The sequence below is a fragment of the Notamacropus eugenii genome, chromosome 1 (assembly GCF_028372415.1).
Source record: "Notamacropus eugenii isolate mMacEug1 chromosome 1, mMacEug1.pri_v2, whole genome shotgun sequence".
NCBI classification, from domain to species: Eukaryota; Metazoa; Chordata; class Mammalia; order Diprotodontia; family Macropodidae; genus Notamacropus; species Notamacropus eugenii.
The window spans coordinates 548,669,991-548,730,938 of NC_092872.1; the positions used below are offsets into that span (position 1 = coordinate 548,669,991).

General features: G+C 40.6%; 1 protein-coding gene across 1 annotated transcript; it reads left to right on the forward strand.

Moving 5' to 3' along the window:
- The first annotated feature begins 28,221 nt into the window (after window positions 1–28,221).
- Window positions 28,222–60,727, forward strand: CYS1 (cystin 1). The gene is made up of 3 exons (XM_072634236.1): window positions 28,222–28,723; window positions 54,770–54,819; window positions 58,591–60,727. The coding sequence occupies exons 1-3, from the start codon at window positions 28,322–28,324 to the stop codon at window positions 58,694–58,696; spliced, it is 558 nt and encodes a 185-aa protein (XP_072490337.1). The 5' UTR covers window positions 28,222–28,321; the 3' UTR covers window positions 58,697–60,727.
- Window positions 60,728–60,948: the final 221 nt, after the last annotated feature.

Genomic DNA, 60,948 nt, shown 5'->3' on the forward strand with positions numbered 1-60,948 from the left:
CTTTGTATCTCTCCCCTAGTGATATAGCACATAGTATGTAATGTAGTGCTCTGCATACAAAGGTACAGTGGAAATCCATCTCATTTTGTAATCAGAATCCCATCTCTGACACTACTCATGTAACTGACCTAGGGAAAAGTCACTGGGGACTTTGTGCCCTTATAAAGTAATGAGGTTGGAATAGAAGGTCTGGGAGAACCTTCTAGCTACAGTTCTATGATCCTATAATAAATGATTGAGTAGGAAAGCATGGTAAGGAAAGATAGATAAATGATTGATAGATAGACAGATAGATGACAGACAGATAGATGACAGATCTATCGATCAATCGATCAATAGATAGATAGATAATATACTCTTATTCCTTCCAAGTATACTATGTTACTCTGAAAGATCACAGTAATCTCACTAGTGTAGCCATTCTCTTGCCAGATTCAAATTCACATTTCATGCATTACTCATTGACCAGAAATTTATCACGAAGTGGCCAACTTCTGGTGATGAGCCTCTCTGTGTTTGGCAAGACTGGTTCTTGACTGGTTCCATGTATAAGGCCTTTCCATATTGATTGGATCTCCCAGAGCTTGCCTTCTCCTATATTGGTTTAGCCTTTCAGAAACTAGGAAGGACTCTAACCCCACCACTCACATACACACACACACACACACACACACACACATACACACACACACACACACACACACACACGCCCCTTGAGGGACAGGTTTTGGCAGAGGATTTTATAACAGAAATGGTAAGGAATGTAATTACCAGGATAGTGAGAGGTCTGGGAACCATTTGCTGAAGAAACCATTGGGTAGATGGTACAGTGAAGAAAGCTCTGGACTCGGAGTCAGGAAGAACTGAGTATGAATCCTGCCTCAGATACTTAATAGAGCTGTGATACTGGGCAAGTCACTTAATCTTTGTTTGCCTGAGTCACATCTGTAAAATAGTAAGATCTACATCCCAGTGTTGTTGTGAGGAACAAATGAGATAACATGTAAAATGCCTTGCAGACCTTAAAGTGCTGTATAAATGGTAGCTTTTTATTATTATTATTATTAACTGATAAAATTTAGCCTGGAGGAGGACCACCACAGCTTTCAAATATCTGAAGCCCTATAACACAGAAAAGCGATTAAGTTTTGTTTTTTTTTTCCATAAGGAGAGAACTAAAACCAAAGTAGGCAGTTTTAGGGGATGGCAGGTCAGTGCAATGTAAGTGCAGGGGGTTGGTCAGATGACTATGACTCTCTGGAATTTTGATTCTATGGAAGGTGTGCACAGAGGATTAGAGGACATCTCCTGGGACATGCTGGTTATTGTATTTGTCCTTCATTCTCAAAGAGGATCATGACATCAGGGAATGATGACATGACATGCACTTGACTGGGATTTGAGTGAGGGAGGGCTGTGCAAGGTCACCAGCCTCACTTCTCCTCCAGGGTCATCTGGGGCCAGATACTCATCAGGATGACTGGAGATGGCCCAGGATGCAATGGGAGACCCTTAGGTTAAGGTTTTTTCAGGTTCTCACTTTGAGTGAGATAATGCCCATTCAATGAATTGGTCTCTTTAGGTAGTTACTCAAGGGATGGCTCCTTTAAAAAATAAATCAAACTGGGAGGCCCCTTTAAAAAATAAATCAAAAAATAAATTCAAACTGAAGAGGCAATCTCTTAAGTCTCATGAATTTCAAATAAATTGAGAGACTCATACTCTTGTGAGTTAGAACCACTACTTCGTGCTGGACCTATAAAAAGGTTGGGGGAGGGGGAAGTGGCGGAGTTGTCATTTTTTGCAGGTATCCTGAGAGAGGTGAGCATAAATCAGAAAGCAACAAAGAGAAGACAAGGCCTGAGTCATATAGGCAAGAGAGACAGAGTCTGCCTATGCGTGTAACTGTTAGCGGCTGCCTTGGGGCAGAGGAACATCAAAGTTGCATGTTAGATGGATGCCTGAGGGAGGGGTCATTCATGGGATTGGGAGAGGGGCTTAGAGTGAAAGAGGAAAGATATCAAGAGATAAACTGAAATGTTGCTGAGGACTAGCTATTTTTATTTAAATAAGTCTTAACTCCTCAACCAGCTTTATAAACTCACCAAAGATCTAGAATGAATCTTCTACTTCTTCTGTTCTTTCTTTGTATCTGATATAATATTGCAATGTCAAGTTTATTTTCCTTCTGCCCCATGGTAGGAAATGGGGGAGGAGAGAGGATCTAAGCTCTTAGTGTAATAGCAAAGGCTTGTGTAGATCCCTGAGTAGTTGGAGAGGCTCACCAGAATGTTGGGATGGGGGTGGGGGGCTATTTAGCTAGTAACTGAAGTTTGTCTTCAGGTAAAGTGCAAGCCCTCAGGGCAGTATCATGAGAATAAAGACTTTTGTTGCTTCTAAGTGAAAATGAGACTCACTGAAATCTCAGGAGATTTCTTTCTAGATTTTACCTTCTGTTGGGCCACCAAACCACACAATGGTAATATAAGTGAGGGGTAATATAAGGCACTAGGAGTCATTTCATTATAAACTACTGTGAGCGGTTTGTATGAGGAGGGAGGGAGAGAGAGAGAGAGAGAGAGAGAGAGAGAGAGAGAGAGAGAGAGAGAGAGAAAGAGAGAGAGAGAGAGAGAGAGAGAGAGAGAGAGAGAGAGGAGAGAGACAGAGAGAGACAGAGAGACAGAGAGACACAGAGACACAGAGACAGAGAGACACAGAGACAGAGACAGAGACAGAGACAGAGAGAGACAGAGAGACAGAGACAGAGACAGACAGAGAGAGATTTGAAGAGGGCTTTTTTGGGGGGGGCTGCATTTTTTTCTGGGTGAAACAATGACTTCCCTGTGTCCAATAAACATTATTACCTTGAGCTGGGTTCCATTTTACCCATATGTATAGAGATTTAGACATGAATTATATCCAACCTTTACCTTGAGGTTTCCAGAGAAAACTATGGACAACAGCAAAATAAGCCAGGATATGATTTGGAGGAAGTCCAAGGAGGGCTGCTACCAACACTGAACGTGGTCCATGTAAGCCCAAAGCTTGGGTCATGAGTTACACAAGAATAAACTTTTTAACTCCTGGAGCTGTCCAACAATAGGGTAGGCTGCCCCGTGAAATAATGAAATTCCTTTTAACATGACATCAATAGAGGCGACAAGTCTCCTCAGTTTTCTCATCTCTAAAATGAGAGGGTTAGATAGCCTTCACGGTTCCTCTCTTCTCTAGATCTGTAATGATCCTATGATCATTTAATCCTAGCCGTGTTAGGACTCTATAGATACTTTCAACAAGTGCCTCCATTCTTCCGGGCTTCAGCGGCCTCATCTGTACAGAGGAACAATCATGCTAGCAATAACAGTCTCACAGGGTTATTGTGAGGACGTCACTCTGTAGACTGTAAAAACCTCTAGCAATGTGAGCAATTATTTCTTTCTGCCTCCAAATTTTCCCTGGACATTAGTTCTTTCTTCCCAGAGAAAATCACAACTAATATTTACATAGTGTTCGATGGTCCACAAAATATTTTATGTCCATTTTATGTCCATTAATTCCCCATTATGTCCACTAGTATCCCCATTTCACAGATGAGGAAACTGAGGGTCAGAGAAGCTGAGATACACAGCTAATGTCAGAGGCAGATGTTGAATCCAGTTCTTTCCTGGCTGTAAAATAGAACACTTTCCTCTAAACTGCACTTCCTCCTTTTAAAATTAGGCTAATGTAGAGACCTAGGAAAGGCTTTTAGAATCGGTCTAGACTCTAAGTGTTGGGAGAGTAACAAGTCTAGGAAAGGGTGAGTATCCAACACTGGGCAGGAGAGATTTGTTCTCCCATAAACTGTGGCCTGAGATCTCCAGGAGATTCAAAGCTCAACTTTCTCATAAACTAAAGAGTTTGAACCTTTGGAGTCTCAGGTCCTGGCTCTTCCACTTAGTAACTAGGCTCAAGTTGCTTCATTTCTCTCAGTCTGTTTTCTCATCTGTAAAATGAGGGTAATAATACCTGCCATTCTTACCTTAAAGGGTTGTTATAACAACAAGACAAGTGGGTGAAAGCTTTTGTAAATCATAAACTGCCGTGCAAATACCAGTGATTGTTTGGTAGAGGCAAGGAAATGTGCCTCTCTGATGAACTCAACATTTTGCCAGGAAAAAGTGGGTATAGAAGAAGATTGGTCCAGACCTTTGAGCAGTTTATAAGCCAGGTGAGGAGTTCAGATATAAACACCCAAACATGGTCAGTCCTTAGCAACATTTCAAAGTTGATCTCTCCTTCTCCTGTCTTTCCTACTCTGAGTCCTTCCCTCAGATGAATGGCTCCCTCTCCTATGCAACCACTCAACATCACCATCATCTTCAACATGCAGCCTTCTGGTAGACCAAGGATCTCACTGTGATTCTTCATCTTCCAAGACTCCCTGTCTGATCAAAATTCATTTTCTCTTACTTCCTGAGCAGCTAGGCCTTAGGAATTAGGAGCAAAGCACTTGATTAAATGAATTCATACTAAAATGAGATGACTTACTTGTTCCATTCAAAGGGCAATTGTCTTTTTAAAAAGGACACTTGTTAACCAAAGAGGTTTTCCATTTGGTAGAATTTCAGGAGTTATTGGAGGCAGAGAGAGGACAACAATGAAACTTTCTCCACAATTGAAAGTGGTACTAGTCAGCACCCAGTCAGTATAAAGTTTCATGAGACAACCCTTGAGTATGGCAAATGGGGGTGACTGCCCTGGATCCTGTATTTTAGTACCCTGGATTTTTCTAGAGTCTGGCAAAAACCTAAGAAATAGGGTGTGTTTGAGGAAAAGTTGGCTCTAAAATAGATTTGAGTTTCATATACATGCATAACCTGTATGGAGACATGGACAGAAACTGTACCTATGGTTCATGTGTATTTAGCACACAGTAGGCACTTAGCAAATGCTTATTGACTGACAGATTGATAGAGGGACATTACAGTTAAGCTAACTTCTACCCATAGTTGACATCTTCTGAAACTTATAGTCTTAGAGAGCTGCCCAGACCAATGAGAAGTTAAGTGACTTTTCTGTGATCAAAGAATTAGTGTGTATCAGAGGCAGGACCTGAATTCAAGTCTTCCTGGTTTCAAGACCAATTTTCTATCCACTATATTAGAGTCTCTGCATACATGCATATAGTAATAATTCTCATTTCTATAGTAAGCAAGTAAGACTTACTACAAAGCTCTTTCATAATATTCCTATAGGGTAAATATATAGTTTTATTATTCCCAATTTATAGAAGAGAAAATCCAAGGCTCAGAAATGTCAAAGGAATTGTCCATGGTGATACCATTAAAATGCATTAGAATCAGAATTGGAGCCTTCATCTCCCCAGGTCTGCACTCTTTCTACTGGACCAATGTATCTATCTATCTATTATCTACTGGAGCTGGAGCTGGCTTCAGATGTTGATTTTGCTACTTATCACCTATGTGCTATGATCAAGACACAGCCTTTCTGTGCTCCAGTTTCCTCATCTGTAAGAGAACTGGACCTGATTTTAAAGGTCTCTTTCAGCAGTCAACCTATAGTACTAGTCGTAGGACCCTTGCTTCAGGTCTTGTGGCTGGTATTAGAGTCAGAATTTGACACTGAATCTTCTGCCTCTAAGGTCAGTGAACATTCTCCTTGTCCATACCACATTGGCGGCAGTAACAGCAGCAGCAAACAGAAGTACCCAGTCAGGCAGTTCCCTAGGCTTGGGGTCAGCTTGGCCTTGTCCCTTCTGCCCCTGTCCTCCATCCTCCCTGCCCTGCTGACTGTCTTTGAGACAACTTGAGTCTCTGCCAGTACCAGTTGCCTTCTCTTTGTCTGGGAGGGGGATGGGAAGTTGGCTTTCAAAAGGTGGAGACCCTGCCAAATGACCCTTTGATCTCTCACCAGACTTTGGCCTCAAAATGCCCAACCTGCTCCAGTTCTCCTGCTAGGGATAAGCCTGTCCCCTTGTCCTGGATTTCTGATCTCTTAGGACCAACTAGCTTTAGAGAAAAGAAAAGTAATAGGACTTCCTAGGCAAAGACCTGCCTCCCCTCCTCCTCCTCCCCTCCCCCTCCCCACACATCTAGGAGAACATATCCATATGAAATTGGTCCCCAGCCCTGATCTTGTTAGAAGACAGTAAGCAATGCCTCAAGGGACATCTGGGAGTTTCTTGGAGGAACTCTGAATCACTTTTTCCACCTTTTCAGTGCAGACCCCAAAGTAGATCTATGGTGTGCAATTAGTGTCTGTAGTCTAGGCTGCCTCTTATCAACAGAATGTGAACATTACAACTTCCATAACCTTTCTGGTTGTTTTGTTCATCCAAGTGAACTCTGATCATTTATTAAAAGGAGAATCAAGGGCTGGAACAGAAAGATTTAGAGCTAGAGGACCTAAAAGGGATCTAATCTAGTGTTCATGTTTTATAGGCATCATTCTGATCTATATCTAACCACTGGACCCAGATGACTCTGGAGGAGAAAGTGAGGCTGGTGGCTTTACACAGCCCTGCCTCATTTAAATCCAATTCACTTGCATGTCATGGTATCACCTTCCTGATGCTGTGCTCCTCTTCCAGAATGAAGGACAAACAACAACAACATGTTTTATAGGTAACATGGATACAGGGTTAAACAGTACCTTTGCTCTTACAGAAACTGTGTGGAAGAAGGAAGGATTTATAGATAAGTCTAGAATGTCTCTCTCCATGTCCTGGGGTTCCACCTTAGAAGGGTGGCTGTGACTGTGCAATCACATTCTTTATCTCCTGTCTTCAAACAACAAATATAGGAAGGGATGAAACAGACGTTTATTTAGTATCTGTGTGCCAGGTACTATGCTAAACACTTTGCAAATCTCTCTTGTGATCCTCAAAACAGCCCTGGGAGTAGTTGGTATTTTTTATCCCCATTTTACAGATTAGGAAACTGAGGCTGAGAAAGGTTAAGTGACTTGCCCAGGGCCACACAGCTGAGGTCAGATTTGAATCTAGGTCTTCTTGACTCCTGATACAATGTTCTATCCACTGTATCAACTAGCTGCTTCTAAGGTTTAGAATCGTTTGCAGTATAGAAATATAATTCTTTTTTTTTGTTTGTGGTTCATTTTTCCTGGCTGTTCAGAGGTACAGTAGTTTGGATCCTAAGCAAAATGGTAACAGTTAAATTAATCTTGGCCAATTTAACTGACTTTCCTCACTATACACTTACTATACAAGTTTAGGTAATGGAACACACAACAGTAAAGGAGACTCTGCAACCTGGAAGTGAGATGAAATCTCATCTCAAGCAAGCAAAAAGTAATCTCACCCAAGAGTCTGTCCTCAGCAGTTACTGGGGGAGCAGATGCTGGGAATATAAGGGCGCTGTCAGGGTGTTGGCTTTCCCCATGTGCCTGAGGCTGTAGGAGAGTCTTCACTGAAGGTTTTTGTCTCCTCTCCTCACTAGATCTCTCTCCCTCCTCTGCCTCTCCCTTCTATCTCAGAAGTCTCTCAGACAATCTAGAGCAGGGGTGGAGAACCTGAAGCCTCAAGGACACATGTGACCTTCTAGGTCCTTGGGTGCAGCCTTTTGACTGAGTCCAAGTTTTACAAGCAAATTCTTTTATTAAGGGGATTTGTTTCCTGAAGTCTGGATTCAGACACAGGGCCACACTTGAGGGCCATATGTGTCCTCAAGGCCTCAGGTTCCCCATCTCTGACCTAGAGTCACATCTCCTTGCAGGTATGTAGCATCACAGGACTGTCCTTCAGGGACCCATCAAACCCACCTAAAGGTAAGGCTACATGTAGATGAGGAAACTGAAGCTCCAAGAGAGGAAGAGAGACTTACCTTGCCAAAAGTAACACAGCAATTGGCAGTGGCACAGCTGGTACTGACCCAAAGCTTTGTTCCTAGGTTGGAAGAATAAAGAAAATTACAAGTGACACCCACAAGTCTATGAGCTCTTTGGAGGCTCATCTCTTGCCAAATACTCTTCCCACCCTAGTGTCTAACTCAGGATCCTGCACTTGGTTGATGGCTAAATAAATATTTGCTGATAGATTGATGTGATGTTGCTGTATGTCCTTTGTTTTCAGAGGACCAATGACATTTTGGGGTGATGTCTTGATTTGCTGGTGAATTGGGTTTCAGTGAGGCAGAGCTACATTCTCATCAGCCTCACTCTCTCTTCCAGAATCATTGAAGTCCAGTGGCAAGATAAAAGTTAAGACAATTGGAAATGGTCTGGAGTGCAGAGGATGATCTTGGTATCTTTGATGTCTGACCACACTCTGAGTGCTCCACAGAACTGCTTCAGCCACCTTCAAGGCCTTTTGGCACAAACTGCTCTTATCTGGCCATTCTGCCAAGGAATGGAAAAAGCCTTCACATGCTTGGGGTAGACATTCCCCTAACTTACTGAGGCCTGTCAGTTACCCTCAACCTGATTTAGCTTGTCAGCACAGATGGTTTTACCAGGGTGTGGCCATTGTACACTCTACAGCTTCTTGGAGCCATGGATGAGAGTCATTGATATACTATTACTATTATAACACAAAGGGAGAGTTAGACCAAAAACTAAGTCAAGAGAAAGGTGAGTGCTAATTCTCCTGACACTTTCTATGTGACTGTGGTCATAGAACTATGTAAATCTTAAGGTGCTATACAAAAGTCTCATTCATTTGTTTCACCTGTATCTGACTTTGTGACACCATTTGGGGTTTTCTTGGCAGAGATACTGGAGTGCCTTGCCATTTCCTTCTTCATCTCATTCTACAAATGAGGAAACTGAGGGAAACAAGGTAAAGTGACTTGCCTGGGGTCACACAGTTAGTAAGGTTATCTGAGATCAGATCTGAATTCAGGTCCTCCTGACTCCAGGCCCAGAACTCTATCCATTGGGCCACTTAGCTATTAGCTTTTGTTAATGTTATTGTGCCTTACTCAGCCAAGTTCCACTTAATATAATAAGGAGAGCACAGGATTTAGAGTTTATGATCATGGAAAAATCATTTCATTTCTCTCAGCCTGTTTCCTTTAAAATGGGAATAAAAATAATGACAACCAGTGATGGTGACTCTTTACATATCTCTGATCTTCACACTATCCCTATAAGGTAGGTTATCTCCATTTTTCAGATTTAGAACCTGAGTCAAAAGACACATGCAATTCCTTGCCTAAAGTCACAAAACTTATCAGTTACAAAGTCAGAATTCACAACCAGCTTTTCTAATTCCAGGGCCTACCTCCACTGCCTGTATACTTGTAATAAGTCCCTTCACATAGGTGTTATAAGAAAAGCATTCTGTGGATGTAGCCTGTGGTCTAGCGCAAACCACACACACATACACTCCCATGGGAATCATCTTCCCATGGGACCCACACTGTCCAAATAACTCCCTTTAATTGTGGGTTTGGCAAGATCCATAGAGATTACAAGAATGATGCTGCTCAAGAACTATGTGAGCAATTAATCTCCGTCATCTATAAGATCTAATGTTCTAACTTTTTATTTTTTCTATTTCACTAAATATTTTCCAATTACATGTAAAAAAATTTTCACATTCTTTTTTTTGTTTGAGTTCCAAATTCTGTCCATCCCCCTCACACATTGAGAAGGTAAGAAATATGATATTGATTATACATATGTATGTAAAATATATTTCCATATTAGCCATATTGCAAAAGAAAACACACATACAAAAACCCAAGAAAAATAAAGTTTAAAAGTATGCTTCAATTTGTATTCAGAGTTTATCGATTCTCTCTCTGGAGGTGGATAGCACTTTTCGTTATGGGTCTTCTGGAATTGTCTGAGATCATTGAATTGATCACAGTAGCTAAGTCTTTCACAATTGATCATCCTTACGTTATTGCTGTTACTGTGTATAGTGTTCTCCTGGTTCAGTTCTCTTCACTTTACATCAGTTCTTCTAAGTCTTCCTATTTTTTTCTGGAACCTTCTTGTTCATCATTTCTTATAGCACAATAGTATTCTATCTCGATCATATACCATAACTTGACCAGCCACTTTTCAATTGCTGCAGTGCCCTAATTCTTGAACCTGAGAACTCTCAAACCTGGAGGCAAATCCCATGGCTGTCACTACCCAGGAAATCTGCTACTGTCTCAAGAATCAGAGCACTTGGAATCAAACCCCACCACTCATGTCAAGGTCATTATGTGACCTTGGGCAAGTCATTTAACTTTCATGGGCATGGGTTTCCTTGTCTACAAAATTAAGGGGACTAAGACAGATAGACTTTGAGGTATCTTCCAATTCTATCTCTATGATTCTATGATCTCTTCTCATACTAGAAGGCTCACTTCTGGAATCATATTTTCATCACAAAATCTTGCTCCACCTCCACCCAGTTCCCTACACAGGAGGCTGAGGTTCATGAACATTGCTCATGAACTACCTTTTTAAGCCAAATGGGCAAGCACACATTGGCTCTTATCATGTGCTTCTGTATCAATACCCTGGCTGTTGCCATCTCTTGAGTTGGGAAAGTTGAGTCTCAGGAATGTAGTCTCAGACTCATGCTCAGACACATGTAACTCCCAAGTGCTCCTGCCCCAAGGTAGTCATTATAATTTCCTTGGAGGAGAACACAACATAAACTTTTCACTTTTTTCCTGACCTCCACCTCCTTGTAGAACACAGGCCTATCTACTCCACTGCTTCTATGACTTCTAGATGGGGAAAAATGACCACACTAGCCTATTAGATCATTTCTTTTTATAAACCAGGGAGTAATGTGGTTCCCATGAAAAGATTCCATCCTCCCAAGTGCCAGCTAGCCAAGCATGCTGGAGGCAATCCCAGTCCCGAGAAACCAATGAGGAATTGTTGATGGTCTTCTTAACAAGGCACCAATTCATGTCCATTCTCCATAGAACAAAATCTTGCTAAAAGAGATCAGTTCCCTTCTCTAAACCACTGTTTTGTGACCATTTAAAATAGTCTCTTGTTTTGAAGGTTTAGGCTTTCTTACAACCAGCTATCTTCTACACTAAAGATACTTCTTCTTCCTGTTCTAACCCCTTCTCTGGAATCCAATGGCACTGTCGCAAAAGTGCTATATTTGGAGCTGAAGGACCTGAGTTCTATTCCTGACAGCCTGCCCATTGCTACCAGTGTGATCTTGGACAAATCACTTAACTTCTCAGTTTCCTCATCTGTAAAATAAGGGGGCTGGGGTAGGTGACTTCTAGTTTTTCTTCCAGCTCTAAATCTATGATCCTGTTAGCCCATGTATTACCCATGGTACAAGAGGAACTATGCAGACCAGTCTCTAGCACCAACTTGTCTGTGATATCAAAGGTGGGAAATAAAATCAGGGAGATCTTCCCTATAAAATCCCTGTCCTTCACCCTTGTTGTTGAACTTGAGTTCAAATCCAGCCTCTGATACTAGTTGCGTGACCCTGGGCATGTCACTTACTCTCTTCTGTCTCAATTTCTTCAACTGTAAAATTAAAATAATAATAGCACTTTCCTCCTATGGTTGTTGTGAGGATAAAAGAAGATAATATTTTTAAAGTAAAATATTTTATGTTAATTTTTACATTAAAGTAAAATAATTATTTTGAATATTTTTAAACCTTAATGTAAGCGTGAGCTATCCTCCTCCTCCTTGTTCAGTCATTTCAGTCATGCCCAACTCTTTGGGACCTCACTTGGGATTTTCTTGGCAAAGATACTAGATTTGTCATTTCCCTCTCCAGCACATCTTATAGATGAGGAAACTGAGGCAGACAGTGTTAAGTAACTTGCCTAGGGTCATACTGCTACTATGTGACTGAGGTCAGATTTGACCTCAGGAAGTTGAGTCTTCCTGACTTTAGGCCTGGCACTTTCCACTGTGCCTTCTAGCTGCATCATCGTCATCATCATCAAGCTTTATCTGCATTGATAAAATGATAGTGAAATGAATATTCCCCTGGGAAGACTGAGGGTACAATTTAACCTTGATATTCCAAGGTCAGAGGGTGGCCTCTAACAGCACCATTATGGACTATTTCTTTTCCTTGTGTGAGCACTCCAGCAAAGGTTTCTTGCTTTTTTCAGCCATTCTAATTCATTTGCAAGGTCTTCTTTGAGACGACTATGTAGCCATGTAGAAGTATGGGCTTTTAGGCTGTGCAGTTTTAAGTTCTGCAGCAAAACAAGCAGCCCTTTCTTCCAGAACCTTGGAGTTCTGAGCTTGATATTGTTATTGTAACATCGTGAGCAGGATCAATCACTATGGTAACCAAAACTTGGTCCTCTGGCCAGAGAGCTTTAGCAGCTGCTGGAAATCCATGGAGCTTCTCTGAACTCAGATGAGGAGTTTGACAATTACTGGACCAAGGAGAAAGTGTTCCAGTCAAGGAGGCAATTGCAAGGGGGTTTATGGTAAGCCAAACGATTAAAACCAGCCCTTTGCCTGTCTCCCTGCCTGGCCGCTTTTGAGGAGACTGGAAGTGCTGAAGAAGGTGCAAACCTGGGAGTGCGCCATGAGGAAATGTTGGGACTTGTTTGTTTATTCAGAGTTCTTTAATAGGTAACTCAGTAACCATGTACTTCATGAATTCCACAGAGTTCATTCACTAATTTATGCACACAAATATTTATTGAACACCAGCCAATGTGGTATGGTAGAAAGAACCCTGCTCTGGGAGTCAGAAGGCCTAGTTCTACTCCTCCTTATGTCATCAACTCATTGTGTGACCTTGAACAAGTCACTTCCTCTCTCTGGTTCTGTTTTCTTTTTCAGTGGAAGAACAAGGGCACTGAATTGTTATAGAATCATAGAATTTTAATGCTAGAAGTTATGCTAACGATAATCAATTAAGTTCCCTTTTTTGTAAGAAGAGGAAACTAAAGCCAAATCATAGAAATGCATGATCATAGAACTATAGATAATTGAAACTGAAAAGGACTTTGGAATATAGAACAGAAGGCATGAAAGAAGGGATTTTATTTTAATATTTTCTTATTTATGTAAATAGCATTTATTTTGTCTCCCTCCCACTTCCCATCAAGCAAATAAGAAAGAAACAAAAACAAAAATGTAGTCCTCGTATTTGCATAGTCCAACAAAACAAATTCTCATATGACCCCATGTCTAAAAATGTATGTCTTACTCTGCATTTTAAGTCTATCACCTCTCTGGAAGGGAGTAGTATTCTTCATCTTCAGTCCTCTGGAAACATCCTTCATTATTGCATTAATCATATTTTTAAATTAGAAAGGCCTTTAGCACACAGATTGTGAGAGCAAGAAAAACTTACAGTGTCAAATGTTGACGCTGGAAGAGACAGAGAATAACAAAGCTTTAAGGGGTCTTAAAAATCATCTACTCCAACCTTCTCATTAAACAAGAGGAGACACTGAGAATACAAGATTTCAGTTAAGTAAGACATGCGACTGTCTTTACGCTCTCATCCTGGGCCACTCGACCTCTCCGCTTCCCTTCAACTATAGTTTCTTAAGTTATTTTTTTGTTACTTCATTTTTTATGTTTTTAAGACAAGCTGAAATTTCCTTTTTGAACATTTCTCTTATTTTTTTGTTTTTCTAACACTTTCATTTCTCACCATATCCTTCCACCTTCCCTCTCTGAGAGACAGAGGATTTTTGTTTTTGTTTCTTTCTTATATGTGTTCTGTTGTGTGTGGTACTGGAGATAATAAGCTCCATCCCTGGAGGCTGCAGATACCCTTCTCCTCATTGACAGAAAGGCAAATATTTTCAAAACGTCATGAACAATGCCTTTTCCCCTCTGCTGGCAAATCTATTTTTAGTTTTCTGGCTCAATCAACTGCTCAGCATGAATGAAAACAGATGAGATAATATTCCTCTGTGAGATTAACTGAAAATAGGATACACTGAAGGCTAAAATTAGTACAAATAATTTCCAAGTTTTAAAAGGTTGTGCTTTTCTTATTGACCTGCCTACTAAAACATAAATATAGATACACAAATTGCCTCCACAAAAGTTCTCTGGTGACTGTGTAGTCCCATACTACAGCCGGCAAGAAAGACTTAAGGTTAGGAGGAGGGAATGAAAGACTTAAAAAGGGAGGAGTAGAGTGGAAACCTAGCTGGACTGGGGAAGCCTGGGAATTTTGGAGCCCTGGGGGCTGACTGCAAGGGAAAGGCTACTCCTAACTTAATAGAAGCATGGGGCAGGTGGAATCTTGTCAGACTCACTGACCTACTCAAAGAGTGACCTTTCTAGATAGAATTTGTTAGAGCACTAGTCCCCTCTTTACGTCCTCCCCATCCTCTGTCTTACTGCTAAAAAGTGAACTGAGATCACTTACCCTTAAGTCTTGTTTATTTGCTGTGTATACTTTTATAATGAATTTGTGTTTCCAGATAGACTAATTTTCATTTCATTCCAAATGTATGTTTAAGATATAGGCGTTAACCACATAATTTCAGAAAACAAAAGAAAACTCATGGACCCAGAGTTCTAGATCTACGAACATACATTGAAACACTCTCTCTCTCTCTCTCTCTCTCTCTCTCTCTCCTTCTCTCTCTCTCTCTCTCTTTCTCTCTCTCCTTCTCTCTCTCTCTCTCCTTCTCTCTCTCCTTCTCTCTCTCTCTCTCTCTCTCTCTCTCTCTCTCTCTCTCTCGATAAACAGAAGGACTCCACTGCAGAATGGAGATAACTACTGTTGCTGGAAGCTATCAAAGACAAGTCTAGCCCTAGCTGGTCCCATCAAGGTGGAAGGGCTGGGGAAGGATCTAATGATACCCAAAGTCCAGCTGAGCTACAGTTTGGATAGGTTTAACAAAAGAAAGCTAGTCACAAGACTGTGATCATTTGATCATTTAAACTCATTTTATTAAGCCCAAGAGTGATCTCTTTTATCTTGTCTTTTTCAATTAATAAACATTTGTTTCTTACTCCTACTGCCCTATATTGAAGGAAAAAAAAATAAAACACTTGTAATGAATATTAATACTCAAACAAAACAAATTCCCACATTGGCCATGTCAAAAAATGTATGTTTAACTCTTTTTAAATTTTTTAAATTACATGTAAAAAATTTTTGGCATTCTTTTTTAAAAACTGTTGAGTTCCATATTTTCTCCTTCACTCTCCCCCATCCCCTTCTTGAAAAGACAAGCAATTTAATATAGGTTATGAATGTGCAATCATACAAAATATTTCCATATTGGCCATGTTGCAAAAGAAAACACAGAAAAAAAAAAGAAAAATAAACTTTAAAAAGTATGCTTTAATCTGCATTCAGATTCCATCTGTTATTTTCTAGAGATGGATAGCATTTTTCATCATAACTGCTTTGGAATTATCTAGCATCATTGTATTGCTGAAATCATTCACAATTCATCATTGTACAATATTGCAGGTGCTGTATACAATCTTCTGGTTCTGCTCATTTCACTTTGCATCAGTTCATGTAAGTCTTCCCAGGTTTTTTCTGAAAGCATCTTGCTTGTGATTTCTTATAGCACAATAGTATTCCATCACAATCATATACCACAACTTGTTCAGCCATTCCTCAATTGATGAATATCCCCTCAATTTCCAACTCTTTGTGACTACAAAAAATAGCAGTTATAAATATTTTTTCCTTTTTTCTTTGGGATGCAGACCTAGTAGTGGTATTGCTGGGTCAAAGTGTATGCACAGATTTATAACCCTTTGGGTATAGCTCCAAATTGCTCTCCAGAATGGTTGAATCAGCTAAGATTCCACCAATAGTGCATTAGTGTTCCGATTTTTCCACATCCCCTCCAACAATTATCATTTTCCTTTTCTGACATATTTGCCAATCTGATAGGTGTGTCTTGATACCTCAGAGTCATTTTAACTTGCATTTCTCTAACCAAAAGTGATTTAGAGCATTTCTTCATATATACATAGCTTCATATGATTGTATGTAGAAATCAGGTGATTTCTTCACTTGAAAATTGCCTGTTCATATCCTTTTACTATCTATTAATTGGGGAATGACTTATATTCTTACAAAGTTGACTCAGTTCTCTATATATTTGAGAAATGGTGCCTGTATCAGAGAAATGATGTAAAAATTTCCCCCAGTTTTTTGCTTTCTTTCTAATCTTGGCAGTATTCATTTTGTTTGTGCAAAACCTTTTTAATTTAATATAATCAAAAATATCTATTTTATTTTCCATAATGCTCCCCATCTCCTGTTTATTCATATATTTTTTCTTTTATCCATAGTTTTGACAGGTAAATTTTTCTATACTTCCCTGATTTGCTTGTGATATCACCCTTTATATCTAAATCATGTATTCATTTTAACCTTACGTGTGTAAGATGTTGGTCAATACCTAGCGTCTACCAAACTGCTTTCTGGTTTTCCTAGCAATTTTTGTTAAATGGTGAGTTCTGTATGCCTCATCTTGAGTTCATCATCTGTCAGGAGATGGATAGCATGTTTCATCATCAATCCTCTGAAATTATGCTTAGTCATTGCATTGATCACAATTCTTAAATCTTCAAAGTTGTTTGTCTTTGCACTGTTAACATTAGATTTTCCTGTTTATGTTCACTTCACTCTGAATCAGTTAATATAAGTCTTTCTAGGTGAATGTTTCTTTTTTAAAAAGGACACTGACAAGCTTGAGCATGTCTGAAGCAGGGCAACCAGGATGGGGAAAGGCTTAGAATCAATTCACAAGGATCAAAGTCAGGAGTCTGAAGGGACCCCAACAACAATACCTGGAAAAAGGAGATTGAAATGCCTTTGCTCTCTGTTGCACAGGTGAATGAAGGCATCCTGCACCAGTCAGGTGATCTCCACCCTCCAATGCTGGTGGTAAGAAGCTAGATGGGGGCAGCGGTTAACCTGGAGTTCTTGATGGCATATTTCCTACGTGTGTTTCCCATCCTATATGTTCCTTGATATCCATGTTTTCAGTATGTGTGTATTTTCTGAGGGCACCTAGGTGGAGCAACAGAGAGCTGGCAATGGAGTCAGGAGGACCTGAGTTCAAATCTGGTCTCAGAGACTTACTAGCTGTGTGACCCTGGTCAAGTCACTTAAATATGTTTGCCTCAGTTCCTCATCTGTAAACTGAGCTGGAGAAGGAAATGGAAAACCATTCCTTATCTTTGCCAAGAAGACTCCCAATGGGTTTATGAAGAGTCAGACATGACTAAATAACAACAAATCAGAATCTGTCCATTACATTCATACATTATAATTTAACGAGGTATTCTCTAATCAATGTGTGCTAATTTTGTTTCTAGTTCTTTGTTACAAGAAAAAGTATTTTTAAATGTTTTTGTATGTATGAGCCTTTTTTTCCCTCTTTCTTGAGTCTCTTTGGGATATATACCTAGTAGTGATTTCACTGGGTCAATGACTTTGAGGAAATAGTCCCAAATTTCTTTCCAGAATGGTTGAATTATTTCATAGCTCTACCAATACCCTTCTACAGACCCTTCAAAATTGTCATTTTCCTTATTTGTCACCTTTGCCAATCTGTTGGGTGTCAGGTAGAATCCAAGAGATGTTTTAGTCACATTCTCTTATTATAACTGATTTGGAACATTTTTTAAAATGTTGTTGATGGCTTGGATTTCTTCTGTTGAAAATAACCTCTCAAAGGAAGAAATTAAAGCTATCTATAGTCATATGCAAAAATGCTCTACATCACTAATGATTAGAGAAATACAAATCAAAACAACCTGAGGTACTACATCACACTGTCAGACTGGCTAACAGGACAAAACAGGAAGACGATAAATGTTGGAGAAGATGTGGGAGAATTGGAACACTAATTCATTGTTGGTGGAGCTGTGAGCTGATCCAACCACTCCAGAGAGCAATTTGGAACTATGCCCAAAGGGCTACAAAAATGTGCGTACCCTTTGACCCAGCAATATCACTTCTAGGGCTGTATCCCAAAGAGATCATAAAAATGGGAAAAGGTCCCACATGTACAAAAATACTTATATTAGCTCTCTTTGTGGTGGCCAAGAACTGGAAACTGAGGGAATACTCATCAATTGGGGAATAGTTGAACAAGTTGTGGTATGTGAAAGTAATGGAATTCTATTGTACCATAAGAAATGATGAACAGGAAGACTTCAGAGAGGCCTGTAAGGACTTATATGAACTGATGCTGAGCGAAATGAGCAGAACCAGGAGAACATTGCACACAGTAACAGCCACAGTGTGTGAGGATTGTTTCTGATAGACTTAGCCCTTCACAGCAAGGTTAGGACCTAAAACATTCCCAAAGGACTCGAGGCAAAATGCCATCCACACCCAGGGAATGAACTATGGAATCAGAATGCAGAATGAAACAGACTATATGTTTTGTTCTGTTTTGGTTTCTCTCATGGTTTCTCCCATTCATTTTAATTCTTCTATGCAACATGACTAATGTGAAAATATGTTTAATAAGAATGTATCTGTAGAGCCCATATAAGATTGCATGCTGTCTCAGGGAGGGAGGGGGAGAAAATTTAAGACTTATGGAAGTGATTGTTGAAAACTGAAAACAAATTAATTTATTAAAAAATAATCTCTTGCTTATATGAACTGATGCTGAGCGAAATGAGCAGAACCAGGACAACTTTGTACACAGCAACAACCACAGTGTGCAAGGAATTTTTCTAGTAGACTTAGTACTTCATTGAAGTGCATGAACTTAAAAAATTTCCAATGGACTTGAGGCAAAATGCCTTCCACATCCAGAGAAAGAACTATGGAATTGGATTGCAGATAGAAACAGACCATTTTCTTTTGTATTATGTTTTGTTTTGTTTTCTTTTATGGTTTCTCCCATTCATTTTAATTCTTCTACGTAAAATGCATTTAATAGAAATGTATGTGTAGAACCTATATAAGATTGTATGCCATCTCAGGGAGGAAGTGGGGAGGGAGAGGGGAATGAGGGGGAGGGAGTGGAAGTGATTGTCAAACACTGAAAACAAAATAATTCAATTAAAAAATTAAAAATGACCTCTTGATATCATTTTAACATATTATATATAGAGAGACAGAGAGAGAAAGAGAGAGAGAGAGAGAGAGTGAGTGAGCAGCTGCTCATGTTCTCATATATTTATATCAATTCCCTGTACACTTTAAATATCAAACCTCTGAGAAATTTGCTGCAAATCCTTTTCCTGATTAAATGTTTCCCTTCTAATTCTAACCATATTGCTTTTGTTTATACAAAACTTATTGAATTTGATTTAATCAAGATTGTCCATTTTATCTCTTGTGAAACTATCTATGCTTTGGTCAAGAACTGTTCCCCTTTCTGTGGTTGTGAATGGTACTTCCTTCGAATTTCAGCAAATTGTTGTAGGTCGATGGCATGCTGGGGGCAGTGAGGTGGCATAGTGGATAGAGCACAAGTCACAAGAGTCAGGAACTCTGAGTTCTAACCTCAGGCACTAGCTGTGTGGCCATGGGCAAATCACTTCACCCTGTTTGCCTCAGTTTCCTCATCTATAAAATGAGCTGGAGAAGGAAATGGCAAACCACTAAAGTATCTTTGCCAAGAAAAGCCCAAAATGGGGTTACAAAGAGTCAGACACAACTGAAACAATTCAACAACAATGACATGGTCCTGGTTAATTATTGAAAGTATAGAATCATACATTTCAGAGGTGGAAGGAACCTCAAAATCCTAACCTTTTCTCACTCCACTTTTACAGATAAGGAAAACTGAGTCTGAGCAGAAAAGACAGTTGTTTGAATTCAAACAAAGCAAATCAGTGGCAAAGTAATCATTACAACCCAGGCCTCCTAATTATTGATCCAGGTTTTTTCCATTGTTCTATTTTATCTTCCTATCAGAATAGGATACATACATACAGCATATGTATGTATGTATGTATATGCAGACATATGTATGTATACACCTGTGTTATCTATATGTGTATGCATACATATATATATTCTTTAATGTTATGTGATTACTATTTAGTTACATCAAAAGAGGGATTCTGAATACTTTTTTGATACCATTTGTCCCAAAGACCTTAAAATTAAAATTGTTCCTACTTTCAAGTATTATTTAAGGTATTTAAAAGTATTATTGAAAGGAGTAACAAGCAGTTAACATACCAGGAAATGATTAAATTTTTTTTAGTTCATGCTTTCTGTCTCCACATAAACAGGAATTTCAGAAAGCCGGAGTATTGAATTATGCATTAGAACACTTTTACCTTGGGATTCACAATCTCTCCTGGGGCCCCTCTTGGGAAAACACTTCATGTGTGGTGGAAGCTAAGAATAAGTTACTGAAAAACTTGGATGGTTAATATTAACTAGCATTTCTTTCATGAATAAATAGCATTTAACCAACTCTTTGAATGTATCTCACAAGACCATCAGCCAAATGTGCCATTCTGGGAGACATCTGCTAGGCATATGCATTCCATTTCCCTAATAATGAAGTGAATTACAAAATTTCAGACTTGGATAGGACCTTAGATCTTCTAATAAAAGTCCTTAAATTTTATAGAAGAGTTAACTGAGTCCCAGAGAAATGATTTGCTCAGAATCTCATAATGTCAAGGTCCTACTACTTCTGGTGTAGATATGGCTGAATTAATGAACGAGTATTTATTAAGTGTCTACTATATGGTAGGTAGTATGCTAGAAGCTGGGGATATAAGTACAAAAGTGAAAGTTCCCTGCCCTAAGGGAGCTTATATGGATATGAACAATGGTTTGGGGACTGCTGGATATAGTGGGTTTGAACTCACTTATTCATCATTCAGGACAGCTCAATCCCAGGGTGGAATTCCATAGCTGAGCCAATCAACTTCCCCAGGGAGGGGAGATATAGTCTTTGGAGGTGTGAAGAACAAACAAGACGTCAGGAAAGACTGCAAAGTGCCCAGCCTGGCAAATGTTTGCTAGCAGATAACTAGATGGGATGAGACACCTGATAGAATAGGGAAAAGCTCAGAAAGTATTACCAAGGAAAAAGCTTCCTCTGACCTTGAGGTCATTATGATCCAAAAGTTTTCAGTTTTCTCTGTCCAAAACCTTAGGCAGCTCACAGCACAGCCCAGTACACAAGACTTCCCCAGGGAAACACATAATATAGGAAAATACACAGGCACAAAGGGGAAGCCACCAGTCCCTTTTATATTGCTTGTATCTATCCACGCATGTCTTTGCATCTCTTACATGCTAAGCATTTTCTGTGATGGAGAAAATAAAAAGCTATCCCTTACAGGTAACCAACCCAATATTGTACATTAAGCACCTCTGTGGGAAGGGAAATTATTGCCCACTTTTGAGAAAACCCAAAACATGAGCCATACCCAAGTTTTGTTTTAGAGATTTCTCTCGGATTGGGAGAATAATCAAAAAGAACTCGATTCTCTTGGAGGGTATCTCAATGGATTTTATCCCCAGGAAGGAACTCAAATCCAAAGGAGCCCAGAGTCCTTTGGTAGGGGGGTCCTTGAGCCATGGGTAGTGTATCTATGTATTATGAGTTCAGGACCACACATTTCAAACTAACAAGCTTCACTAAGTACTAAGGACCCACTTACATGCAGAGTGGTGCATGTTTTGGAGGATATCAAGATGAATAAGATATATAGTTTATAAACTATAGTTTATAGTTTCAGAGGGGAGAAAAGAGATTAAACCAAGAGAGGTGGCATGGTATAGCAGGACACCTTAGTACTTGAATAACTTTGAGTGAGTTCCTTCACTTTCCTTGGTCAAAGTTTTCCTGTAAAATGAAGAGTTATACTAGATAATATTGTAGTTCCTTTGTAAGACTAAAACTTGGATTCTTTAATTCCATGAACAAATATGGTATTCAGAGCTAGAGGTACTTGGGTTTGAGAATAGGTGTGTGACCTTAGGGTTTTCATATCAACTCTCTAAGCCTCAGTTTCCTCATCTGAAAAATGGGGGCAATAATGCCAGTACTACATACCTCATAGTGAGGACAAACTTCAATAATGCATCTCAAGAAAGTATTTTGTGATATGTCCATAAATGAGCCAACATTATTATGATACAAAGCAGAATATGACAAGTGGTTTAAGAAATTTTACAAAGATTTGTGGAGGTTCAGAGGAGAGAGACAGAGACAGAGACAGAGAGCTCACCTCCAGCTGAGAAGGTTTTTGTGGAAGAGATAGCATTTCGAACTGATCTTTGAGGGATGGATGGATGGATGGACAGACGGATGGATGGATGGATGGATGGATGGATGGATGGATGGATAGATGGATGGAGATAAGCAGTAACAGTGGTGAGGGGCAGACAGGAGGAGGTAAAAAGAAGGGTAGGAGGATGACATTACAGAAGTAGGAAGCAACTTGAGCAAAAGGATAGAGGAAGAAAAGCAAGGAGCGTGTTTATTGGGAAGATGGACTGTATAGCTGGAGCAAAAGCTGAGAAGGATGAATAGTCCACAGTAGTGGAGAAAGAGAAGATCAGCTTTCATTTCTACATGAATAGGCTAAGCCCCAGCTGCCAAAAAAAATACTTCCCTCCAGACTTTGGGTTGGAAAATTCTTTAGGAGTAGGTCCCCTGAAGAATCTCAGGCAACTGCAAAAATTCACCAAGTTCTTAGGCCAGGATATTATTGTATTTCAAATTTTAATTTGCTTGTGGAAAAATCAGTTCTGATTTTCCAGATTTCAGATGGATAGTTTTCTGGTTGTGCCTTGACAACAAAAAAGTCTCACTTACCTTTTACTCTTACAAATACATGATGATATTCTAAGTAATGTTGTAGTCTTGTAAAACAACATAGGGAGTGGTAAGAATATTACTCTTGGAGCAGGTGGTGCAGCAGATGGAGTACTGGGCCTGGAATCAGGAAGATTCATCTTTCTTAGTTTGAATCCAGCCTCAAACACTAACTGTGTGACCCTGGGCAAGTCACTTAACCCCATTTACCTCTGTTTCCTTATCCATAAAACGAACTGGAGAAGGAAATGGCAAACAACTCCAGTAACTTTGCCAAGAAAATCCCAAATGGGGTCACAAAAAATAGGACAGAACTGAAATGACTGAACAATAAACCACAACAACAAGCCAGAAGACCTGAGTTCTAGTCCCATTTACGCAACCCACTAGACGGGACCTTTTAGCAATTTATGTCTTTGAGACTCAGTTTCCTCCTGTATAAAATAATTCAGTGGGAGACCAGGCTATGTTATATTTGGAAAATTGTGCAGTACTTTCACTGTTAAACTGGTGCAAAAGTCCATCTTCCACTTTTAATAAATCTGTTGATATTTCTCCCTTCATTTACATTTCACACTACGTAATTATTAAAGTATTCACATTCTTCTCTTCATTTATCATAGTCATCATTTCCTGCAGCTCAGTAATAATATCCCATTACAGTCAACTTGTTTAGCCATTTCCTAATCAATAAAAAGTCTATTTCTTAACACCAGGAAAACATGGAAAACCACCAGATTTCAGGTGATGACTTCATGTGAGAAGATGAAAGGCAGGTATAAATGAGCTGAAGTATATTAGCCATGATAACTTGTGTGAAAGAAATAGTGTAAAAACACTGCCAATTCATGACTGGAAAAGGAGGTGGGCCAGTCATCCAGCACGAATGAAGAACAGATGACACTCAGAGGCTTGAACTGCTCCCCCAAAAATGTTAAAAGAGCCAGAGGAAAATTTTCAACATATTGGGTGGATCCCCTATAGAAACCCACAGACAAGAATGGTGCAGAATGAAAAGGCATGGATGGGATGCAATCTGCACTTGTGAAGGGAGGACCTACCTTAGGGAGATCATATTCATAATATCAGTACAGAATGGGGTAATGATACTTGTGCTATCACCCTCACAGGATTAGTGTTGCTGTGAAGGGGTAGGCTTTTGTTATACATGGGAAGCAGCATAGTACAGTAGAAAAAGAACTGGATTTGTAATAGGAAGAGCTGGGTGAGAATTCCAGCTCTGTCACTGACTAAAGGCAGCAAGTTAGTCTAGTAGCTCGTGCTGAAGCTGGAATCAGGGATCTGAATTCAAATTCTGCCTGAGACACTTCCTAGCTTTATGACACTAGGCAAAACAAACTGTCTCATCCTCAGCTTCCTGAACTATAAAATGGAGAAAAAAAATAGCGTCTACCTCCCGGAGTTGTTGTGAAGATCCTATAACATGACATGTGTCTTATGTAATGTATTCTGTAAACCTTAGGCTACTATAAAAATTCTAGCTACTATAATTGCTGCTCTGTATGTGACTTCAACCAAACGCTTCACTTCTCTTCCTCATCTGTAAGATGAGAACTGGACTAGCCGAACTCTAAGGGCCTATACAGCTCTTACTCTATGATCCTACGGTATTTGTGTTATTATCATTTTCATGGGTTTGGTTCCTATTTCCAAATGCCAGACATTTCTAGACTTCAGCTAATCCTTTCGGGCAAGTCAACTTGCTTATCTCCTGAGAGACAATCAGTAGGCTTTAGTCATATTGAAAAGCTTAGATCATCTGCTCATTATAGAAAATTTCTAATGAAATTCAGTTTGGAGCTTCAGCATGTCTTGCATCCTTTCCCAAGTTTACAAAAGTAAGTTTATGTTCAGAAGGAACATCAACCTCTACGTATTATTCCCATTGACACACAGGAAAAAATAGTTTTCTCCTAAGTCGTCTAGGTCTGTGATAGAAGAAAAGACTTCAGACCAGAAGTTATAATGAACTGATCTTGAAGGCTTTCCCCTTCCATACCTCTTATAAACTGTGAAACCACACAGCAATATAATCATGCTGAAACAATATCTATCAACAAGTACTTTTATAAGGTGCCTACTATGTGCCAGGAATCGCACTAGTTGCTAAGTGTGAAAACACAAAAGTGAGACAGTCCCTGTCTCCTAGAGCTTCCATTCTCCTGGGGGATTCAATGTTTACATAGAAGTTAATAGAGGGTAAATATTAAGCAAATACACAGTGGTTGAGGGTGGAAATTTCACTATTAATTGAAGGGAATTCCTTCTGAAGATGTCACTTGAACTGAACTCAAAGGGAGTTAGGGGTTCCCTTAGACCAAGAAGAGGAGGAGAAGCATTCTAGATATGGGAGACAACCTTTGTCTAGAATGTGAGAGTGCATGACAGAGAGTCATGTGGAAAAGGGCTAGAACCTGATTATTAAGATTACTTTCTAAAAAGAAAAGTTAAGATTTTATCCTAATGGCAACAAGAACCAATGAAGTTTCATTACTATGAAATAATATGGTCATATTTGTATTTTAAGAAAACCAATTGGGTAATTATGAGGAGGGGAGAGAAATTGGATAAAGGTAGATCAGTCAGAAAACTTTTAACCGTCAGGTTGAGATATGATGAGGTCTGGACTAGGGTGGTAATCATATGAGTAGAAAAAAGGAGATGAATTTTTAGAGGAGGCAGAAGTGATAAGACTTGGCAAATAAAACTATGGGAAGCAAAGGAGAGTAAAGAATTTGGAATGATTCCTAGGTTTTGAAACGAGTTGAATGAAAAAATGATGGTGCCCTTAACAGAAATAGGGGAATTAAAAAGGGAAATGATTTAGGGGAAAAGCTAATGAGAACCATTTTGAATTCGAGATACATATAGAACCCCCCAAGTGCAGAGATTTAGTACATATGTAGGACTAGAGCTCAGGAGACATGTGAGAGGATCAAGGAAATTTAGGAAGTATCTGCATGGGTAATAGCTGGATCCTTTGGAACTGGTGATATCAAGAGAGAGAATACACATAGTATTGCTTTTTTTTGATGATTCAGAAAGCATTTCAGGGCCTAAATTCTAGTTTGGGGCAACTAGGAGGCACAGTGGAAAGAGTGAGACCTGAGTTCAAATCCAACCTCAGACACATATTAGTTGTGTGACCCTGGACAAGTCATTTAGGCTATATCTACCTTGATTTCCTCATCTGTAAAATGGAGATGATAATAGTACCTACCTCTCAGGGTTGTTGTGAAGATCAAATAAAATCATAATTGTAAAATGTAAGCACTTTAAGCATAGTGTCTGGCACATAGTAGGCACCATATAAATGCTGTTATTATCAATTCCAACTCTGCCACTAACCAGTTAAGTGACTTTGAGCAAGCCATCTTTTTCTCTCTGAGCCTCAAATTTCCAATCTGTAAAATGAAGAGGTTTGAATGAATAAATGAATGAAGAACCATTTATTAATCACTTACTATGTTCCAAGCACTGTGCTAAGCCCTAGGGATAGAAATGCAAAAGCAAAGACAATTCCTGCCTCTGCACATAACACAGGGAAATGGTGGCCAGGGACAGGGTACTATGGTCCAGAAAAGTGGGGGAGGGAGAAAGAGGCAGAAACATTGTTGGGTGGGAATATGGAGGAGAGAGAGAGAGAGAGAGAGAGAGAGAGAGAGAGAGAGAGTGTTGGGTTCAGCCTTCCTGAAACAGTACTGTGAGAGAGGAAGTCACTAATCAAGAGAGCAGGGCCCCAGAGCAGAAGTTCATCCAGGGTATAGTCTCTTGGTGGACCATGAGAAGGCTACTCTATGAGAAATTTGGTTATGTGAGTTTGGGTGGGAAATGCAAGTTAATGAGGATATTTTTAAACTCCAAATCACATGACTAAATATTCTTTGGGCAAGGCTAAAAACAAGTTTTAAATGATTAACAGGTTGATCTCAGTTCAAGAATGATTTCCCCCTCTTTTTTGATAAGTTTTTTTCTCCCTCAGCCTTAAAGAGTTTCAAGATGATGATTTTCCCTAAGAGAACAAACAAAACCTACATCAGTATCTTTCAAATGAGATACATCTGTAGACTTACTTTGCCCAAATGAGGCCAAAGCATGCCTTTCTTTGGCCCCATCTCATCCATCTGGCTGGTTAACCACAGCACACCATAAGGGGGAAAGGATGTAATTAAGTAATGCCTTGTTCCCTTGACAATTAAACACAAATGCATTTTAATCATAACATTATACTGTATCCTGAGCCTCTGACTTTCCTTCCTTACCTAGTGGGTTAACGTGGTAAATATTCAATTCACTCCCAGGTCAGGAAAGTCCACAGACATTAGCTATTCTGCAATCTAATCTCGATCAGAGTTAATGCCAAGTCCAAATGTGTGAGTTCCAGCTGCAGGCATTTGGGTTGTCCTGCCCTGAAAAGGCTGGATTTGAAAGGAAGTGGGGAAAGGGAACACATACACACATGCACACCCCAAAACCCACTAAGTCAAATATAGAAGCTGTGTTTCCTGAATCCCAACTTGATTCTGAGACAAATAGTTACAGATCTTCTCTTGTTTCACTTATTTGGGAATTTGTCAGATTTTTTTTAAATTGCATGTTTATTTTCATTCTAGTCCAATGTCCAGAACCAAGAGCATATTTGTGATCACTACATATTGGTATTTCCTTTCCTCATTTTCGTTCTCCTCTCCCCCTCTCCCTCTCTCTAGTCTTTCTTCTTTTTAAAAAGTCATTACAGACTATTTTTGAACTGGGCCCACTTTCACACACTAAAATTCAGATGAAGGGGGAGAAGGAGGTGGAGGAAATCCAGGGAAGCCCTGCCAACTGAAAGCTGCTCTGCTTTGGGAAGGAGGAAAGTCTGTTCAGTGGAAAACACAGGCTAGGCTCTGATGGACTGAAAAGTTCTCTTCTCTCTCCCTTTCCTTGTCCATCCCTGAGACTTCATACAGCCCAGGCTGAGGGCTGGGTTTTTTAAGTGGAAGACTGAAGTTAAAGTGGAAAGAGGATGTAGAGAGCAAAGAAGGGGAGAGGGAAAGAAAACAAAGGGAGGGGGAAGGAGGAATGATGGAGGTGAAGGAAAAAGACAGGAGGGAATTGGAGGAGGACAAATAAAGGGAAGAAAGAGAAAAAAAGAAAGGAGAGAATGTTTGGGGGGGGGAGGGGAATGAGGAAAAGGAAGGGAAGGAATAAAAAGATGAAGGAAGGAGAAAGAGAGTAAGGAGAGAGAAAATCATAATGCCCGAAGGTAAGGAGTGGGAAGGACTAAAAGAAGGAAATGAGGGAGGGAAAGAAAGGAGGGGATGAAGGGGAAGAAAGAAAAAAGAAAGAAGGAGGGATGGCAAGGGAAGAGAGAAGGGGATGGAAAGTAGAGAAAAGCAAGAAGAGGGAGGGGATGAGTGAATACATAAGTGTGGAAAAAGGGAGGGCCAGCGACTGAGGGAATGGAGAGCAGGGAGGGCCTGAGAGTGGGCTCTTCGCCCGCCAGCCCGCCCGCCCCTCCCCGTCCCACCCTCTCGCTCCCTCTCTCCTTCCCTCCCTCCCTTACCGGGATGCCCGGAGCCCTCAGTTGAGGTGGGAGGCTCAGCAACCTCTCCCACCGGTGCGGCCAAGGCCGGGCCATGGGCAGCGGGAGCAGCAGGAGCAGGAGGGTGCGGAGGCAGTTGCGCAGCCCTGACAGGAACCCAGGGGTCCCTGGTGTCCAGGAGTTGGGCGATGGCAAGCAGGGCGCTGAGGCCTGCCAGGAGGAGGAGGACGGGAAGGATGAGCAGGAGGAAGGCTCAAGGAAAGGGGCCCACGGGGACTGCGCTGTCCAAGCCTCCGAGTCTCTCCCAAAAGGCGAGGAGAAGGAGCCGGAGTCAGAGTCTCTGCTGCTGGACCAGATACTGGCCGAGTCGGAGGCCTGGGACCCAACATTCGAACCCTGGCCAAGCAGGGTCTCCCACTCTCGGCCGCGGCCGGACCCACACCTGGGTGGGGCTCCCCGCTCCCAGGCCAAGCTCAGCAGCAGGGAAGAGCGCCAGGTGAGTGATGAGGGTCCGTCCTGTCCAACCCGTATCGTGTCCAGTCCCCGGCCTCAGCCTGCGCCTCCCTCCTTAGTCTCTCCCCGCCTCTGTAGAGACCGCCCGGTTCCCCGCAACCTCCTGTCCTCTGCCCTGCCAGCCAGTGCCCGGCTCATCCTTCCCAGCCCTTCTCCCTCGCTCTACCTGGTCATCCAATCTTCCTGCTCCCCTTAGGTGGCAGAGCAGACCACTCCCACGCCCTGGACTCACCTTCCCCAGGAGGAGGACGGGGTCGGGAACTAGCCGAACATCTCACTGCTGGGTACTTCCCTCCCCCACCTCCGCCCCCGGCACACTTCTCTTTCTCCTGCTTTTCACTTCCCTCTCCCTCTCTTCCATCCCTTCTTCCTCCCTCCCTCCTCTCCTCTGTCTCCTCTCTTCCCACTTCTCCCCCTGCATTTTTTTCTTTTCCTCCCTTTCTTCTTCCCTGTAAATCTCCCCCATCTTCTCCCATGTCTCCTCTCTGACACACTGAGGCATGGAATCTAAACGATTTGGACAGACTAGAACATTAGGCTGAAGCTAATCAAAGGAAATTTAATAAGAATGCATAGAAACTCTTACAGCTTGATTTGATTTTAAGAATACAGAGGAGAGAACAGTTAGAAAGCAGTTCGTTTGAAAAAAATCTGGGGGTTTGTGATGGACTGCAACCTTAATAAGTCAACCCTGGTATATGACAGCCAAAACCAAAGCAAAATAAAAAAACCTGAAGCCATCTAATGCTAAAGAGAAGCCAGGCTTCCAGCATTAAGGAGATCATAGTCCTGTTGTATTCTGTCCTAGCTGGCCCACATTTAGAAGTGTATGTTCATTTCTTGGCACCACATTTTAGAAAAAAAATTGATAACTTGATTAAGTATCCAAGCAAGGTGTCATAGTGGATCAAAATGCTTCCTGCTTCAAAAAGCTATGTGTTTGTTTCTGAGCAAATCACTTAACCTCTCTCAGCCTGTTTCCTTATCTGTAATGTGGGGATAATTAATAATAATGGCTTCCCTCCAGAGGATAAAATGAGATATTTATAAAGTGCAGTTATATACATGCTAGTTATTATCATGAAGAGGAGGGCAATCCAAATTGTAGAGGGTTTTAGTTTAATGTCAAATGAGAATCCACTGAAGGAATTGAGTGGAGAAGGGAAGTGGGTAGTACTGCATGGTGACTGCCTATCATCCCCATACACACGCACTTTGGAGGTCACCAAGTGTGCTGGTCCTTCGTTGGCAAAGAAGACCATGCCATCAGAGAAATAATGACATGACTTGCACTTGACTTTGTTTTGAGTGACGGAGGACTGTGCAGGTCACCAGCCTCACTTCTCCTCCAGAGCTATCTGAACCCAGTGACCAGATATTCATCAGGATGACTGGAGATGACCCAGGATGAGGCAATTGGGGTTAAGTGACTTGCCCAAGGTCACACAGCTAGTGAGTGTCAAGCATCTGAGGCGAGATTTGAACTTAGGTCTTCCTGACTTCTGCACTGGTGCTTTTTCCACTGCACCACCTAGTTGCCCTAGGTCATCAAGTGAAGTCTGGATGAATACTTGTCAGGTAAGTGGTAGAAGGAATGCTTTAGGGTATAGGTTGGACTGTATTGCTGCTCACATCCCCATCAACTCTGAAATTCTTTAATTCTCCCTCTCTGTCTTCCCATAGTTCTCTCTCTGCATGTCTCTCTGTCTCTCTCTGTTTCTGTGTCTCTATCTCTGTGTACGCCTGTCTCTGCCTCTCTGTCTTTCTCTTAATCTCTCTTTCAATCTCTCTCTCTCTTTCTGTCTTTGTCTATATCCCTATCTGTGTGTGTCTCTGTCTCTATTTCTCTGTCTTTGTCTCTGTCTCTAGCACTGTCTTGCTGAATCTGTATCCCTCCCTCTCCGTTTCTCTTTCCTCTCTAATATACATTTTAGGAGCTAAGTAGTAGCAAGTACCTCAGAGTACGAAAGCCAAAAGGGATTTTCCTTATACAGTGAAGTTCTAGACTGAGGTCAAAAGGCAAAGGAAGTTGGGATATTATGATGTAATCTTAGAATCCGCTATGGAATATCAGAAGTGAAAGAAACCTTAGAGAACATCCAGGCTTTACAAGAAGAGAGGAAAGCTAAAGCTCTTGGACTAATCCAAGGTCACAAAGCAAATTAGTGGCAGAACTGGGTTTGGAACCTTCCTTTTCTTGTAAAGCAGCTACAATATTCTTTTATTTTGTTGTGGTTTTTTTTTTGTAAATGCTGTGAAGCCTATCTTTACATTCCTTATTCCCTTTCCCAGTTACTTATAATGATAACTAAAATAAAATAAAGTAACCCTTGCATTTAACAGTTTTATTCTTCTTTCCCTCTGAATGACCAGGGAATTAAGGTCTTTAAAACCATGAAGACTCACTTGATCTGGGAGTATTGTTAAAAATAACTAGCATCCTCCTTCCTGAAGCATCAGCAGTGGGGTTTAGAGACAGAGGGAAAGTGAGTCATAAATATTTTTTAGCAACTCAGATTTTTCTCCTCAATTATTTTTAACTGAGGTCAATTAAATCAGGACTGTAAGGAGCTAGGTATCACAGTGAAGACAGTGCTGGATCTGGAGTCAGGAAGACTTAAGTGATATTACAACAACAACTAATACTACTACATATACCGTTGAAGAAACTGAGGCAGAGGTTAGGTGGCTTGCCCAGGGTCACACAGCTTGTATATGTTTGAGTCTGGATTTGAATTAAACTCCCTGGGTTATTGGGAGGAATAAATGAGAATATTTGTAAAGCACTTTCTAAACCTTAAAGCATTATATAAAAGCTAGTTATGATTATATTAATTATTCATCATTATAACAATGAACCTCTAAGATTGCATCAGTTTACAATTATGTAAAGCTTTTTTATATTAAAAAAAAGGTAACAGTTGTGGGAGGAAGGAAAAAGAAACCTCTCTCCTGAAGTGAATTTGATCTCCAAGTGGGGAGCCAGGTTTTAATGATCTTTTGTTTCCTAAGGCCTCTGCACAACTCAGATGGTAACAGAGGGAACACAAAAGAGAGAATGGTGTGTGTGTGTGTGTGTGTGTGTGTGTGTATTTTTTTCTGCAGTTTGATTAGATAAAGAGGATGAAGCATTGAAATTTGTTCTTAGCCCTTGAAATCCAGGTGGAAAGACAGTGGAGAGACACTTAGAAAGATAATGAGGTCCTGAGGAAATGTCTATTTGGAGATGCATCTTTATAGACTACACCTTTGGCGTATCCTTAGCAACAGCAGCCCCAGTCCACATGACACAATAGAATGTTCACCCTGGAAGGGACCTTAGAGATAACCCAAGTCTGAGCTGCTCATTTTACAGGTAAAGAAGCTATGGCCTCTAGAGAGGTAAAGCAACTTACCTGAGGTAATAGAGGTAGTGAGTGATGGAGGCAAGGCTCAAACTCAGGTCTCCTGCCATGGTACCTTTCCATGGTACCATGTGTCTCCCAGGACAGGATGATAATTGTAATGGTAACAACATGAACACTAAAGTATTGGATTTACAGCTAGAAGGGAACTTAGAGGGCATCTAGTCCAACTCCTTCATTTTACAGATGAAGACACAGGTCCAGAAAAGTGGAAACTTGCCCACTTGGGTAAGTGACTTATACAAAGTCAGCCAGATGGAAAGATTTGAACTCAGGTCCTCTGACTGCTAAAGTCAGACCTCTTTTCACTGTAACACACTCACCAAATCAACAGGCATTTATTAAACACCTACTACATACCAGGCCCTGTACTAAGCATGAGGATACAAAGAGAGGCAAAAGAAGGTCCCTGCTCTCACAGTCTAATGGGGGAGACACATGCATACAACTTATTGTTATTGTTCAATCGTGTCCAATTCTTCGTGACCGCATTTGGGGCTTCCTTGGCAAAGATACTGAAGTAGTTTGTCATTTTCTCCTCCAGATCATTTTACAGATGAGGAAACTGAGGCAAACAGGGTTAAGTAACTTACCCAGAGTCACACAACGACAAAGTATCTTAAGCAGGATTTGAACTCAGGTCTTCCTGACTCCAGGAATATATCTATCTATCTATATATAGAGAGATAGATAGAGAGATAGATATATGTATGTATATATATATATATATGTATGTCTATACACATGATCAGTTGGAGAAAATTACCAGAGGAAAGGCAAGTAAGATTAAAGAGGACCAAGAAAGGCTTCTTACAGAAGGTGTCACTTTAGCAGGTATTTGAAGGAAGACACTGATTCAATAATAGTAGTAATGCTGATACATTTGTTTGTTACTTTAAAGCTTACAGAGAAGCTCTCAACCACCCTCTGAGATAGGTTACAGTGAAGTGACTTACTTAAGGTCACACAGCTCCTCAGCGTCCAAGGTTATAAACATGAATGACTAGAACCCAAAGGTATGTGCTAATATGGACCATGAGCAGAAACTAGCCTGCCTGTGAGAGCCAAGACCTTTCAATGCACTGAGGAAACATGCTATAGAACTCATATGGCAATGACAATATTTTAAAATCTACTTATAATAATACTTCATTTATCCAGCATCATTGGACAATTTGCTGTTCTTTAGAGGTGAATTTTTCAAATGACTGAGATTCCTCACTTTAGGCATCCAACCTGTTATTTTCATGATTTGAGATGGAAATCTTTAAAATGTGTCATTTGCCTCCATTCCTTCTTACACAGCCTGTACTTCCAAGGATCCAAAGGATGAGGAGTCTTTCATCTGTGCGGGCATTTCTTCCACAGACCTAGATCTCATTCACCCCTCTAATCCCACCCCACCCCCAGCACACACACACACATACACACACACACACACACACACACACACACACACACACACACACACACACACACACACACACACACACACACACCCCTTAGCTGATGGGCCTTTATGAGTTATTGCAGCCAGAAATACTCCCACCCTGTTGGCCAGGCTTCTGTGCATTTAACTATATTGGCCTCAGATAATAGATACACCATCCGTTTCTGAACCTGAACCTGAAACCTTTCCACATCAATAGAACCAGGGAGAGTTGGAGCTTCACTGTGACAGCCTTGAAGAAGGATCATTTTGATTTTCTTTTATGTCCCTAGTACTTCAAACAGTACCTGACACATAGTAGATACTGAATCAAAGTTGATTGATTGATTGAGAGGATTTTTGTGGAAGAAATAACTTCTACTGAGCACAATTCAATCTTATTTTCTGGATTGCTCAGGATCACCCTTACGAACATCTGTTATCATGATCTGTTGTAACACAGAGAAAAGTACAACTGTTGTTGTGGGGATAATTTTTCCTTAACAAAAGACCCAGACTTTTGTGGACTTTGAATTCTTGTGTCAGCTTTTATGGTTTTTCTGTCTCTTCACCACTGTCCAGGTGTCACCTTTCACTTTTGACTGCTCTTAGTATATTAGAATCCAGCTACCCTTTTCTACTTCATTCCCAAACACCTGATCTAATTTGCTGTTTCTAAGCAGCTACAAAGAAACATTATAGCCAAGCTTATTAGAAGTATTTGTTAACTAAGATGAAAAAAATCTCTGAAAGGCCCTGAGAAACTGAGGGAAAAGAAGCATTGACGAGCTTTATAAGTAAAGAATACAGAGCTTTAAAATCCATAGCTTTTTGTTTGACAGCTATTTTTACCACCCAGCGTCCTTAGTAACTGCTAGGTGGTGCAGTCGATGGAATGCTGGAGTCAGGAAGACTTGAGTTCAGATCTAGCCTCATACACTTCTTAGTTGTGTAACCCTAGGCACATCTCATCAACCTCGTTCTTCATCAGTTGTCTTAACTGTAAAATGGGGACAATTCAGCACCTGCTTCCCAGAGCTGTTGTGAGGCTCCAATGAGTTATATCTTCAAAACTTTACTCATGACACCTTCAGCATGAAGCTTTTCCTGATTACTCCCCTCCCCCAGTTGGGAGTTCCTCCCAATTTATCAAGATAAATTTATTTTGTACATTCATATATATACATATATGTGTGTATATATGTGTATATGTATATATATGTGTATATATGCATAAACTATGAATAAAATAACATTTTCCCTATTGGAATATAAAAAGGTGATACTTTAACTGTTATTTGAAGGAAGCCACTGACTGAATAATGATAGTAGTACTAATGACACATTTGTTTAGTCCTTTAAAACTTACAGGGAGAGTTTGAGCTTCACTGGGACAGCCTTGACTACCTGGCACACAGCTGGCACTCAAGAAGTGCTTGTTTCCTTTCTTTTCTTTTGCTTCCTTCCTGTTTTTTGACTATGTCTCAGATATGTGAGGCTTCTAGCCCTGGATAAATGAAGTGATTTTAAAAGTTCAATCAATTTTGTTCCAGAAAGCCTTTTTCTTTATTTTCAGGCTTAGAGTTCTATTGATACATTTTGTCTTCAGGTATAACAAACACTTCCTGGCAAACACTCAAAGTGCATTCCTTAAAATACAGTTTCTTGTTGTTAATTAATAGAAAGGATGAGTAGGTCATTTAACTTGACAGTTCAATGTTAGCATTTTATTTGCCCAGAGTTTTGGATACCTTCCACACTGACTTCATTTGCGGTGTTGTAGACGTGTGTCTATGTGTATGTATAAATACATATATACGTGTGCACACGTGCATAGTTTTCTTGGTTTACTTTCTATGTATCAATTCACACAAATGTTTCCACATTCATTTCCTACGTTTCTCTGAACTCTTTCTAGTCATCATTTCTTACTGTGCAGTAACATTCCATAATCTGTTAAGCCATTCATTCCTTGCTTGTGGAATACATATTTGAAAATACATTTTTATGAATGCTTTTTGTGTTTACAAATAAAATGAAGTCATTATCTTCTTCCCCACCCCCAACCACCTCCTTCCTAAAAGTCTCTACCCCCATATAGGTTGAGACTCACAGTTTAAGAAATGCTGAAGGGGTCAAAAGAGGGAAAAGTTTAAGAAGCCCTGGCCAGAGAACCAAAATAAGACCTCCAAATTGTGATCTAGAGGATGCTGGTCTTGGAGACCAAATACCCAAGATCTTCTCCAGGTTTTGCCGCTGATTAGCTGTGACCTTGGAAAAGTTTGTCTTTCACGCTGGGTCTCGGCTTCCTTATCTATAAAGCCACAGGGAGTTTAATTAGAATATGATCTGGTTTATATGATATCTATGATCTTTTTTCTGTGACGGTGAGAAGTAGCAGAAACAGGGTGGTTGCCAGCAAGAGGATGAATCCTGGATACCATTTTAACTCAGACTTTTCAAAGGTTCAGCTCTACGAGGCTGAATTCCTTCACCAAATTTGGTTACATTACTTGGCAGTTCATCAGGATCTTCTGGGAGATTTGTGTTGGACATGTGTTTAGGACAGAGGAACAATAGGAGATGGGCTAAAGATCCTGGAGCTGGGCTTCTTAAAATGTGCAAGTCTGTTGTGTTTGGGTTTTTTGGTTTTTGTTATTGGGTTTGTTTTTTTTTTTTTAGTTTAAGAAAAGCCTTTGTTCTCTGGCTATTTATTTCCATGGAAATTTCTTTTGATCAATCCTTTAGCCCTTCCCTGGTGTAATGATTTTAACAGATCAGATTTAGAGTTGGAACTAAACCCTAAAAATACCTGGTTCACCTACCCCATTTTACAGAGAAGGAAACTGAGATCTCTTCATAATGATAACTCTATTAATCAGAAAGTCTGAGGCTGCCCAAGGGCAGAGAAAAGAACCCTGGACTTGGGGTTCGTTGGAGTTTCAACTCTCCTTTTTCCTGTTGTGACCTAGTGAGTCACTTTTCAACAATTAAACAACAGTGAGACAGCAGACACATGAAGTGCCTGCTACATGCCAGGCATTAGACTGGAAACTCAGGATACAAAGAGAGCAAAAAGAAGCTGCCCCTGACTTCAAAGAGTTTCTGTTATATTGGGAGAATGCATCACTAAGCAAATACAAAATGTACAAATTAATTTTAGGGAAGGGGCAATTAGGTGGCACAGTGGATAGAGTCTGGAGTCAGGAAGACCAGAGTTCAAATCCAGTCTCAAGTTCAAACTAGTTCTATGGCCCTAGGCAAGTCACTTAACCCTGTTTGCCTCAGTTTCCTGGTGTGTAAAATGAGCTGGAGAAGGAAATGACAAACCACTCCATTATCTTTGTCAAGAAAGCGCTAAATGTGGCCATAAAGAGTCAGAAATGACTGAAATGACTGAACAAACAATAAATTTTAGAAGGAGTGAAACTGCATTAACATTTTGAAATTCAAGCCATGACCCATGTAGGAGGTGGTAGTTGGTTGTCCTTCATCTTCAAAGAGGACCAAAATGACATCACCATGATAAAATGAAATTTCAGTGTGTCCGACTGTGGCTAATCAGACCAATATGAATTCGGAATGTTCTACCATAGGTTGGGCACAGATAGTTTATGTGAATATTTGGGGTGGATATCCCAAATTTGTGTATCCTGCATTTACTTTGTGCTGTCTCAATTCTGCTTTGCTCAAAGAGCACAGCACCTTTTCTCATGAGGGCACGTCATGCTCAGCAGTCCTGTGCCAGTGTCTCCTATGTTACATAGTGAAAGCCAAAGTTCTTGAGAGTATCCTTGTATCGCATTTTCTGGCCACCATGTGATTGCCTACCTCATGTGAGTTCTCCATAAAATAGTCTTTTTGGCAAGCATACATTTTCCATTCGAACAACGTGGCCAGCCCATTGGAGTTGCACTCTCTGAAGCATAGTTTGAATATTTGGCTCTTCAACTCCAGCAAAGACTTCAGTGTCTGGCACCTTATCCTGCCAGGTGATCCTCAGAATCTTCCTAAGACAGTTCAAATGGAAGCAATTCAGTTTCCTGGCATGACACTGGTAGACTGTCCATGTTTCGCAAGCATACAGCAATGAAGTCAGCACAATGGCTCTGTAGACCTTCAGTTTGGTATTCAGTCTAATACCTCTTCTCTCCCAAATTTTTCTTCAGTGTTTTCTCCCAAACACTGAGCTAGCTCAGGCAATGCATGCATCATTCTCATTGTTAATGTGTACATCCCTGGAAAGTACACTACCAAGGTAAGTGAACTTACACATAGCGTTCAAAACTCCATTTGTTGTAACTGATGGCTCCACATATGGATGGTGTGGTAGTGGCTGATGGAGCACCTGTGTTTTCTTGGTGTTAATTATTAGGCCAAAATTAGTGCAGGCAGCAGAGAATTGATCCATACTTTGTTGCATCTCAGCTTCAGAGGCTACACTGAGTGCATAATCATCTACAAACAGAAAATCATTCACCAGCACTCCCTCTACTTTGGTCTTGGCTTGTAGCCCTTTCAAATTGAAGAACTTACTTCAACCAAGTAGTTGACCTTGATGCCATGTTCATCCTCATTGAAAGCGTTTGTCAACATGGCCGAAAACATCATACTAAAAAGCATGGGAGCAAGCACACAGCCTGTTCCACTCCACTGGTGATTGGGAAGGCACGAGAGCATTGTCAACTATCCAAAACCCGGGCAAACATGCCATCATGAAATTGATATACAATATTGATGAACTTCTCCAGGCAACCAAATTTTGACATAATTTTCCATAAGCCCTCATGACTAACAGCATCAAAGGCCTTGGTCAGATCTACAAACATTGTGTACGGACTGTTCTACTCCTGGCATTTCTCCTGGAGTTGTCGGGCAGCAAACACCATATCGACTGTTCCTCAGCCCTTTCTGAAGACACACTGGCTCTCAGGTATATGCCCATCTTCCAGGTGAAGGATCAGTCAAGGAGGACTCTAGCAAGAATTTTGCCAGCAATGACTAAGAGAAAGACTCCCCCATGGTTGTCACAGAACAATTTATTCCTTTACCTTTACAGAGATGACAATGGAGGCATCCTTGAACTCCTGTTGGATAACCTGCTCTTGCCATATAACCTGGAAAATTTCAGTCACCTTTTGTGTGAGCAATGGTCCCCCTACCTTGTAAATCTCAACTGGAATAGAATCAGCACCAGGTGCTTTGCCACATGAAAGGAGCCTAATGACCCCCAAAACCTCTTCTTCAGTTGGAAGTTCAGCTAAGGAGGGATTGACTTCAACCTGAGGTAAACATTCAATGGCCTCAGCATTGATTGATGATGGTCTCTTAAGAACACTATGGAAGTGTTCAGCCCATCTCTCTAGGATCATGTCCTTATCACTAATCAATGTACACTAATCAATCTATCTGCACAGAGTAGTTGTGATGGACCATAGGTTTTTGGTCCATAAATAGCTTTCAGGGAATCATGAAAGTGCTTTGGATTGTTACTATCAGTACAAAACTGAATTACCTGAGGAACAAATGTAGTAAAGGCTGTGAAACATTTTCTATAAGGTATTCTACAAGGTGTCCCAAAAGTTTGAGTGAAGTTTTAGGCAGCTCAAAGCTGCACTCAGACTTTTGGGACACTATAAAAATCACAGGAAACTCAAAAAGCTTTCTGGGTGTGAGAACCCCCTCCATTTGTAGATCAATACCAGACTAAACTCATTAGGTGAGTTCTAGGAACACAAAAGGTTAAGCAACTTGGCTAAGTTCACAGAGCTAGTGTCAGAGGTAGGATCTGAACTTGGGCCTTTTTGACTTCAGGCCTAGCAGTATGTCAGGCAGATGACCTGAGATCAAATTTTTCCTCTGACACTCACTAGCTATGTTGTTTTTAGCAAATCAGTCACTTAAGAAACATGTATTGAGTGCCTACTGTGTGCCGGATACAAAGAAAGACGAAAAATAGTCCTTGCCCTCAAAGAGCTTATAGTCTAGTGGGAAAACAACACATGTGCAGACAACCATGTACAAACAAGTTCTATATGAGATAAATGAGAAATAATCAATAGAGGGAAGGCACCAGCATTAAAAGGGAGTCAGGTAAGGCTTCCTGTAGAAGGTAGGATTTTAGCTGGGGCTTGAAGGAAGCCCAGATGTCCAGAGGACAGATGAGGAGGCATGGGGAAACAGCCAGGGAAAATACCCAGTCAAGTGAACAGAAATAGCAAAGGAGCCAGTATTCAAGCCAGGATCAAAGAGATTATATTAAGGTATAAGGTGTAAGATGTCTAGAAAAGGTGGATGTGGGAATCAGGTTATAAAGGATTTCAAATTTGATTCTAGAGATGATAAGGAGCCACGCTGGAGTTTACTGAGTAGGGAGTGAGAGTGACACAGTTATATTTATACTTTAGCAAGATCATTTGGACAGCTGAATGGAAGATGAATTGGAGTGGGGAAAGACGTATGGTGATAAAGGTAAAACTAATAGCTAGTATTTATATAGCATTTTAAGGTTTGCAAAGCACTTTACAAATTTTGTTGTTGTTCAGTCGTGTCCAACTCTTCATGACCTCATTTAGGGTTTTCTTGACAAAGGACAGTAGAATAGTTTGCCATTTCCTTCTCTGGCTCATTTTATAGATGAGGAAACTGAGGCAAACAGGGTTAAATGACAGAGTCCCACAGCTATTATTTTAAGCAGTATTCAAACTCAGGTCTTCCTGGTCCAATGCCATATCCACTGTGCCACCTAGCTCATTTTAGCTTTACAACTACCCTCGGATATAGGTGCTATTATTATCCCTATTTTATAGGTAAGGAAACTGAAACACAGGATGGTTAAGTGACTGAGATAGGATCACACAGCTAGTAAGTGTCTAAAGCAGAATTTGAACTCAGGTCTTCCTCACTCCACGTTCAGTGCTGTAATGACTTGGCTACCAGCTGCTTGTCTTCATGCCCTTAGTGGGATTTGATATATTTCTGGGTTTCATCATATCAAAATACTTAAATCCCCAAAGCAAGGAGCAGCTTGGCTCACTGGGAAGCCCACTGGATTTGGCATCAGAAAAGCAGATTAGGAAAGACACTTCACTACTATAGATCTGTTTCCTCATTTGTAAATTAGGGACAACTATGCCTTGTATCACCCATCCCAGAATTGTTGTGAGGAAAGTCAATGTGAGTTATTGCTACTCTCTCAAGGCTTCACTCTCTCATCTATAAATTGGAGATAACAGTAATTAAACTATCTACCTTTCAGAGCAACTGTAAGGAAAGCAATCTGTAAACTCTAAGGCTTAAAATAAAAATGGGAACTCTTTTTAATCTCCCAAGGCCTCAATTTACTAACTTGTGAAATGAAAGGGCTTCTGAAAGACCTCCTTCAAGGATGAATTTCCATGACTGATCTGCTGATTAAGAGGCGGTGTAATATAGTAGAAAGCAACCTGGTCACGGAGTTAGGAAGACCTGGGTTCATGTCCCACAGTGACATGTACTGACTATGTGACTGAGCAAGTTATTTACCCTTGGTGCTCTGGACAATAGTCTAAGACTCTAAGAGAGTGAAGATCTGCTTTGGTAGAGGAAGTTCTTCACCCAGGGATCCCTAGGTCACTTAAATCACAGATCCAGTAAAGGGGGGGAAAGGGGGTACCACTAAATCTGTGACTGGATTAGTTTGGAAAACTTCTAGAGAATCTGCTGCTTCTCCTCAGCAAAGTTGGCTTTTCTCCAACATTTTGGCAAAGATTAAACTGTGCTCTGGCAGAGGATATTATAGCCTCTAAGAGGAAGTAAACCTTACCTTCATACTCTTTAAAGGGTAGGATTTTATCCCTTTCCTCACTCTCCTTGGTAGCCCCATTGCTAAACTGGAATGTGGAGAATCCGAAGATGGTCCACCAACGAGAACGATTACATGCTTAGAAAGTCAACTCCACAAAGCCAAGCTGAAGCCCCAGCGTAATTTAATGGAAGACTTTTGGTCTACAAGGTCACTTCAAAGAAACTGGTTACCAACTCTTTCACAGAGAGGCATCGTAGACTATAGTGGAAAGAGGTCAGGGCTGACAAGAAGGTAGCTAATGTGATAACTGGCAAGCAATGTGAGGGTGATGGTTTGGGCTAAGCTAAGATCTATCCATCCTTTATAAATGTCATGCTTTTTCTCAAGAGCCCGAACTTGGTTTCTGATTTTCCTTTTGCCTTCTCCACTAGAGAGGAAATATCTGTGGCTTTGAAAACATTCTCCTCATGGGAGGAATGAGTGGACAGTTGATATGGCAACAGGGAGGGGTTTGGCTGGGTAAATCCCCCTGCTTTCCTTATGTAAGGCTGCCCTTCTGAAAAGTGAGAAGGTATATTTGCTGAACATTTCCTAACAAACTGTTTTTACTCAGAAGAGGGATTGAGCCATTAAATATCAGAGCTAGAGGGGACCTTAGAACATAGACTGTTAGGTCCAGAAGGAACCTTAGAATATAGAATATTAGAACTGAAAGGGATATTAGAGACCATTTAGGTTTTACAGAGAACTGGGACCCAGAAAGGGGAATCAGCTTGATTGAAGTTACAAGATAAGTTAATATCAACGTCATCACAAGAATAGAAATATGCTACTCTCAGTCTTCTTTAAATTATTCTGTGAGTCATGAACTTGTAGAGGTCAAATAAACTCCATGAAATTCTTGTCGGTCTCAGCAGCAAATCAGCAGGCAAACATTATAGCTCTGGGGGCACACCCACAGTCTGGGAAGTGTTAGGAGTTATTGAGAAATGTTGCCCCCTTGTGGCAGAGACAGACTCTGGTAGAATCAGAGCAGGAATTAATATTTATATCTGAAAGGGGGACTTTTAACATCACATCTAAACATGTCTTTTTCCAGATAAATAAACTTGGACTCACAACAGGAAAAAGTATTTGCCCAAGGTCATGCAACAAATCAGGGAATGAGGATTCAAATCCAGGTCCTTCAAATCCAACTCAGTGGTTTGGTCTTCCCACTACATACACTAAGCTGATGAATAGAATTTTTTTCCTTTGCTTTTTCCAATTCTTTGCTAAAAGTGAAATCCATTAGACTTGGTTTGATGGCAATTCTGCATGTAGAATGGATATCCCCTAAACTTCAAAATCACATTACTTCTTGAGTTCAATAAGGAAAAGAAGGCAACATTCTTCTAGTGCCCTCACTCAGGACATTCTCTACCAACAGGCCAGGAACCGTAAATTAAAGCAAAATATTTAACTGGACAGGATAGAGAAGTAAATAGCTCAAATCAAGCAATAGATCTGCATCAGTCCTCCACTCCATTCTCAGATGTGCAAACAGATACAATCTCCCATATGTGCATGCTTCAGTGGAAAAGGGAATAAATCCCCTGACCTCTAAAGGGAGCAAGGGGTTTGGGCCTAAGGGCTTTGCATTGTACCTAGGAAATTCCTCCTATGTGAATCTGTTCAACTTTGCCTCCAGCTTCTTGGTATGATCCAGGGACTCTTCTGCAGGCTGGGAAGCTCACTACCATACTATAGCTAAGATCTTCTGAGTGCACCCTTTGCTATACCTCACCACTTGTTGGCTTCTCCATTGCTACCCTATTGTCTTCTCTGTAGCTTCAGGACCCATCCATCCTGCTCCAGTTACCTATAGCCCTTATGGGGAATAGTTATCTCTGTTTCCAAGTAAGCTTCCTGGGCCACATGCCTCAGTCTGGGCCACAAAAAGTTTTGTGGTTAAAATAGCCTCTGGTCAAATGATGCCCCAAAGGGCTGCTCAGGCCAACTGAGAGACTACAGAAATTTGTTCTTCTCAAGGAAGGTCTCCAGCTCGTACTCTTAACTGAGTTAGGGTGACTGAATTGTAGTTAGTCAATAGCTTTTATTAAGCGCCAACTATGTGCCAGGTACTCTGCTAAGTGTCAGGGATACAAAGAAAGGCAGAAACATAGTTCCTGCCCTCAGAGTGTACATTCCAATGGAGGATACAACAGGAAACAATCCGAGATATACAGAGTAAATGAAAGGGGATTCCAAAGGGAAGGCACTCTTGCAGCTAATGAGGCTTAAGCAAAGTCTTAAAGGAAGGATGGAAGGTGGAAGTGAGGATGAAGAACATTCCAAACATGGAGGACATGCAGTGAAAAGGCACTGAGTGGAGAGATAAAATGTTGTATATGAGAAATAGCCAGAAGGCCTGCATTGCTGGATTGTAGACTATGTGGAAGAGAAAAAAGTATAAAGTATAAAAATAACAGATTTAAAAGCCAGAATGGAGGATTTTATATTTTATCTGGGAGATAATAGGAATGATGGAATTTATTGGGTAATGGGGTAACCATATGAGACCTCTGCTTTAGAAAAGCACCTTAGCAGCTTAGCGGAGGATGATTTGGAGAGGATGGGGAGAGATTTGAGGTAGGAAGACCGAAGAGGAGGCTATTGCAGTTGTCTAGGTGAGAGGTGAACTAGAGCAGTTTCTATAAAGATAGACAAGGAACAGGAAAGAGAGGAGGAGGAGGAGAGAGAGAGAGAGAGAGAGAGAGGAGAAGGAGAAAGAGTGCTAACTTTTATAGAGCACCTACTACGTGCCAGGCACTGTGCTAACTGCTTTTTGCAATCATTATCTCATTTGATCTTCACAGCAGCCCTAGGAGGTAGGTGCTATTATTACCTCTACTGTTGAGGAAACAGACAGAGATTAGGTAACTTACCCAGGGTCACACAGCTAGTAAATGTGATTTGAACTCAGTTCTTGCTGACTCCAGGCCCAGCTTTCTATCTGCTATCACCGAGCTGCCCCAAATTGTCAACAAATTGGATATGTGGGGTGAGTATAAGTGAGGAGCTGAGGATGACACCAAGATAGTTATTTAAAGCCTAGTGGTAGGCGGTACCCACACCAAAATAAACAGGGATCTTTTGAAATATTAAATGAAGTCACTTTGTTATGTAAGTTATGGCGCATATATAGAAACCACAGATAAATTGATTGGACCAACTCTCATACTGAAAAAAGCTTGACTTGGTATTTTAACAGTAGTCACAAACAGCAACAATTTTTAGGATTTTTAGTTTAAAAACTTCTGAACAGAATTCACACTTTCTTGAAGTGAATAAAAGTTTAGTCATGATTCAATAAATATTTGTTTAATTTAGCTCATTTTTCCTAAACAATACAAATATTCCCTTCTAAAGAAATCCATTTCTTTTTCTGTTTGTTCGTTCTTTTAAAGTCTTAAATGAATCTTTTCTCTGGGCTTGGGCAGAATCTGTTTGAGAGTCTGAAGATGGCTCTGTGTGTGTGTGTGTGTGTGTGTGTGTGTGTGTGTTCCTCAGTCTGAGGAACCTGAACAGAGATCTTTTCTGCGTCATTGTCTCTAGCACCTGCTCAGAACACTCAGGCATTTGTTTTTACCCTTCCGGATGCCTGTCAATGTTCTCAAACAATCCAATACATGCCTCAGTGAGCCACACACCTCCTGAGCCCTTCTGTATCAAGAACAGGTCTGGCCAAGTTCCAGACAATCTCTGCCATCCTGACTCTGATTCAGGATCCCACCTGATGTTAACACAAGTGGCAACCACCAGCTCAGAGGGGAAGGGCTGGTGCTGCCACAGTGGCCACAAGGGGGAGACATTGTGTAATTCATTGCCCACGAGTACACTATGCACTCCTGTTAGCCAAGGGCATAATAAAGCTAGAAGGAACCTCTGAATGCTATGTAGACCAAACCCCTCTTTTTACAAAGGAGGAAACTGAGGTCCTCGGAGTTGAAGTAATTCACTCAAGATTATACAAGTTCTGCATACATATCAGAGGTGAGATTTTAATCTATGTCTTCTTATACCATTGCCAGGGCTTTTCCCACTATACCAAATGGAATTTAGCATGCATACAGACCAGATATCTTAAGAATATCAGCTCCTACTTCTGCTGCATTTTTTAAGTTTACAAATACTTTTCTTCATGTGAAGTTTTGGGCATCAGCTTTACTAAGTGTGGAAGTTCTTATATATTTTACTAATATGAATATGAGCATGATCAGCCCCATCTTAGAGGCAGCTCGGTGACTCAGTGGATAGAATCCTAGACTTGGAGTTAGGAAGATCTGAGTTCAAATGTGACCTCAGACGCTTAGCAGTTGCTGACTCCAGGCAAGTCACTTAATTCTGTTTACCTAATCTGTAAAATGAGCTGGAGAAGGAAATAGCAAACCACTTCAGTATCTTTGCCAAGAAAATCTCATGAATAGTATGGTCCACAGGATCACGAAGTGTCACGCATGACTAAATTGAATGAACAGCATCAAAAGCCCTCTTAGAGATGAAACCATCTCTAAGTGGTGAAAGGGATGTGAAGGGTCACATGGCTAGTGGGCATAGAAGCACAGGTTTTAGGACTCAAAGAGACTTTAGAGATCATTTAGTTAGTAAGATTAATTCATTAAAATAGGAAGCTATAAGATGGTGGGTTAGGGTGGGCTTCTTCCTACTCCATTCTCCCTTCAATTTACAGGTAAAGAAAATAAGGCACAGAATAAGGAAGGGACAGTTAGCAAACAGCAAAGGCAACATCTGAGCCCAGGTCACCAAACTGAAGAATTTCAAAGGACCTCAGAGTAAAACCTCTAAAACATATTCAATAGGTGACCGACCATCCAGCCTCCATTTGAGTACCTACAGCACTTGGAAAGCTACTACTTTCCACCAGAAATAAAAAGAGAATCACTAAAGGCTGCCCATTAAAAAGCCTCAGGAAGAAATATGGATATACATACTCTGCCACCAAATGATGGATTGTTTTGGACATAACTCATGAAGATCTGTCTAATAACAATAATAGTTAGCACTTACTGCTTTAGGGAATACAAAGCACTTTATACATATTATCTCATTTTTAACCTCACCACAACCCTGGGAGGTAGTTGAAATTATCATCCCAATTTTACAGATGAGATAGACAAGGTTGAGTGACATGCCTGGAATCACAAAGTGTCTGAAGCCAGTTTTTACTCAGGTTTTCCTGACAACAGGTCTACTGCTCTATTCTCTTCCCTAACTAACTGGTACTAAGGCATGGGGTTGTTGTGGCCTGCTACCCTGGAGGGAAAACACACATAGAAGAAATCAGAGTGCCCATGGACCTGACCTTGGGACAATCAAGAGACCTGAGAAGTACCTTAAAGGGTGTGCATGGCTTTTGGAGGCAACGATGTAATTGAATAAAAGACCACTTCAGGTGGGAAAGCACCAACTTACCAAGTGTTTTAACTGAGCTTGTCTGAGGTTCCTCAAAATTTCTTCCTCTGAACTTTTCCCATGCATCTGAAGGATCCTTTGTTGCATGATTTACATTTGTCATGTTCTCATCACTCAGCTATAAATATACTTTAAACAAAAACTTCTCATCTTTTTCCTGCCCGTTTGGGACCCAGCCTCTGGGACACAGAATTTGAACACGATTTGTTGACTGCAGCACCACTTCAATAAGTCAATGGATCCACCATCTATCAAAGTAATCAATTTCAAGTCACTGGAGGGCTTTGAGCAAAGACTGGATGAGCACTTATCAGAGATTTTGTAAAGGGATTTCCTTTCAAGTCCAGATTGGCTTGATAGGAAAGCGTAGGTGAGAAGGAAATCCTTCTAACTCTGAGATTCTGTGATTCTGTAGGACCTAAAATGGGGCCTAGAGCTAGCAATGACCTGGGCTACTGGGCATAGTTAAGAAACAGAGCATACTATCTATGTTGGAGCCAGTGGTCCCCACTCCCTCTCCTGTGTACAGGATGTGGTCAGCAATGAATGAGATGCTATCTATAAAATGTTGTAGCTCATTAGAGAAAGAAGTAAGCTATTATGAGGAAGATAGTTATCACTATTATTCCTACTAATCTCTTCTTTACTTGGATATTGAATGCTGAGTGTCAAGGTACTACATTACTTGAATAGCAGGAGTCAGCATTTTAGGGTTTCTCATAATACCCTATGTTGCGGTAGAGTAGATAATAAGAATCATTCCCTGAAGTTCTTCCTCCTCTTCCCAGTTCTCACCATTTTTGTCTTCATTCATAGATGATAGATTTAGAGCCAGAAGGTACTTCATGGAACACCATATTTGATCAAACCCCTCCCTCAGTTTAGAGATAAGTAAACTGAGCCTCAGAGAGGGGGAAGTGGCCTCCCAAAGTTACATGGGAATGAAGCAGCACAATTTGGATATTGTACATTCTATTTTATTAGGTTGTCATTCCCTCAACTAGGCTGCAAGAACTTGTAGGGTAAAAATTCCGTTCTATTCTTCTTCGCGTTTCCTTTGGCATCCTTGTACATGCCTTCCTACAACTTTCCTCAATGAATTTGGTGACCTTCCTTGAGGCAGTTAACACAAACAGAATACTAAGGCAGCCCTCAGGTGGTCCCTAGTGCTCTCAGTACATGGCAGTCCATTCTCTTGCTCTAATTTTATATTCCCTGCATTTAGTACTACAAGGGACCTTCTAGGTCCTCATGTTCAACCCAGCCCCTCATTTTACAGAGATCATTTACATCATGCCTGGCACACAAGCCATGGTTGGTAATATGCTGCAGCCTACTTTTGCCTACCATTTATTTCCTCACTGTCCTTGGGAGCCTCCTCTGATTCTTTGGAAAGAAGGAAAAAAGTATTAAGTGTGGTTTATAAATATTATCTCATTTGATCCTCACAGTGACCCCCAGGAGGTGTCACTTTATAACAATTTTATAGATGAGGAAACGGGCAGACAGATTAAGTGTCTTGTTCAGGGTCTCACAGCTAGGAAATATCTGAGGATGCGTTTGAACTCAGGTCTTTTGGACTCCAGGCCCAATGTTCTACCCGCTTTGCCACCTAGCTGTCTCACCATGTACTCTGCCTTAGAGAGTGTGGTTGGTAGAGATCACAGTCATATTGCATCATCAGGAGAATAATTTGAGACTTTAAATATTTGTGCTAGAAAGAAAAGGTTTTTCACTTCAGGGATCACTGAAAGTGATACATAATTTCCCAAAGGCATACAGAATACAAAATTTCCCATTTTATTCTCTTTCTTCTGTTCAGTTATGGGCTTTGTTCACTGTCTATCCACCCTCAATATCTGTCCAATATATACAATGGTCTGTCCATTCCACTAAGTATCAGTCTGAAAAATATGCATTTTTCATTCACTTGGATTATTAGGTTGACTTTTTTATTTTAATGCTCATGAATTTCGTTTCAATACCTTTACATTGTTTTGGGGCTTCATGCAACCAGAGAAATGGCATCAGAAGAAAAGAACATCTGGAAGACCTCACCATCTATAGGGAACCCCCTTTCCATTTTAATTCTTGACAGGGCACATTACAGTACCAAACACCTCAGGAGAGAATATGGTGATAGTTCACTATATCTAGCTCAGTCCCACCATACTGCTACCCATCTCCATATCATACTTTCTTCCTTCTCCTTCCCCCAAACGTACTTTCCACCTTTAACTATGGGAACGATAATCGGAATCAGTACTATCTTTCCTGGAAATGACATGTCAATCAATTGTCCTATAGCTCCACTCATCATTCTTGTGATTTCCTTGACCGAAACATTCCTCCCTGATGATCATTCTTCATGTGTATTGTCTCCTCCTATCAGGATGTAAGTTCTTTGTGGCCAGAGATTAAAAGTGCTTAGCACAATTCTAGGCATATAGAGTTTAAGGAATGCTTTTTCATCAAATCCAGTCATTCATCAATCCCATTCACCTATTCATTCATTCAAATGTGTCTCTGAAGGAATTTGAATCTAGATTCTTAATTCTATGTTCTTTCCACCTAAACTGTACTGACCCCCCCAGTCTGACATATTTCATAGTTATTATGAGAACCAAATTAAATAAACCAAATGAATCTTTTACATGCAAAACCCTATGGTAAATATTGGACAAGATGAAGAAAAACAAGTCATGATTCCTTTCCTCAAGGAACTGATAACCTAGTCTGGAATATATCACACACCCACACACACAAACACATATAAGTGCAGAAGTGTTATGTAAGAGCTGAAGAAAGAAAGATCACTTTTGCTGAGGAGGATATAATCAGGAAGGGAGTGGCCATTTGGAGTTTGACCTTGAAGGATGTATAGAAATTCATATAAGATAATGGGTATGAGATGCTCTAAATTCATTGAAACTTACTTGTATAGAATGTTTCTATTAGTTTAATTCCCAGCTGTAATGAAACCTCATAGCTCAGCTAAGACCCAGGCTCCAAAATAGCATAGCCAATAGATATATTTTCCCCAGGTCTGCTGACAAACTTTAGGCCTGCTATTATTTGGCCTTAAGAAGAGTGGTGATGGAATGCACTGTGCCATCCACACACTCTTGCTTGAGACTCATTGATTTGGCAGTACCTAAAGTATGTTGGTGATGGCCTATGATGATCACCATCCCTTATTTGGCAAGAGTGATCCCCAGACAGCCAACACACACACGTTGTGTCACTTGGCCTGTATCTGAAGCCTTTTCAGTTTGGTAGGGTTTACAGGAACATTCTCCAGCTAGTTTCTGTAAAAGAAATAACCAGCTATTGGGTATATTAATGAATTTATAGAAAAAAAGTTCACACAACCACAGTGTCCAACTTTTGTCTACTAACCTACTACCCCTACTAGGGTCTGGCTGCTGACTAATCTTAGTAACAAGGAAGTCACAGGTCATTATATCCAAAAGACAATAGAAAGTTCAAGGGTTCAGATCCTAAAATCATAGGATTATAGAATGGAATTTAAGGAGTAGAAGGGACTTTGAAGGCTATCTAATCTAACCCCTTTATTTTTCAGTGAGGGAAATGAAGATTCAAAGATTTCAAGTGACTTGCCCAAGATGACTCAGTCAGAGGTGGGATTGGAACCCAAATATTCTGACTTCAAAACCATTGAGTACCAAGAGAAGCATGCAATCCTGTGACTTTATAGATGAGGAAACTGAGAATCAAGGAGGTTAAGGGACTTGTTCAAGGCCACAAAGGTATTAAGAGGCAGAGGTAAGATTTTAACTCAAGTCCTCTTGCTTGGAGCTACTGCTCTTTGCATTGAATTTTAGGGGAGAAGAGCTTGCAATGAGATTTAGTGGAAGTACCACTGTATTTGGAGTCAGAGGACATGGGTTTGAATCCCAGTTTTGTGACTTACTAGCCATGTGACCATGGACAAATCAACCCTGTGATTTCAGTTTTGTTAAAATGATGGGATTAGGTTCTAAAGTGCCTTCCGGTTCTGGGGCTATGACTTCTTATAGATTCTGAGAACTCTAACAGACTTTAGGGATCAGTAGAGACAGCCTTGGTTCTAGAATCAAAAGACCTGATTTCAAATCCCACTACTGACTCTTACTATCTTTGTAACTTAGAAAAATCACTTAAGCAGCTTGGGCTTCACTTTCCTCACCTATTAAACGAAGTGACTGGACTAGATAGTTTGAGACCCCAGGCAGCTCTCTATCTATGATCTTATGATAAAGTATCTAGGAAAGGAAACTAAAGCTCAGTGAAAGGGAAATGACTAGCCAAGGTCTTATGGATAGTCATTGACAGAGTTGAGATTCAAACGCTGTCTCCAGATTCCCAGCTCTTTCCAAAGGTCCCCAATCATGTTTGCTAGTCTCCAGATTTCTTTCCTAAGCTGATTCATGGGTCAAAATATTATAATAATGAAGGAGGAAATGGAACTGAGAGTCAGTTGAAGAATCGTGGGAGGAACGAATTTGGGGAGCATGAAGTGGATTTAAGATGCTCCAATACTTCAAAGATCAATAATTTCATCAGTGTTTGACATCTCCTTCCTTGACTTGGCTCACCTTCCTTACATTAGTAGATAGTTTTCGTAAATGACCCCCCCAAAAATAATTCATCACCTATATAGACTAGCATCCCAGCAATGAGCCTCTATGAAATGAGTTAGACTGTTCCTCAGAAAACAGACATACAGTTAACTACCAAGTCTACATCTGAAGTTGTTCCAGCTTGGTAGGAACGGGCAGAACTTATCCTCTGCTGTCCAAATGATTGGGAACCCAAGATGATCTCCAAGCCATAATGAATGATCAGAAGACTTTAAATGGAATTGAGATAAGATAAACAAAAAGCCAGGTGCATTCAATTGGGTTGCCCTCTTCTATGACCCAGTTGACAATCAATCCTTATTGATACTAGCACAAAACTAGATGGTACCCAACCAAGTTCAACATCTCAACAGCCAAAGGAAAATAACTCTGAGTCTTTTGGTCTCCTTCTGGTATGGCTGGAGGGGTGGGTGGGCAGGATTTCTGAGAAGAGCTGCTCAAGAGTTGCTGAGTTGACAGAAACTGTTGTGTTCTCTGAACTTTCAGACAAGAGAAGGCAATGAACTGGTTGGAACAGTCACATGAGTTTCTATTTTAAGTGTAGTTAATGTCCTAAGATGTGAAGCTAGAAGGGACCTTAGAGATCATCTAGCCAAAGTTCCTCATTTTAACAATGAGAAAACTGAGACCCAGAGAAGTGAAACAATTTGTACAAGGACTAGGATTTGAACATGCAATTAGAAGTAACTAGAAGGTTCAGTGCATGGAGTGCCAGGCTTGGAACCAGGAAGATATGAGTTCAAATCCTGCTTCAGATATTTATCTGTGTGACCCTGGGAAAATCATTTAACCTCTCAGGTTCAGTTTCCTCATTTAAAAATGGTGATGGCAATAGCACCCGCCTCACTAGAATGTGGTGAGGATCAAACGAGGGAACACACATAAAGTACTTTGTAAACCTTTAGGTACCATATAAATTCCAGATATTACTGTTGCTGTTATTATTATTTATTTGACCCCAAATTCAACTTTATTTTCAATACCACTTCTCCACTGGGCTACCCTGAGAGTTTGAAGACTGCTGTCCAAGGAGGAATCCCCAGCATGGGCATGGGTATTGTCACCAAGTCTAAGAACTATACTTTGTAATGTCATAGCCAAGAAGGTTCACCAACCGGATTTACAGGGAAGAAATAGAGGTTTATTTTTGTAATATCCTTAACACTTCACTCCTGTTGTTACCACCACCTCTACTTAGAGACTCTTCTGGTTGCCCCTTGCCCATGGGACAAAGTACAAACTTATTAGCCTGATATTTAAGGTCCTAAAGCCATTAGCTAGCAATTTTTATGCCCTACTACAAACACCATAGAACATACCTTCCAATAAACATTTAAATACAAATTCAGTTGGAAGAGGAGGGGGCATCTATTGGAAAGACACTGAACTGTTTCTTAGACATTTTTCTATTCCCAACAATACCTACAGTAGTGTACTAATTACTTGCAACAAGTAATAATTTTTTTTTGAGAGATGCCAATAGGCACTTCCATTTTAACAAATGAAAATGGTTAAATCTCCTTCTGAATGTCCAGGGATCCCATATGTGCACCCATCAGGTCACTTTTTCCAATTTGTTGTTGGAAGACTTGATGTCTAGACCAGACTGAAAGTAAGATCTTTGAGGTGGAAATTGCCTAAAGGACCTGAAAGAAGATCTTGTTATGGAAGTCCTAACAGCACTTTTTCCCACCCGGTGACTGCATAGATGCTTCTTTTGGGGAAAGCATGGAACTTAAAAGATATGTGACCTTGAACTAGAAACAAAACATTTAATTTCCAACTGAAAGCAGCCAATTCACATGCACTGATAAAATATATCTTCAGTCTAGTAAGGGAGGGAAACAATTGTTTTCTAAGAGCTGTATCATGGAGAGGATGCAATGGCAGTCTACTATTGTTGGTACTGTATAATAAATATATATGTTCTTTACATCCAGCAGCATCATAGAGATTGACAATTTTGATTCTCCGAAGGCTGAATACTTTGGTGGCTTCCTATAAGAGACTTCAATATGTTAGTCCATTCTGGCAAATTGATGTCCCCAGAATTACCACCTGTCAAAGACTGTCCCAGACTGTCCCAGAGTCCCACATGTTCTTGTGGTTACAAGTAATAATTTTGATATGCTTACATCTTGTGACAGCAGTGATCATGATGGAATGAAGCTAGTGACAGTATGCTGATTCTGAAGTCTGACCTTGACCAAGGGAAACCGAATTGAGCTGGCTTCCCTAATTTTAGTTAATCCCCTGCCAGCTGAGTGCTGGATTTTGTGGCATAGATGTTGGTTTCATTGGTTTCCTTTGTAGCACTTTTAACAGTGTAGTTTTAAAGAATGTATGTTACTTGAAGGAAATGTGTAAAATCTGTACCTATTTGTAGCACACACTTCCAATGACATATTGCAGTAACTGTTGCCTTGGTGAAGTCAAGCGTTTCAAAGATCATTCAAACCCACAAATCAACTGCAAGGAAGCAAAAAGGGAAATGTAGTCAAAAATGAAAAACTAAGCCAAGAAATGACACCAACTAAATGTAAGGGTTAGGCTCTGGGGATAGAAAAAAAAAACAACATAGTCCCTGACATCAAAGAACTGACCTTGAGTGTTAGCATTCAAAGCGCTCCACAATCTGGTACAACCTTCCCTTTCCAAATTTAGATCAGAATATTTTTCCTCTGTTTACTCTATACTGTGGCCAAATGACCATGCTCTGATTCCTAAACTTGCCTGTTGCTTTCCCACCTCCATGCATTTGCTTATGCTATTTTTTCTGTATGCCTAAAATGCTTCTCCTCCCAATTCTTCTTATATAGAATTTTAAATTATCCTTTAAAGCCCAGTCCAAATATTCCTCTTCCATGAAGCCTTCCCTGATCCCCTGATTCCCCAAGTCATCAATGATCTTCATCCACAGAACTCAGTATGCTTTTAGGGGGGGATCCCTCTAAGGTAGTTATCGTTTAATACACACTATCAGTATCTGGCTGTATTTTATCCCTTTAGTAAGCTGTAAACTGTGTGAGGGTAGGCACTAAGTCTTATCTAAACTTTGGGTTTCCCCCTGTATCTAGCGCAGTGCTCTGTATACACCAGGTTCTTAATTAATAAGTATGCTGAATGAATGAATTAAAAAAGTGAGGTGCTAATTTCAGTTGTTTAATATTATATTGTATATTTGAGGATGGGGAGGTCTCACCATCTCACAGCAAGTACTCAAAATGAAATTGTACATTTCATCCATCACTTGGATAGTTCTCTGATGCTTCTTTATTTTATTATTCCCAAGGTATCTCCTGTACAGAACACCCAGGATATAGAGAATAATAACAACTTTGAGTAAGTATCATGGAAATCCTGTTTTTACCAGTATAATGGGGAGATTAGCCAATGAGGGCCAGTCCTTAGAACATGATTGTTCTTCCACAGCCAATTAGCAGATTTTTAGTCATCATATCAGTACCTCAAGTCACTTCTATTCCTCTCAAACCCACCATGAGTAATTTTTCTAGTTCTTGATCTTATATTTATATCCACTTGGTGCTTTCATCAGTTCCCATGAGCTGAATTATCATCTCTATTCAGATGACTCCAAAATGTATATATCTAGACCTATAAGTCTGAATTTCTTACCAACAACAACCTGCTGCATATCTCCATCTAGATATCCCACTTGCATCTTGAACTCAATATGTACAAAATAGAAAAAATCTCTGTTATCCCCCAGACCTATCTCTTATTAAACCTTCTTTAGTTCTGTTGAGGGTAACACCCAGGGATTTGCTGGGACCAACTCTAACCAGCTTGAAAGATTATTAGATTTTAAGTGTCAGTATTTATACCTTAGAAATCATCAGTGTGTACAAATCAGAGCTTGATTTATTGCTTGTTGATTATCTAGATTTAAGAAAATGTCCTTAATATAGACTCAACTTAGAAATACATGTGCATTTTTTCCAGATAGCCCAGTAGTGATACATTTTACCAGCATATCCTGATATTATCCTATCACCTTTCTAGTCACCAGGATTTGCAACCTTGAAGTCATCCTTGTTCCTTCCCTCTTTCTTACATTTCATCTCCAAGAAGTTTCCAAGGATTTGTCCATTCTGTTGCCCTAATATATCCATCTTTTCCATCATATCCATCTTTTCTCTCTACTCCTTGGTGGCCTGAATTCAGGCCCTTATTTATTTCAGGTCTAGGTTATTATTAGAAGGCTAACCTCCTAATTGTTCTTTCTACTTCTGGTCTCTCCTTTTTCCTATTTATCCTCTATGCAGCTGCTAAAATATTCTTCCTAAAGAAAAATCTGAACATGTCATCACCCCACCTACCGAGTCAAACAAATCTCTTTGACGCCACCTAAACACAATATTCCATTTTCTGCTTCCATGTCCCTTCTCCCATGCCTAGAATACATGCCCTCCTTCCCTCTGCTACTTTGAATCCTCAGCTTTCTTCAAAACTCATCTCAGGTTTCACCTCCTAGACAAAGCTTTTCTGGACCCCACTCACTGTTAGTACTGTCTCCTTCCTCAAGTTCCTATATGACTTATCTGCCTCTATGTTGTATCTCCTGGTAGAGGGTAAGCTCCATGAAGGTACAGAATAGTTCTGGCAGAGCCAAGCCCTTTCCACTCTGCCAAGCTGCTTTCTCTATTCCACTATTTAGAACCCCTCACTGAGTCCTGCTGAAAGGCATCAGGTAAATTCACCTCATTCAAACTTCCCCTGTTGGACTGGGAATTCCGTGAGAACAGAGACTCTTTTTCCTGTCTTTGTATCACCAGCACTTAGAATAATGTCTGGCACACAGTAGGAGCTTGGTAAATGCTAGTTAACCAACCAACTGCCTACCCAATATCTAACACAACCTTGTACATAGTAGATGTTTAATACATTGTTGTTGAATTGGACTCAATACAGCACATGAGAGACAGAAGTGGTAGAGTCCTAATAGAACGGTCCCCCTGGCATTGATCACAAGGATAAATTGCTATGAAAACATTGTAAAATATCTTCCATTTTTCACCAATTTGCTGCCATATTCCCATTTCAGCTATAAATACTGCTGAAGGTCATGAGGCACAGCAGCCATCTAGTGACTAGGCAGCAGTAACTCAAGGTCAGCAACAGTTTTGCCATTGGCACCAACTCCCAAGCACTCCCCTATTTGGGGGGGTATGCCAAGGTCAGAGGTCATGTGAACCTGTATTGGGAGCACTAAGTCTCACAACTTCAGACCCAGATATGAGCTATAGTTGGTTACCACCCCTGGGAAGATCACATCAGTAAGATGGGTATTGCATCCTCTGTCATGTCACCAATTTTGCTTCCAAGGATCTTAGTCACACACCACAGCCAGGTCAGCCAGGCTGTCAAGTAGTGTCTATGCAGTTATCAGAAACCACTATGGCAACAAAGGGCACAAGCCAACTTCTTGCTTCTCCCATCTAAGCCCTCTCCCAATCTCTAATATTCAACTACACACACACACACACACACACACACACACACACACACACACACACACACACATACATACACACACACATACACATACACACACACCCTAACCCTCACCCCTGCCAAGGAAATTCAAGAACCTTTCTTTACTCTGATTCATGGGCCCGCTTCCTTCTTCCCAGTGTTGCTGGATCAGACATCCTAGTCTTGCTATCTACCCTGTAGCCACACCCTTATGACCTCCCTGCCTTTTCGTAGATTCAGAAGCTGAACTTCCCTAAATGTGTTATCCTCCCCATTAAAAAAAATATAGCTAGTGTTTTTATAGTCCTTTAAGGTTTACATAGGACACATTTCATCTTGTTTCAACCTTATGACCAACACTGTGAGGTATTATCCCTATTTTTCAGATGAGGAAACTGAGGCTGAGAGATGTTATGTGACTTCCCCAAGGTCACGTAGCTGGTAAGCATCTGAGTCAGGATTTGAATTTCCGTCTTCCTGACTCCAGGTCCAATGCCCTATCTACTGTATCACCTGGCTGCCTCCTTGACAACAGGGACTCTCCTCTTTCTGTTTGTATAACCAGCTCTTAACACAATACTTGACATGTATTGAGGGTTTAATAAATATTTGTCTTTCATTTGTTCTAAGAAACCAAAGGCAAAGGGGCTTCTTCTCTTCCATCCTATCTTTCACCAAGAAAATGGGCAAGAGGTCTAAGTGGACCCTTAGGCAACTTATTTTAGTGGAAAGGATACCTAACTGAACCTAAAAATACCTCATATCATATTTTAGTTAGAAGAAAAAAAACAAGCATTTATTAAGTGCCTGCTATATGTCAGGAACTGTGTTAATCACCTTATAAATACCTCACTTCATCCTCACAACCCTGAGAGGAAAGTGCTGTAATTATTCCCATTTTACAGTTGAAGAAGCTGAGGTAAACAAGTTAAGTGACTCTCCTAGGGTCACACTGCTAGTGACTGAGGCCAGATGTTAGCTACCAAAAGTAAAAAACTAAAAAAACCCTCGAAAACCAACAATGTAACATTGGATGAATTAACTGTTCCCTTGACCTCAGTTTCCCCATTCCCAATAATAATAGCTCACATTGATATAGCCCTTTAAGGGTTGAGGTAGGTAGTGTAAGTATGATTGATTATTCTTATTTTACAGATGAGGAGACCAAGGTTCAGAGAAATTAAATGAATTGTCCAGAGCCACATCTATAAAATGAAGGGAATGGCTCAGATGATTTCTAAGGTCCCTTCCACCTGCCTATGGGGAGGTAGCGTAGTATAGTAATTAGAGAGCTGAATTAGGAATCTAAAGACCTGTTTTCATATCCTGGTTGTGTCACAAGTTCTCTGTGCCTCATTTGTAAAGGGGAGAATAGACTAGGTAATCTGTGTTTCTTAGATCCTATGATGTACAGTATTTGTGCTTTCAGCCAGATCTATTTTTATTTAAGGTTCTGTTTATCAGTTGCCCCAGAGTCTCTGGATATACAACCAATGCCTGAGCCCATCCCATGGGACCAAATTTAGCTTTCTACTCTCTGAGATTATATTCTCCCAAACCCTGCTCTGTCTGACAGAATTTCTCTCAAACATCCCTGCTATGTCTTTTTACCCGCAGGACTTCCACCAGGAGCAGTAAGAGGCCTGAAAGACAAACACCTATCTTGTACGACTGCTCAGAAGAAGAGCTCATGGCGAGCATTGAGCGGGAATATGGCCGCTGAGAACTGGCACAAGCCAGAAAAGACTCACGATTTTGGATGACAGTGCCTGAGCAGTGAAAAAGGCACATCCTCCATGGAGATGGGCAGCAACGTCAGCTTCTCTCTCTACCCCTCCTCCCCATCAGCCAGAAGTTTGCACAATACATAACCTAGTGTAGTCAAGCTATTCCTCCACTAAGGGCATCATCTCTCTAGCAGGCAATGAGTCAGTGGGGAGGAAGGCATAGAACCATCCAGTAAGATGACAATCATTTCTGAAGTGCCTTTATAGATCCTTAGACTATTACATCTTGATGCAACCCTGGAGATCCAGCATTAGCATTTTGCAGGTGAGGGAGCTGAGGTCCAGAGAGGTAAAGATAACTGCTTATGGGTCATACAAGGTGCTAATGGATAAGCCAGGACTTGAAACTGAGTCTCTTGGCTATTCAGCCAGCACTCTTTCTACTCTACTATCCTACCCTTCCACCTCATAGCTGACTTTTTAAAATGTGATCTTTCCAAAGTTAGCCCCAAAAGGCAGTCTTCAGCATGGTTGGCCATCCAGCATTGTTGTCTGAAGTATCTGGCCAAAAAATATGTTGAGAACCATTCTTCCATAGTACAGGGGAAAGAACACTGCCTCTGGGGACTCAGAGGACCTGAGTTCAAATCTTAACTCTGATATTTAGTAGCTGGGGGATCTTGGCCAAGTTACTTCTTGTTCAGTCGTTTTCAGTTACAGCCTCTAGCTCTAGAGATATGATCTATGAGGATCCAGACTGAGTATTTGGCATACTTAGGGGAAACTCAACTAGGGTATTGTCTAAGTAACCTGTTCTTCTATCCATTCTTTTAAGGATAGGGGAGGGAAAACACTACATATTTAAATTCAAGGGACCATGGGCCTTTTGGGATCATTTGACCCTTCTTGGGGTCCCAAGTCCTCATCTATGAAATGAGGAGGTTGAACTGGTCCCTTCCACCACTGACATTCCTGTAACCCTAAATGTTTCCCTGGTGTCTGAAACACATCCCTGGTCTGGACATAAAGCTCAATACTACTTTATTTGAAGCCAGAGGATCTCACCTCTCTGCTTATTCCCAATGTGACCTTGGGTGAGACATTTCCCTTCACTGTGTCTCAGTTTCCCCATCTGTAGAATGAAGGTGTTAGAGTATATGACCTCAGAGATCCCTTGTAGCTCCCACATCAGCCAGCCCTTGGCAGCCTGTGTGATCACAGTCATTTCACTTATCTGGGTCTCAGGCTCCTTATCTGTAAAATGAGGGTAATAATATGACCAACCACCCACCCCATTATGGGAACGTGCTTTGTGAACCTTAAAAGGATATGCAAATGTCAATTATTTACTTTTAGTCCCATGATCCAAATCCCTACTTATTACCAGAGATGAAGTGAAGAGTTTGCATTCTAAATTCTAATTGAAAAATGAGTTTGTATTTTAAGACATTAGAGCATAAACTGTCCATTGTGCCTGGAATATAGTTGTCACATTGTCTACCACAAGAGAGAAGGAATTCCAAACTTTATTCTAAGAAACTCTGTTACCAAAAGTAGAGATAAGGTAGAAATGAGTTTGAGGGTAAGTGGATTCCTTCCCCTCTGAGTTGCTGTCCAGCTTTCAGGATCCCGTTGACTGAATCTCAGAGTTAGAATGGACCTAAGCAGTCATTTAGTCCCTAGTCTAGTTTCTTACTTGAAAAAAAATATCCCTACTACAAGATACCTGGTACAGGACATTCTTTGAAGGTTCCAGTGATCAGGAACCCCCTATTTCCCAAGGTAGCCGCTTCTACTTTGGAAAAGCTCTAATGTTAGGAAGTTAAGGGTTTATCCCCCTGGTTTTAATCCAAAATGTACTTCTTTGCAAATTCTATCCATCATTCCTGGTTCTACCCTCTGAGAGGCCACGTAGAACAATCTAATCCTTCTTGTGGAGGAAAGTCTTTCAAATATTTGAAGATACCACATTTGTTCCCCCCAACACACACACACACACACACACACACACACACACACACACACACGCCCAAATCCAGACCAACTTTGTTGAAAGAGGCTTTGTCTTCAGACATTTTCCCACCTGCTCACAAATTATTAATTGACTATCTATAATCAGAGCCAAAACCAGAATTCCTTTGAAAGGATTTTTTATTCTTCATGGGGATATCTAAGAGAGAGTGAATTAGGATCTCAGTGTCTGCTGCTGGACAAGACCATAGAGAAGAAAATCCAGCCCCCATCATTG

What these genes read in the sequence shown, in the direction of transcription:
- CYS1 (XM_072634236.1), top strand. Translation starts at nt 28,322, where the DNA reads ATGGGCAGCGGGAGCAGCAGGAGCAGGAGGGTGCGGAGGCAGTTGCGC. An exon ending in GCAGCAGGGAAGAGCGCCAG is followed by an intron (nt 28,724 to 54,769) that starts GTGAGTGATGAG and finishes ATTATTCCCAAG; the next exon opens with GTATCTCCTGTACAGAACAC. An exon ending in GAGAATAATAACAACTTTGA is followed by an intron (nt 54,820 to 58,590) that starts GTAAGTATCATG and finishes TTTTACCCGCAG; the next exon opens with GACTTCCACCAGGAGCAGTA.